Raw genomic sequence first — 60,080 nt, 5'->3', positions numbered from 1 at the left:
GATAACCCGTAAATTCGTAACAAATCACTGGCGTATTATAATAGTAATACAATATAATTTAATACATTTTACGAGTGTAACACAATATTCGAGTGTTATTATGCCGTCATTATAATAATTGTTGTTAATTGTAAATAATTATATATACAGAAACACGTCAATAGCGACGATGACTAATATTGTAATCGACCAATTCGTGTTTTACGGTCTCTAGTCGGTTTCTTGCAAGACGCTTCGGGTGTTTGTTATGGAGCAAAATGAAAGACATCCTCGACCTGTTGACAGATGACAGGATTGTTTACTATGGCTTAGTGGCCATTAGCTGTGTACTTCTGTTCAATTTGTTTGTATGGGGGTAAGTTGCAAATGAAGTTTGTACACAATATGCTAAGACTTAAAAAATCATTTCAATTGTACCAGCAATTTTTGTTCATTTGTTTACTTACCTGTATGGTATTCTTTATTTTATAAACTGGTTTACAATCAAAAGAAATCTAATTGGTAATTCTGTTATTTATTTGAAAACATTCTTTAATCTTACAATTTAATTATTTATGAATATAACAAGCTTATGTTCTTTAAATGACATTGTAATATAATAAACATTAAACATTATATAAAGATTAAATATTGCATCTGCTGTAAGCACCAAGTCTTATGAATGTACTTATTTACTGTCTCCTGACAGTCCAAAATAACATTTTTGTTACGTATTTTGAATAATCTGTTCTGTATGTAGGTACCTTATTTCAAAATTATTAAAACAATTAATTTTTTTCTTATCATTAAGCAATTTAAAATTTAAATAATTTTATTTAAGTCACATAATATTCTTCTTATTTTTTTTTTAATATAATTTTTTTGACTTACAAGTATTGAGTATTAAGTTTTTGTTTAATGTGAGGAAAAATAAAAAATAAACTTTATATTGAGGCCAAATAAAATTTTAGTTATCGAATGTTTACTAAGAATGTATATAAGAAATATCACATTTTTAATTTTATGGTACCTATGTTAATTATTAACGAAGGTTCAATTATCCTATATTTCAATATATTTTTAAGGTACCTACAAAAAATCTGGTGACTATTTAAAAAGTAAAAAAATCTTGACTATACATTTTGAATTTTGAGGGAATATGACCCCTCATCCTCTTCACTTAATTAATATCTATGTAAATTACAAGTATTAGTATGATTTAAAATGTCCTGTATTTAAAAAAATAAGTCTGGGATCCCTATTTTAACTTGAGTTTGATAATAGATCAATTCTCTTTAATATTAAAGCGAACAATACAAGATTAGTTCTGCAAAACACATATTTGCTATTTTCAGTATGGATTAGTTAAGAAAAAAAAATAGTGTGCTGATATAATTGTACATTTTATCATGTAGTTTAAATTGCGCCAATTAAGATTCATTCTCTTTTTATAAATGTACTTAAGAGTACATTGTAATAAGAATAGACAACAAATAGTGAAACTAAATGATGTTAAATGATGATCCTAGTTTTATTAAATATGGTATGCCTCAGGGTAGTGTTTTAGGCACCTTACTGTTCATACTATACTGATTTTTCTCAATTAAGAGAACATAGAGCTTATAATTTACCAGTAAAGTACACAAAAAAAACTTTTGGGCAATCTTTTGTAGATTATTTAGGTCCAACCTATTTCAACCCGAGTCTATAGGAAAAATGAAGTTTATAAGTGGCTACTCGCCGATTTGTCTACTACTTTAATATAATAGTCTGTATTTTAGTGATTTTATAGTTTTATTATTGTTTTTTTTTAAATTTCATTTTATTTTTAGTTCAAATATTATCTAGTGTTTAATTAATATAAATACATATTCTATTTTCCGGTTGAGATTTAGAACTCGACTTTAGTTTGTTCTTTGTCTATTTTTATATGTATTAATTTATGTTTACTTTTATTGTAATTTCATTCTTGATAATTTCAATTTCTTGTATTACTTTAGATTTTCGGTTTTTATTCATTATTTTTTATGGAGAGTTGCGTCTCATTAATTTTTAGGTAATAAGGTGTTTCTTGTAATTTACTAATTTACATTTTAAAATTTATATTATTAATTTGTCAACTCCCTACTCTGTCACAATTCTTGACTGAAAGAAGTTGATATATTTCTTTATATATTATATAAAGAAAAATTTAAATGAAATAAAATTAATTAATTAATTAAAGTGCTATAGAATGACAGTTTAAGTTAATAAAACACATTAATTACAAAATAGATGTATAGGTACCTATATATTTTATTTTATTTTAAAATAAAAGTGGGTATTAAATGCAAATTAGTATTATTAATTTTAAAGTTTATGTTAGAAACTTTTTAAAGAATTATAGACAAATTATGGACTAAATTTATTAAAAAAAGGAAAATTTTACCACACATAACACATTAAAATTTGGAAGTCAAACTCATTTTTATCACCATTAATGTAGATTGACTGGTATTTGTTTCGTATGTGACCTTCCGAACAAAAATTGAGTTTGTTATGTGACCTGCCTAAAAAGTTGTCTACTTGTATTGCTAGACATTTTTTTTTTAAATAAATTAAAAAATTTTTACTGTAAAATAATTTTATAACTGAATAATTTTGACATATTATTGCTGTAATAATAATAATAATTCATACATTTTTTCCCTACTAATTTTGACATTATTAAATGTAATCCTGTAATATTGTTTACTTACTTTATTACTAATTAATTAATAATAATAAAATAATATAATTTTGTGATTTTTAATTTGTCTAAAAATACTAAATGAATATCCAATACGGTAGGTCACGTGGTCCAGAAGGTCACATACTAAATGAATACCGATTCACAAATAATTACAAATTCATTACTTAACCAAATATTATTATAACATAGTTTTAAGTGGGCCTAGTGTGGTTCAATGATTAGCAATATAGACTATGTGTGCTATGATCAAGCATTGTTCAGCTCATTGGCTCCCAGATGGGTGACCACCCTAACTCAATTTTGGTAGCAAATCTATGCCTTACATAAAAACATGAATTCTAGATGTATGAACTGTACTCCCCCCCTCCCACATACTCAATGGCCTATGCTGTAGAAGGTAAAAAAAATAAAATGTAGGTTGTATTTAAATGATATACAACATGTATCTAAATGATGAACTTTGATTACATATTTATATAATATATTACATGAAACTAGTGATGAATTTGTACTAGTGTTTTTGATACTGCTCAACAACTAAATTAAACCCTCAAATTCTGACTACTTAGTTTAAGAATTAAGTATAAATGTTTTCTATTATAGCTAGTCAAACTACTTTAATAAATATAATGTATTGATTGTTAATATTAAAACAATAATATGATTTATAAAAACCATTTTATTTTTATTTTATCCAGATGTTTGAGTTTCATCATTATTATTATTGCGATCGGTTGTGGATATTACATGTTTGATTATGCCTTTAAGTAAGTTTAATTTATACTATCTATTTTACTAACAATACTTGAAACTATAACATTTAAAAACATATTTTTGGCACTCTCATACATTTTAGATTATTGCTTGTAATTGGATTTATTTTACAGGAACCAAAATTTAAATACCACCCCTGGATCAGAGAATATATTTGATAAGACTAAAATATTTAAGTGTAATAATTGCAAAAACTGTATTTCATGTGACATACATTTAAAATGTCTAAATCAAGAAACACCATGGAAAGGATTATTAATACCAGAACAAATTGATTCTTCAATAGATAAAGTAAAATTTATTTTATAGTAAATAATCTTAAATTAAATACTCTTTATTATTATTTTTAGTTATTATCAAAAATTATAAAGGTATATATAGAAAGTTGGTATAATAATATTTCAAACGATCCACATTTTATAAAAGAAATTAAGCAAGTTATACGATTTGCAACAAGTGCATTGCTTAAAAGATTATTACAAGTTAGTATAATAGTTACATATAATATTCATATTAAATCAGTTTTTAAATAAAGAGATATATTATCATTTTATTTTCATGAAAAAATTATTTACTTTTTATGTAATATTTCAGTTGAATTTAGAAGGTATTGTGCTGCATAAAGTAATTCCAATATGTTTATCTCATATAAGGCACTGCCAAAAAATGGAAAAGGGTGAAAAAATTGCATATCATTATGCCATCAGTAATCGTAAAGTTGAGATTATGTACCTTAAAAAAGTATCTTCAAGTTTACTGCCATTCATAATTCGACAAACTGATCTTCAGTGCGCGTATGAATATATTTTATTTAAATAATTCTGTTTCTGTATAAAATAACATAATTTACTGACTTAATTTGCTTTACAGGATATTTTATACTTTACTGCGAGAACTTCTTTCACTTTGGGTATTGTTGCCAATATCTGATGTAATATGTAACCCAACCAACATTGCTTTTACTTGGTCAAAATTATCCAAATCATCAATTATTTCAACAACTACGACATGTAAAGATGAACAAGTTGAATTTTTATCAAAGTTTATAGCTGAAAATCAAAATGATCCTGTACAACTTGAAATGCGTAGTATATTTAAAGATTCGACTATATTATCAGCATTTACAGTTTTTTTGAAACGAAAAGGTGCTGTACATTTGCTACAATTTTGTTTAGATGTTGATCAGTTTAACAAGCGCATGTTAAGACCTGAAATATCATCTCAAGAACTTGACATGCTCTATCGAGATGCTTGGGATATATTTTCTGTGTATTTTAGTTCTCATTCACCAGATTGTATAAGTTTTGATCCTGAGTTGGTAAGTCAGCTAAGAAAAGTTTTATCCAAGGATGTTATTAAACTCCAAAATTCAAAGCCACTGTATCAAGCTTACGAACAAACTTATTCTATCTTACAAAATAGTTACTGGATAGAGTTTCATAATTCTGATGAATATTTTTCTTGGATATGTGGACCACGCAATGTTCCAGAGACTGATTCATCACAAGAATCATTGTCAAATAATGAAAAAAAAAATCATGCTTCTAAGCTTAGTCGCAAATTAAATAGGCTTAAAGGAGCTATGAAGTCAAGTACAATATATGATGGTCAATTTGATTCTTTATCTTCTGAATGTGATCCAGAGTATGGAGAAGATCTATCTATTGATAATGAAATCATTAATAGTGAAAGAGATTTAAGCACATGGAAGGTAACTGATGTAACATCAGCTATGAAGTTAGAATCTGGATCCAACGGTGGTCAATCATTAGTATTTTTCATTACAGTAGAGACAATTAAAAATGATTCAATTAAACAATGGTGTGTAGAAAGAAGACTTGCTGACTTTTACACCTTAAAATCAAAACTCACTGAATTTCATGGAGTATTTGTGGATGCTCGATTACCTTCAAGAAGAATTTTATTACAAAAAACAGAAAATAATGACATATATTTGCAATTTCTCAATCAACTGTTACAGAAACCTGAGCTTAGGGGATCTGACTTATTGCATATGTTTTTAACCTCCATAGACAATTTTGAAGATTCAGAATCAGCCATTGGAAGATTGTTAAGGAAATCTATGCCAATGGCTTTAAGAAAAGAAAGGGGACAAAATTTAGAATCATTCATTTCTGTTTTTATGGCTTCGATTGAAACTAAATTAAAACAAAGGTATAAATACAATATAATTCTACTATTTAACAATTTGTTATTAATATTTAGTATTATATTATACAATTAGATACAAATGATACTAAATTAAAAATGTCATGATACCTCTGTTTTGAATTACAGGTATGAGTGGAAAGATTTAAGTGAACATCCTCCTGAAAGAAAATTTAAAATTGCTGAGAATCCGATTTTTGGTAATAACTTAAATATAATTAAAGATGAAACCCAATCAACATTAGAAGAAATATCAGATCAAATACAATTTCCCTGTACTCCAATTAACTGCATCATTTTTTTTGGAGTTTATGTGTACAATATGTCAAATGCTGTTGTCCGATTAATTTTGGCAGTACAATCAATATGTGGTAATATTATTGATTCTATTATACAGCGCTACATCAGTCTTCGTATTGTAAGATCAATAACACCTTCCAAAATTTCAACCTTAATCGAACTGTTAGAAAGTATGTAGAAGTTTCTCAATGCATAAACATTTGTAAATTGAATATTATTTTTATTCTTATAGATCTTCTATTTCCCGGTGATGATGCGCCAAAAAAGACTGATCATCAAATTTCAGTTGAACATTTAAAACTATTGAATAATTCAGTTTTTTTTCCACTGTATATGTGTTTGTTTCAATGTACACAAAATTCAGTGATGAATAAACAATTATTCTACAGGCTTTTAGATGTTTTACTAGCAGAAATGTTTCCAGAACTACGAACACAACTTAACGAACAATTATGATGATGAAACTTCATTGCTGTGATAATATTGAGTGATACATTCCTTAATGTCAAAATAAGGTATATTATTTATATGCTTTATAGTTGTTTAATAGTTTTAAAAGCCTAATTACTTGAATTCTCCATGCTTGTTTGACTAAATAATTGTTATTTTGATTTATTTATTAATTTATTTATAGAATATTTTTAAATTAAATTTGAAGGAAAAGTTTTATTATACTCATTAAAAATAGCTTACACAATTTGACAAGAAAATAGTTCTAATCTTCAAATAAGTATTATTATTCATTGAAAAACATGTATTTTTAAAATAATATTACCATTTATGCATAATATACCTGTATATTTGATGATGAAATTATCAATCATAATACATACATTCATCATTACTTTAAGTTATTTTTTAAATAAACCTTATAAGACATAAATAATGTACAAAATTAATTCAGCATTATATTTTTATTTCACTATTATAAGAATAACATTTTTAACTGATAAAAAATATGGTAGTTGGTAGGTTTAAATAAATTCACAGACTGTCGGTTTACCATCCTTATTTAGAAAATTAATTTGATCAATGTTGTCTAATATATATTATTATATCTATGCGTATACATAAATATTTAATTTTAGTCAGAGGAACTCAACCATTGCTATCGTTATGAATTAATATCAATAGTTTGTTTTTATTAACCATGTAGGTCCAATTATAATTAAATAATTATGTATATATGTATAGATTGTTGAAAATATATTATAAATATTGTAAGAATATATTAAAACTAATACCAACATTTTAGTTATAAATGCTAACATTAATTTTCCTGGTTAGTTCCAAAATAATATTTGTTAATACATTTAAGTGAATAACTGTTTTTTTTATGTTTTATCTTTTTTAATCTAATTATGAAATTTTTACTTATGTATTAGCCAGAAATTGTGTTTATTGAAACATTAATATTTCAAAAACCATCCATATAAATTAAAAAATATTTCGAAAACGTAAAAGTAATTTATTTAGGAAAAAATGTATAAGTAATATTGCTTAAATTACTTTTATTATACCTCCAAAAGTCATTAGTCATAAAACACAAAAATAGGTGCTTTCAAAAGCTATGTTTATAAAGAATTAAGAATGTAATAATGTTAATGATAATTCTTTATTTCATTAATTTTGGTATCTATAGTCTTAAAATAGGTTGAATATTAAAAAATTACCAAAGACATTTTCAGCAGTTAATTATTTTTAGATACAAATGTTCCTAAACTTAAAAGGACGTCATACCCGCATGTGCCGTCTCTGTCTTACTAGCAAATTTTACTCTTAGCTTTAATTTCGTAGTGAGTTAAGAGTATTTAAGATGTATAATTTTAAAATACTTTTAACTCGCTTCAAAATTTAAAAAATTAAAAAAGCTCATGAGGACTTCTGAATAATAATCTTACCCTTGAATTTTATAAGATTTCAATTCACTATAATTTTTAAACTAACGAAGCTTTATGTGATCTACTGAACGTACAATTTGTTATGTTAGTTAGACTGAGAAAACACATATGGGTATGATGTCCTCTTAAAAACATTTATTTAATTGTGGCTTTCAAAACATTATCCTCTGTTATACACTTATTAACTAATAAATAATAGAATTTATTACTAGAATACATTTTTTTGTTAGATTATGTCATAGATGTTATAGTTTTGTTTTCTACAGATAATAGATTTATTTTTAATAAAATAGTATTTTAAAATAAAATAAAAATAATCCTATTTATGATGTTATTATATAAAGCACGTAAATTATACCTCAATGTGCTTAAAGTGGTTGTATTGTTTAAGAATACTTATTATATAAGAAATATTTAAAATTGTTAATATATATTATAAAAGTATTGTTTTTTTCAATATTATTTGAATACTCATAAGTTTCTAATACAAAAACAAAATAAAACTTAGTTAGTTTTAGTACAGAGACACAAACTATTTAAAACAAATTAAATTATAGGTACCTTCATAAATAATTAGAATTTGAACAAAAACCGTAGAGGTAATAATAGTGGTTGTAACTTGTAGTATATTGTTATTTAAATTGTGTATTGCTTGGTAACTTTAAAAATCAGATTTCATTAAAAAAATATCTTTGCTAGTCGAAAGTTTCTTTTTTCAGTTTGTTCAATTAAAGTACTGTTTTCAAATTGCAACTAGTCGTCGCAGCTCGTCACTGCGGCCATTCACAGCTTAGAAATCATACGTTTAGTCAAATATTAGTCTTGAATAATTGTATTAAATACTATAAATTCATATTTATATGTATTACATACTCTAAGTTATAGAACAATTTTGACAAAATATATTAAAACACAATATTAACTTTAGAAAAAAAACTTAACCAATAAAACATAAATATGTATTAATATATTTTTTTACTGCTCACAATATTACTAAGATGTGTATTATAGAATAAAATATCTTTTTAAATAAGTATTTCTTACGTAAAATATAAACCATGATTTTGGACATATCTAAAATGTGAAAAATATAAATATATGTTTAAATATTCCATTAAATGACTCATAAAATAAATAACTTGTTTTATAAAATGTGAACAAAAGTTAAATATATTTGAAGCATTTAAAATGTATACAATATACATATTGTGAAGGTTTGCCCACCTAAACTTCTTCAAAGCCCACTAAACAGCATGGGTGACATGTTGAAAAGGAGTGGTTCTAGAGTATTATTTCTCCAGAAATATCAATAGTCCCATATCTCAAGTAACATCTATATTTTAATCTGAGAGCAGGCCATATTATTCGCCCCAAAAATTCAACTAATTAATGTCTACCTATGCTCAACAGTTGTTTTAAAATTTGTGATTAATCATCTTGCTATTAAAAAATGCTACGATGCATCTTAGTTGTTCTTGTGCACAGTCATAATTAATAACTAATAATTCAATTTTTATAATATTTTATAAGTAACCAAATAATTGATTTAATATTCTGCTGTATTCAGTTATTACATAATAAAGAATCCATCTGTATTTAATAAGGTAATATAAAATTGGTTAAAATTATGTTTACCTAGCATTAGCTATGCGCAAATTTAATGATATGTACACATTTATTTAGTTTATTTAAAACTATTATTTATACTTGTAATTATAAGAACCAAAAAGACACTAATATTTAAGGGTTTCTTATTTATTTATTTTGTTTGTCAAAAATAAATAGGCGTAAAATGCATAAATTTGTATCAAACATCCATTTCATAATATTTCATCATTTGGCATAAATTTATTTATTTTTGTTGTATCATTGATTTAATTTGATTTACCACTTAACTATATATATATATATATATATAGCATTATTATTTTAAATTAAAATAAAATTTGTCAATTTAATTTGGTTATTGGAGTCAGCAAATATGTCAATTATAGCTTGTGTTAATTATTTTTATTAAATACATAGTTGTGTATATTATATACGCACTTATCTTGCAATTCAAAATGATAATTTTTGAAAGTATTAATACCTTTACTAAATAAAATTGTTTATGTTTATGAAAACCTGATTCGTACACATTTTTTTTCAAAAACCTTACAATCTTCAAAAAAATGTATTACTTTAATTTTGATCATCTCTAAGATTTTAAGAATAAATTAATGTCTTCATTTATCTGTGTTGACTTAATCAGAATTTTTGTTGTCATAATTACAATTTTGGGGCCAGCAATACTTTGAATTATTTTTAGGTTTTTTGTTTTGTTAAATATATTTTAAGTATAAGAACCTTTTATCTTTGATCCAGTAACTATTAAAACCAAATATTTCGGCTCTGTAATGTGCAGTTTTAAGTGTATTTCTACTTTTTTTCTACTTAGAAAAGTAATTTTATAACCCAGTGGTTTCCAAGCTTTTATGCGGCGGCCTATTTGTACCTACTAAAGTTTTCTAAGTCTGCTCTCCCCAAGTCATATGACTAGAACAATTAAATAAAAATCAGACAAAATTTGCAATGGGTAATATGAAAAATATCTGTGTTTAATTTAAATTATACATAATTTATACATTCTTATTTACATAATTGTATCCATAGACACCATCATTGGGTTTTCAAATTTATTTTTGAACCATATAAAATTCTACTGCAGGACAACCCTGTAAAGACACCGCTGTGCAGACACCATGGTGCAAGCTTTGTGAAACACCGGTTTAGACATTTCCTTCTTTTTTAATGACAGTATCTCATAACTTTATGAAACTGTTAAGTTTCATACACCTAAAAGTTGAAACCAATGATATTTATTTTGCTGTACGATTTTATTAAAAGTATATCGTTATTAAAGACCCGAATTAATCTTATAACTACATGAATAAAAATCACTGAAATCTTTTTCATAATTGGATCATTGCTCAATGTGTAAACATGTCAAAAACTCAACAAAATCTATTTGTCATAACTCAACCAAGTGACCAAGCTTAAAAAATATGAATAAACCAAGAGTATTTTTAAAAAAATTTTCCGTTATCAGTCTTAACTTTGATAGGTATAATATGATATTTCATGATATTTAAATTATTTCACAGCTCATATTACGTACATTTAAATTTCCATATTACTGTGTAACTTTGAAAATAATAACTGACTTAACTGATTTAATATTTTGTTTTAGCACTTCCATCCATATAGTAAAAATAATTTTTCAAAAATTTCATATGATACTATAAATTCAAACATTCAAATGTTTCACTGCAGCAATAAGTAATTTAAATTAAAAATAGTACATAAATATATTTAAAAAAATATTTGATTCATTTAATTTATCTATCAACGATTAATAGGTTACAAAAAACTAATTGATAAAATATTGTTGTACGAGTTAGGTACTTACATGAATTTAAATAATTAGTTTTACTATGCATATAATAACTACCTAAATGTAATAACTTTCAGCTAATGTTTACTATGACATTTTAAAGGCCAGATCAAATTCGTGATAACATTTTTTTTAATATGCTATTATTTAGCCTGAAATGGTTTTAAATATTAATGCTTTTTTGTATCTATTTAATTAAAAAACAGCATTAATATTGTCTATGTACAATCATTACATTAAACAAAATTATTCAAGTAACTTAATTTTAGGTTTTAAATATTAAATAGAAAAAAAACAATTTTTTTATTTACCTAGAAATGATAAAAAAATCTTTGGATTTTTGTGTTTACTAAATTATTATGAACAAGATATCAAGATATATATATATATAGAAACAGTTTTATTCCGATGTTTTCATAATCATAAATCAAATGCGTGTAATTCAAATCTATGTTAAGGTCAATCTAACAAACCTTTCAAAATAATCATACAAGCTTTAATTTTTTAATTTATTTTCTTCATAAATGTTAAAACTATATTGCTGATGTATTATTTTTGTCTGTGGTCATTTAATGTTGTTAATCATACATTAAGGTATACTAATAGCAGAAATAAATTATAATATTATTATAATTAATACCTATATTGTATTTAAGTACCTACGTTTTAATATTTTTATTTAATTTCCGCATTAAGAAATATTATAATTAATTTTTGTATTATTATTTATTTATTTTTTAAAATGTTAATACTAATTATTAGGTATTTCTTATTATATATATGTAACACATGCTATCATATAATATGTTAATATTATGGAAACGACTATGATTAAGTATTATAATTTATAAGTTAAATAATATTATTATATTGTATATTTCGGGCTATTCGATAATAATACATACATACATATATATATGAATGTAAATCATGTACAACTCATAGTTACCATTTCGAAACAACATTTTTAATATATATATTTATATATATTAACTTCGTAGAATTAATGCCAAACAAACCCATTATAATAATATAGGCCCAAGTGATATAATATTCTATATTTATAATACCATATATATATTATGTAATAAACTGTAAGCAAATAAACTTAATATATATAAACATAAAATGAAGTGCTGTAATATTATGACGCATTAATTATACCTATTTCGATTTTCTTAATTTAATGTATAATATACTAAAAGAGTTCCAAAGTACTTGTGGTGTTTATACTTGAAATATAGTTTTTACCTTTATTTTTAAGTCTAAATATTCGTTCATTTTTAATAACTTTTTTTACAACTCAATCAATACAACTGTACAAGAAGGTAATAGGTAGCTTAAAAAATCGAAATTTTTATGTTGCAACAAGTAAATTACTTCAAATAGATACCTGTCAAAATGTAATTATGTTTATTTATGTTTCACTTGTTTGTGTGTTTAGAACGCTGTTACCTATACGCAGTTGTCGGTTGTTACGTTGATGTACAGACTTGGCAGGTTTTTAAAAGCTATCATAAGATATTTTTTGAATTTTCTATTAGAAAATCTGTACATTTTAAACTATAAACTATAATACGTATCTACCTACCAAATTATGAAATATTTATATCACAAAATATTACTCGCGTCATAAAAAATCGGCCTGCATCAACCAATATCTGATTACTGTAATGTAACATAAAATGTAGGTATATGCAAAAAACAAGTCTTGAAGTGAACGTAATCGCATATTATGAATCCTTTATAATATTCGATCGTTAGCGCTAATCATCGTCGTCGTCCTTTGCTCGATAATCGGTTTTGCCACCCGTCTTGGACAAGAGCTTGACGTGTTCGATGACCGTGTCTCGGCTGACAGCTTTGCACATGTCGTAAACCGTGAGTGCTGTCACTGAGCACGCCGTCAGGCACTCCATCTCGACACCCGTCCGGTCGGTGCTGACGGCCGTGGCCGTTATGTGGACGCGGCCACGGCGCTCGTCTAGCCGGGCGTCCACCGTCACGGAGTCCAGTCGGATCTGGTGGCACAGCGGTATGAGCTGCCACGTGACCTTAGCCGCACATATTCCCGCCAGCCTGGCCACGGACAGCACGTCACCCTTCTTGCACGCGTCCTCTGCAATTAGCCGGGTGGCCGTCGCGTCCAACCGGACCTGAGCCACCGCCGTGGCCGTCCGCCGAGTTTCACGTTTTCCCGAAACGTCCACCATGCGCGCGTCCCCCGACCGCCTGTCCACGTGCGTCAGGCGTGGCTCGTCGTCATTGCCGCCGTGGCTACCCGTACAAAAGTGTCTAGCTTGACGGCCACCGCTGGATGCTTTACAAACGTTTCTGGCAACAAAGCCGTCACTGGTGGCCGTACGAACGTTTCTGGCGAGTCGGCCGCTGTGGGAAGCCGTACAAACGTTATTGACGAGGCGGCCTCCGCGGATCACAGTGGACACCGATTTTGTCCGATCAGCGACTGTAACACGATCATAAAATAGAAAAAAATCTTTGATTGACATGTTTTTAATTTCCTATAGATACAGCGGTGCCATGTGAGTTCAGTTAAAAAAAAATTTTAATTTGACTCAATATTCTGATCATAAAACCTAAAAAAATCTGTGTATCGGTTTTTTTATTGTAAGTTTAGAGATGGGCAATTCCCCAGAACATAATGTGGCTGGGATTCCCGGAAGCGTGTGAGAATTCACTGGAATTATGCAAATTTTGCGGGAACGAATTATGGTTTACGCATCATAATGCCAAATAATAGTGTGTTTCGTTTTAATATTAAAGTCTTTTGCTAAATTTCAACTAAAAAAATATTTCAACTGTTAAAAATATGAAAACAAAAAATTAGGCTTCAATGACAGTACTGGTAAAATTATTTGGTATAGCCTATAAGGAAGGACGAGACTGATTTTTTAACATTCAATTATAAATTATAATCATTAAAAGCATAATTTAGGGCTATAATATGTCGATGTATTCATATGAAATATAGACCAAAAAATAGATAACAATTATTATACCTAAATTTGCTTATACATTTTTGTACTTAGTAATTATCAGTACATAACACTTGGTAGATATTGATATCTGTTGAACATCAGTTAATGCTACTACTAGGTGATGTTTCAGACTGAAATTTTCAGTAATTGTATACTAATTATTAATTAATATAGTAATATAATATAATATACTTACTATAAACAATCATAATTCATAGTCGTATTAGGAATTTTCCTCACAAGGACAACAAAAAACAACCCAATTATCCGAAAAAAATAGTTTATTAGCTATAAAAAATAATTTTTATAACAAAACTAACTTAGGTAAGTAACTTAAGGTTAAAAATTATATGTTTTAAAAAATTACGATTAAATACTCTTCCTGGATTGTGACTCAAAAATGTATTTGATTATCATAATTGATGGTGGTAGTGGTGTATTTTCTTTTTTTTCTGTGGGGGACTTGGGGAGGCAACATTTTTTTAATTCTAGCATTTTATGTGTATTAATTTTAGAAAATTGTTCGTTATACTTAACGTCTTTATAAAAACATCATCTACATTGTATTATATCATAATATCAAATTACAATTTCAATGTATTTAGTTATCCTTCTTTTTTGGGGGTTCTGTCTTCTGTACCAGTCTTGACAGTACTCCTGAACCCTCTCCCCCGCAAATATGCCACTGGACGGTGGTGGTTAGATCATTTTTGATATTAAACACGGCTATTTAATTTATGCTATTATGATAAGTTTTTTTAAAAATAAACGGTGGTAAGGAAAATAAATATAAAAACATACATAACATTAATTGTAGGTACATTATAGGAAATAAGCCAATGGAGTTATGAGGATTAAAACAAGGACAATCTAAAAAAAAAACTTAGTCAACCTCATAGGTATTGGATAAATATTTTTAACCAAACATGATTGTTTTTTTTTAATCTACTTTTGACCTACTTATCTAATATAAGGTACCATGGGCGTTCATTGGGGGGGGGGCACTTGCCCCCCTGGAAAAAAATATTATGAACTTGCAGCTTAATAAATATTACCTTATTACCGAAATTTTTTATTTTGACCCCCCCTAAAATGTTACCTATGGGCTATGGGCGCCCATGTAAGGTACCGATAAGGAACGATTTGATTTTACTTTTTATTATAAGGACAAAATGCTTACGAAAAATGTGACATTATATTATTATGTATGATTTCCGATATAGGAGTATATACCTACATAATACCAAATGACCTGTATGAAACCTTTTGAGACCAACTCGTTGCAATCGTTGTAGAACCAATAATCAATAATTGATTAACCAAATAAAAATCCGGATGTAGATATATTAACAGCTGTGAAGTATTTATTTTCGAACATAACAGTTTAATATGGTGCGTAGGTCTTATAAATTAAAGCGGTGGATAATATAGTAGGCAATAGGTAATTAATTAATAGTTATTGAGGACTAAATAAAACTATTATTTAAACACAAACATTTAAGTAAAATTATGTACTTAATAATCCTATATAATATCTCTCATCCTGTTTACAAGGAGATTTAGGACACTTCTGGTAAAAACACACCTCGGTAGTATGTGAGTTAAAGGTTTTAGACCTCAAATATTTGTCTTAGTAGGCAGGTAATATACATATGATGTGATGTATGCGTTGACGGATTACTCATCCGCCGATCAAAATCATTGGACGATTCGGCATACTAGCGAGATTTTTCATTCCTAAAACATCGTTATATTCAATCATTATATTGTTAGATATCATAATATTATACTTTATGTAATATATATTTTTTGCTAAGCAGCGAATCGATTTATTGTTCACGAATACCTAGGTATACCCCAATAATAAATAAGTTTTAATAAGAAACCACTGTTGGCGAACACCTAAGTCAAAATATTCCTAGAATCTAGATAAGTGGGTATTGGTTTTGCGAAAAAAAAAACATTTACTTATTTTCATTTTAATGTTAGGTAATATAAATTATAATATATATAGATATTTATACTCCATATTTACGACTTCAAATGTCTGCTTGATGGTTTAATATTGTCACTAAATAGGTACCTATCTAGAATAGTATATAATGGTAATACAATATTGTAACGACAAAAAAATATAAAAACTATTATTTTTTAACATTTTTACGTACCTACCTACCATTTATATAGACATATTAAAGGAAAATTACAAATATTTGTAAAGAAATAGCTGTAGGTACTGTACTATAGCTATAGAATTCTACACACGTGTCAGTCGACTCTACAAAAAAATGTTCCATAAAAACATTTTATAATATGATATTAAATAATAATATTCATTATTCATTGTACCTACTATACTATACTGATATCAGCGATAAAAAAAATTCGGAATTTATTAAAAGAAATGTATCATGAATACTAATTGATACGTATTGCATTTTTGAACAATTCTGTGTTATATTTTCAGTACCTATACACAATACACCTAGGTTACATCTAACCTATAACTACTATAACTATTTTGTTGTATCTAGTGATGTCAACTATTAAGTAGGTACATACACTTCTTAGACCACTATTAGTGGCATATCTTCTGAGTTTTTCGTTTTTGAACTTCTAGATTGCAACGGTTGCAAACATATTCGCATAATGTGTATACTGTTCATCAGTTAAAAGAATGCAATAGATAAAATGTGAATCGACAAGTAAAACTGAATTATGTGCTGAATCGGTAGTTTGCGAAATCGGGCAGATGTCAACATCAGCAGAAAATAATGACTACTGTTTGCTTAACATTATCTTCTTTAACATGCATGCGGCAGGGCGGCACCGATGAATTGTGGAGTCTGTGCAAAATTCTATAATGTTGTGGCTTACATTTTTTTTTTAGAATAGGTTTAATAATATGCTGAAAATCTCAATATAGTTGGGAAATAATAAAAAAGATAATTTCAAAATTAAAAATATATTTAATATTATAACAAAGAATTTATTGTCTATTATCCCTCTATGGTATAATGCAGAATGCAGATGTTACGAAATTAACGACTAAGACATTTCATTTTTTTTTTATTTCGATATATAAATAATAAATATACATTATTGTAAAATTCTATTCTGAATAATTTGAAAGACATCTTTTATAAGAATCCCTATGGATATCCAACATCGATTTATGTATAATTTATACTAATATATAAATTCATTTTTATGGAAGAGCACATAATTATAGCAACTAACAAATAGGTAGTTAAATGGGTGGGTAATTAATATTTTTAATAAGAGTACCTAGTATGGCAAACCTATAATAATTTAACTACCATTTTACTGTTTTTTTTCCCACAACCTATGCATTTTTCTATTTTTTTTTTTTTTTTTGTCAAAATAAGGTGGAGAGTATGTAGTTTTTAAGTATATTACTAACAAAAGCTTTATCAAATAAAAACACATTTAAAAAAAATATTATTTACAAATATTATCTTGTTTTAAATGTGAGAAACGAGAAAAAAATGTATAAGGATTTGGTCAAGATTTCAAGAATACCAAACTGACAAGTTGATGTGTATCTTGTGTATGGCTAATTCGCTGTGGAATCAATAAACTATATCGTTCGTCAAAGTACCTGCCTACTTCATCGATTACTATTTGATTGACTTTTGGACTTGGCGCAGATTACACCTTTTTTTTAGTTTGTTTTCGACACAAATTAAAAATTATTATTACCCATTATTTCAGTAAGTACGAAACTGATATGTATGCTAGTTGTATACAATTTAAGTCATACTGTGTACATATAGTATTTTAAAAAAATGATCGACTAAAAATAATTTGTCTCTACACAATTGAACGTGATTAATTATCATGCAGTTATGGATAATAATATAATATGGTTTACAATTCATCACCACTGAAAATTACAGAGTTGGTAAATTGCGTTCTCACAAAAAAAAACAATAAAACATATTCATGTAAGTACCTACCTACCACATTAATTGCGTTTCAGATATTTTCGAAGCGTATGTATAAATTGCGCCTCGGAACAATTTACAAAACATGCAAAGTGTTATGAGAATATTAGTTTGAGAAGTCAGGGAAAATGATGGGAGAAGAAGAATTACAGAATTGCAAACAAAAAAAATATTTTCTCAGACTTTGTGCGGAAATTATCATACAATTTTTTACCAGTTACTTAACTACAAATTTTCGATACCACACTTTTTAAGCATAAACGACATGCACAGCAAAATCCATATTTCGCACCATACCAATATTAATACAATTTTGTTGCTAGTCCTAAGTCTGAACAATGGAAAGGAAAATATTGATTTTGCAAATAATATAAATTATTCATATGAAGAATGAAAAATAAGATGCAATTTACAGTGACCCGAAAATTACTGATCTATTTTCTACCTAACTTCTGGTGTTAACATGTAGGTACTGCATAATATAAATATTTTAATGAGTGCGATAAATTGTATAGATGTAATTTGGATTTGAATATGTTGGTGTATGAAACTAAAATAAATATTGGTTATTGGTATCTACCTATTATGTATCGTTATTTGTAAGAATAGGTATCAATATTTATCGTTATCGATATGATGATATACCTATATCGTTAAAATTACCTACGCCTGTATACGATTGCCAATAAATATTATAATAATTTGTATTATTCCTACACAAATAGATATTATTTACTTGATAGCAATAGTTACCTTTTTACTTTTTTTATGTCACTCGTTTAATATCAGAATTTTTGTCATAGGCACTATCTTCTGGCCGCGGGCTTGTTCATTTGGCAAATCAATTATGTGATTATAATTACTCAATAAAAAGTAAAAAAGGCATGACCGATATTTAAAATGCATATTGTCATTCAATTTCACGAAATATCTTACCTAGGTAATTAATTATTTAATGCAAAACAAATTTTAAAAGTTTCAATAACTACAGAAGAAACCCAAAACATCATTATTTAAGTAATAAGACATATTTTAAGACACTATAAATATGTAGGCACTTAGGTCCCAAGTATTTTTTATGTTATTAACTAACATGTTTTTGTTAATATGTGATGGATACATTTTGATATATTAGAGAAAAAATAAATGGAATTAAATTTTTTTATTTTATGTTTAAGTATTTAGAACTTGAATAATACAAGTCGGTACGGAAGTGCCTACTTAAATAAGTAACGATGTTAACTTCTGCTTTGTTTATATCTATACAAAATTTCAAATAATTAGCGAAAGTATATTTGTGTTAGGTATAACTATGTATGCCAACTAACTCACAGGGAAGTATATATTATTTTAAGACTAACAAAAAAAACTCATAGGCAAGGACTCATTTAAAAATAGCTTATTATTTACTATTTCAATTAAAATCTTCAAAAGTTTGTTAATTTCAACTAATATCAATTAATTTTGATCAATTTTTTCCTAGTTATTTAAAGAACATTTACTTTCATTTTTTTTTTATCTATTTAGAATTTAAGTTACTTAAAGCAATATATATTGTCGGCCTTTGCTTGGAAAATTGTTTCCTGGATTCATTAATATATCAAATCTTTGAATTAGGTATATTAGTATGATATAAATAAACAGCAATGGTATAGGTACTACGGAAAACACAGGACAAATTAAAATCATTCTAATTCCAATTTTCTATACATCTACTTATGAATTATGAGTTAAGATTAGGGCATGTGACATAGAGTTATAATTATATAACTACATAAGTAGATAAACCTATATGTATGCTGTGTATCTGTACATATTTTTCAGATGCCTATAAATCAACGATAATTTCGTCAACCACTATATCACAATAAATTGTGTGCATAGATTAACACAGTGAACATAAGAATGTTCCAAAATTATTTAAATTTTAAATCAAAACATTTTCGACTGTACTATGATAAATTAATTAAATATTTACTAGGTATTTAGTGACAATTTCATTTCAATAATAATTTTATGCATGCATCATCAAATATGTTATAGATACTTATACTTTGGCCAAGTGCGATTAAATCAATTTTAAAATCGGCTCCCCGCTCGTTAACGAATCCGGAGATTCTCTTACTGCTCAAACTTCCTATCCATACTGTTAATTATTTAATTTAATTTAAAACTATAAAATTACCAGCATGTTTCCGCTTTTTGTCTTTGACTGCATTTGATATGATGTCCAATAGTTCTTCATCTGAAGCTCCTTCCCGAAGTGGATCCCTAGACCAATACAATATTCAAGTAATTCAAATAGTGTTATGTTTTCCTTATCAGAGTTGTAATAATATTTACCGTACATAAAATAAACATGTACAGTTTATTATGCACCAAAAGTCCAGTGTTACTATATTATATATTTCTGCGAAACTGTGACACATCAATATGTTTAAATGTAGATTTTTCGACGAGAATTTATGAGGATTTCAACCGAAGTCTTAACGGCACACATTATACATATTTTCTTATAAATTACTACAGTTGAAAAGCCCGCATTTAATTATATTGATCAGTTACGGAGATAGTCAGGATGACACGAAACGTTGAGAACATACAGTATTAGGTTTAGGTATACAGGTGAATTTTAAAGGTATTTTTAAGTAGGTAGGTAGTAGATTACATATATGCATTTATGCATAAATTATGATGGATTCGTTCATATGATTTTTGGAAATTTAAAAATATACGGATGTACTATAAATTAAAATACCTATAGATAAGAAGAATAATTTAAGAAATATTAATTTATTTTAACAAATAAGAGTACTATTTTCAAATAGGTTGGTACCTACTTCCATATTGTTGTGGTATTTAAACACTGTCGTGTAACGTACACACGTTTTTTATTTCCAAGTAAGAAACTTTTTTCCATTCATAAATAATTATTGTTTTACTGCAGATTGTTGATGTATTAAACACGAATTCCCAACGAGTATTTGCTGAATAGTGAGTTATTGTTATTCTATAATTTATCTGTACTGATTATGAACATAATTATAACATACCTACTATAATAGTATGTTGAGTGTTATATTATTATAAATATGTATGGATTTAAACTTTGAAATCTAGGTATGGTTGTATTGTTACTTAAGACATAAAATATAAATGTTAATCGCCAATATCTAAATAATATTTGAAAGTTAAAAGGCTAATTTAATTTTTTAAACATTTTATTATTACCCTACCCAATAAATAAATTCCAAACAATCTAAACCAAACATTTTTATGATATTATACTCAGATACTCAGATAATTACGATTCTTAGCAGTTAGTATAACAAAGTAAAATAATTTGAAACTTCTCATTCAAATTTAAAACATAAATATTAATAAAACAAAATAATTCATTTGCTTAACAATCGATGTGAAATAAATGATTCTCATTAAAAAAGTTTATATCTGCGCAATAGTGTCAATTTTTAAATTCCATTAGAAGTCTAATTTATTTGAAAATATGGTTAAGTATCTATCTATTTACTATTTCAGGTATAAAAGTATAGTTCAAAACATACAAATTGGGGAGTATAGTTACAATTAAAACCTTAATCTGAACTTTATACTTAGAAAAATAAAAATAGTTTTAACAGAATTAAGTGGAACACATTTGAATAAAAATATATTATAAATAAACAGTATAATCAAACTCGTTTTTAAAAACGATTTGTGTTCAAAAGTCACCTCAAACTGATTTCGTTGTTTTGAAACAAGCATGCCTTTAGATTTCCGTCAGCCATTAATCTGAGTCGGTTACAACTATCGCAATAATCATCGGTCATGGACGATATGAAACCAATGCTGCCTGCAAATCCTGGCACTCGATACATCTATGACACATAGCGTAATTATTTACAAAAAGTTATTTTATATAGGCTGTCTAAATTATGCATATGGCATATCACATAATACTATAATATTACAGTATAGGTACCTAATAGAATGTTTAAATCATGACGCCCCCACCCCCCATACTAATTTTTAAGGCATTTAATGTAGGCAATTTTAATGAAATATTGATAAAAACTAATATTTTAAATATTTTATACATTTAAATATTAATTCAAAGTAACTATTACATTTAGTCCCTTGTCACTATGTCAGTATCGTAGCTCCTAGTTAATTAGGTTAACGAGATTATATTATAAAATTAATTGATTTTTTAACGGTTTAGCACGAAAAAGGATCCATAAAGACTACACTCATTGCTATAAGACACCAAATACACTACTCAAACGAATTTAAATTAATAATAAAAATATGTGGGTAAGTACCTTCAGGTAACCCTTGTGATTTCCAGTCTAGTGGCCTCGTTATTGAGTAGGTCACTGTAACGAATGTGTTAAATTTAAATTCAAAGATAAATCATTGTGTACAAAAAACAATTCTGAGCCAGAGACTGTCTGTCAGCCTCATCATTAAGTATAATTCACTAAACATTTGTTTAAAATTTGCTAAAATACTATTATAGTATTTTATTTTACTATTATTAGTAATAACTAATAATAATAATTATAATTGTACATAATATGTATATTATATTACATTATTAAATTTATGGTAGATACGACGCGTAGGTACAGTAGAATGATGTGAATAAAAGTTCGGGGTTAAATCGATTAAAATCAATATAAATGTGTATTATAAAATATAATAATTTATACGTAACATTTTCAAGTTCGGAATAATTGTAGAAAGACAACAAAATAACTAAAATCGTTATTCTTTGTTTCAATATCCAGTTCGTCAAAATTAACTTTGTCTATGTCTTTAACTATGTCTATAAAAAAATGTGCTTATAAATTGATAAGATTTTTGAGATATTTCATAGCACCAGTAATTATATACTAGAACAAAAAAAAAAAATAAACAATTTTTAATACATTAATAGTTTAAATTTGGATGTAATTATTTATTTTATTGTAATTCAAAAATATACGTGAGATTGAAACTATAAATTATTATATTTTGTACTCACAATGACATTTTCAAATCCAATGACTTCGGAAAAAATTAATTCAATCTAATTTAATAATAGTAAAACGTTAATATTACTAATAGAAAAATGAATTATTTTACTATCAATATAAAATATACTTGGACAGTGGGTAATACTCGTAATATAGGCTGACAGACCATCTGATTGTCTTTGCTCAGAATCGTTTTTCATATGCAATTATTTATCATTAAAATCAAATTTAGCATACACATTATTAAGTGACTTCTCAATGACTACGTATATGGTACACGGTACAATGCCTGCTGGACAGCAAAGCAGTTCAATGGTGTCTATGTATAGGACTTAACTTGGGGGGAGGGGGGGGGCAGTTTACAAATTTCTAATCGCTATCAACAGTTAATAATAATAATTACATAATTTTATTTTCAGTAATGGGTAAATGAACCCCTAAATCCCCTAAAAACCTGGAGCTGTTACCTACTTCTTCCCTTTTATTTCCCCCAATTATTTTCCATATAACTGTGGATTTTCTAATTTTTACCCCCCAAAAATCAAATAGACGCTATTTACTATGTCAGGAACCATGCTCAATGTTGAATATGGAAGTACTTTTAAAGTTCGTTTCAAAGTCTTTGTTAAAAAAAAAATAACTAGGTATATATACAAATACACATCTATGTAAAACTTACATTATATTATGTTACTTACGCTTTACTCAATACTCAGAATTAAAAAGTTTTTTAAGATTAAGAAAAACATAAAAAATTACTACTTATAAAAAAATAATAACTATTTCCATACCAACTATGAAGTCAATAATTTAAGAAATGGTACTACTCATCAAAAAATACTGTTCCCTGTGTCGGTTGTTTCTTAACTATTTGACTGTGCTTGAGTCATTATTTTTCTCGTAGAACAGTTTTTGCGAACAATTTACGGGTGTGTGGCGGTCGGCGGACGATAAAATATATTAAGCACCTAACTACCCAATGTATTATTTATTAATGTATTACGTTCTTGGATTTGGTTTTATGTTTCTATTAATTATTTATACTAAATAAAAGTTTACTTTTGAAGTTGAATTCGGTTCGTTATCACACGGTTCAAAATTTGGATGTGACTTCATGATCTCTCGGATTGCTTCTTTATAAGGTACCATTCGGTTTTCTTCCCAATCATTCATCGAAAATGGCATGAATTCGATAAACCGATAATTGATTTTTCTGTCTCTGGTCATTTCAACAAAATCACCTAATTCGTCGAAATTTACTCCTTTCATCAATACACAGTTCACCTACAGCAAAAAAAAAATCAATCGTCGAAATTTATTAATAATTGATTGAAAATTGAATCCACTTAAGTTTTCTCATTAGAATTAAAAGAAATAGCTAAGCGTTAAGATACATACATTTTTTAATATCGTTTGAATGTTTAAGAAATTGGATACCTATTCTAATGAATACAAAATAATATCATTTAATAAAAGTTATTTATATTAAAAAATATAAATCTTAGAAACTTGTAACATTTCAACATTCCATTATTGCTTAAATTATAATTTAGCCATTTTCTATACACAATAACATTTTCAAAATATTTAGACTAATTTTAAGCTATTAATTGGCTTTTGAAATTTAGAACTGTTTAAATTTCTTTTAAATTGTTTATAATACAATGTAAAATGCTATTTCAAAAACCTTGAAAAATTAATATAAAATCTCCTATAAGTTTAACTTTTATCAATTTAAAAACGTACACATTTATGATATGCATCAGTTCTTTTTTATAAACGTATGCAATTCAAATTTAAATAAAATAAAACAATTTTAGTTTAAAATTCATTAATAACTGTTAGGTTTATTATGTTGTTCATATGTATGTAAAATTAAATAACTAATATTTCCTTTTATTAGGCCTATTACGCAAACGCACAAACGACCCTGAGGACAGGTTTCTCGTATTTAGAAATCAAAATTAAATCGTAAAAATATGAAATTGATATTTGAAATAGAAAACGATAACCAAAATTTAATTAAAAACCATAAAATTATAAAATCAATACATATATTATTTTTAATTTAAATCAGAAAAGATATCGACTATTAAAATTGAAATAAAAATAAACATTTCCTTTTTTAATTTTAAGCTTTAGATTATTCTTTCCCGTCCCCTCTTAAATATTATGTCTCCAATTAATATTATAAATTATATAGAAAAATAAAATAATATATGCCGTGGTTTTGGTTAAAATTAGTTCAACATACATCGTATTACTAATATAAAAATAAATGATAAAATATGTATTCTTAGTTAGAGAATTGACATCCTTTCTATTTCTAAAACGTCCTAGTATCTAAAATAAAAATTTAATAAAAAAATATTAATGTAAATATTAATCATTTACGATGCTTTATACATTTATCGTCTCTCATACATCTTCTTAACACCCTTGACATTATTACCGGAATAATTATAATAATCATTATTCATTCAATAATCATACAGTAAAACCAGTTCAGGTTAGGTTAGGTTACAATAGTTAGGTACACAATAGTTCAGTAACTACAGTAACACTGAAATCATATATATTAACAAATCTATAGTATTTTTTTTAACGAAACATTCCCTGAATGAAATGGAACCTGTTCTACATGGAAATTAAAATATTTTATTTAAGCATTATATTAATAATATAACTTGGACGAGTTTATAAAGTACCCGTATTAAAATACATCATTTCATACTACAAATTACAATACGTTTTGTCATCTTGGTGTCATATTGTTGGGCATGCTTTGTGTATGCAGCGTTAAATCTAATATAATTTACAATACATAATAATATGACGTCTAGAATAAAAAAAAATGCTTACGTTTAAATGAAAAAAAAGGAAAAATTAGTGGACGGTACCCAACACATTATGTTTATCTGGTCCTACGCAAGAAGAATATGGAAATTTTTAATTTTTTCAGAAGATAAAAGTATGAAATAAAACCGAAATCCGATAACGTCTATATGAAAAAACTGTATAATAAATTGAGATGTGAAAATATTGTAAATGCAAAGTCACGGATTTACCTACAAAATTATATAAAATAACTGAACAACTTAACTATTTAAAATGGAATTCAAGGCACTTGACGGCTGGCTAAAGACTTTTAAGACTCGGCACAATATTATTTGACATCAAATTAGCGGCGTATTGGACAGTGTGGTAGACGCTGTAGACGGCACGAGACATGAGCAAAATAAACATGGAATCAATAACTTATTGAAATTCGAAGGTCATGTACCTAAAATCTGTGTCGACGACCTCTGCAAATAACGGTTCAATTATTGTTTCACCAAGTTGAATGCGCTATTAGGCAAATGTAAAAATTTAAAGGCAGCGTAAAGGCGCATAGAGGCAGGGCTACAGTATATACCAGAGGGGCCCAGTTAATTGGGAAACCGGCCTAATAAGACGTTACATGTGAAATCAAATACGATTTTTTGGAAATTTATAAACGCACTTTATGAAATATTAACGTATGATCAACAAAGTAGTACTATTATGGAAAAAAATATTTTCATTAAATTAAGAATGCAAAAAAATATCGTATGATATTTAAAGAATGAACTGCAACATTTACGAAATAGCTGGCTTCAAATTATTTTTGAATCACAACAAATAGGAAAAAAAAATACAAATAACGCCAAGTTTTTCAGAATTTGTAAAATAAATAAAAAAAAAAGAAAAATATTTTGTGACGAAAACAAAGATACAGAAATTATTATGTCAAAATTAAATCGTTTTCAATTAAAGTAAAAAAAATTAAAAAATTGGCTTCAATACACACACACACACACACACACACACAAACATTCCCTTTTATCAGTACACAAGATTAGTAAATACTTATAAAATACACATTCAAAGTTATATTTTAAATATATAGTATGATACTATGATCTATGGACATATAGATTATATATTATAGTTCTCCGGTAAAAAGTAGTATAAAAAGCCATTATTTGATGTCGAGAGTCTGCATATATGGTCGAACCTCCTGAAGAATGGTTCAGTGTGAAAAGTGAATTAGAAAAACACATTTTTTGTGCATTTATTTTTGTCAGCAGTACGAAAATGAAAATGTTTAGGTAGTTTGAACTATTTGTATTAGGTATATATATTATAACCAGAAATGCATTCAAATTTTCTAAATTTATAACTAAGTGTTAAATATGATATTCGTATTGTCACCCCTCTAGTTTTCCCGAAGTGACGATGTGCAAAAAGAGTGCTGTGCGAATTTAGTTTTTGAAAAAATAGTATACTTACTGCCGAATTATAGTTTTAGTTGTATACATTATATAATAATAGGTACTTTTTGTATAATCTAGTTTAATACGAGCTAGAAAATCAGAACCACAATATCTTTATACTTAGGAACATTAAAACACAGTTTCTGTGTAGGTACCGATTTGGTGCGCCTCGGGTGATCAAAAAATATCAGGCCGTTAGGGGTTAAACAAGACTCAATTTTATGCATAATATACAATATAGCTTAGGTACCTTTACTGGACTGAATCCCAATTGCAATGCCAAATCGATGCCTGCCAAAACTCTTTTCAACAATCGACCGTCTCTTCTAGTGATGTTTCCATACGTATTTTGTTGCAAAGAATCTAAACTAACGTTTAGTGCGTTCAACCCAGCTCGTTGGAGGTCCACCAAATGTTTGGTTAGAGTCAAACCATTCGTGGTCATCGCAATCGTTTTGAGTTTTTTGATACTTCTGAGTGATTCTAATTGAGAATACCGATTTTAATTATCGCAGGTACGTTAAGTTTACAATGTCTGATAATAGAAGTTTTAAAAAATCCACGAAAAGTCATCACTTTAAAGTTTAGACAAAAACGGTGCCTACACATAGTTAGGTCTAAGGTTTGTTAATTGTGGCCAACCCAGAACCTGACATTTATGTTTATTTGAAAAGTTATATTTTCTAAACCATTAAGTTTATTAAGATATAGTAAAATGTCCTGTTTTTAACAGTAATCGTTTTTAAGTGCCAAGTGGTATATATTATGTTTTTTATATACGGAGTCTTAACAAAATAATAAAATACAGTTTTGATAAGTTTCAATTAACATTTTAAATAAATTTACCAGTGGCCTCATATATATTAGTTCAACTAATTAATCTTAGTTTTTAGAGTTGGAAAGAGAAATATTTTTATTTTCAAAACTTCTATTTAAAGAGCTCAAATATAAAATTGAGTTTTATCAACGTTATAAGCTTACCAACTATATGAATGATATCCTTTTTCACTGTAGGTTCTCCACCTGTAATTCGAATTTTATCAACCCCTTGGTTGGCAAATAATGATACTAAACGGACTATTTCGTCATTTGAAAGCAACTTCGACTGTTCTGACAGCTTTGCACCTTTAAGTGGCATACAATATTCACCTGGACACATTTTGTTTTAGTTGCATTGCAATTTAAAAGTTATACAACCATTTGAATAAAATTATTAAAAGTATTTATATTTTTGTACCTACTTGTCCTACATAATATTATTCATATTTATTTTTAGAATACAAAATTAATGGTTTGTACAGTAATCACGTATTTAATTACTAAATATATGGTTGTTTATGTTTACTTACATCTAAGATTACAACGTTCAGTCAGCGACACTCGAAGATAATTATGTTTTCTCCCAAATGTGTCCGTCAAAACTTCATTAACCAATGATTTCTAAAAAATATGTTATTCGTTTATTAGATTTTGAATAAATTAGTAATGTATTAAGTCTATTATAATTTAAACTGAAATCTATTCACACAAGGAACATTTATTTTGAGAAAAAACTGTATTGTCTAACCAGTCTCCATGTACAATCTACAATAATTGCTACACAAATTTCAATATTTTTACGTTTAATGTTGTTTAGAGAACAAATTAAACCTTTCTCGCCGAACAATTTTGACTTTTTATATAAACCATTAGTTTTGATTTATTTTTTACATTTTTTATTAGTTTTTTAATAATATATTTAAAATTAGGTACTTGCATTTTACTCAAATTTAAATAGTGTCAGATGACTCTGAGAAGTACCTTGTTCTAACTAAAAAATATAAAAAATATATTTATATTATATTAGTACATCGATTATTGGTCAATATTGTCCAATGAGTCTCCATAGTAAACATAATTTAAATCACATTTACAATATAATGAAATAAAATGTGTTTCTAATTATGCTAAAGCATTAACCAATCACCCAAGTTTAAAAACGAAGAGGTTTATTTCTACCATAGGCATAATACTTTTTATGATCTGGTAATAATATGTTTTTTGTCTTAAATTGTTTAACTTTTCATAAATTATAAATTATAATATAAGATACTGCATTACTGATTATATAATTTTTTAAATAAATGTGAAAAACCAGTCAGCCAAGTAGGTAGATAGGGACGGAAGGTATATATATAAAAAATAATAATAAATATGCAATAAAATGTTGTCGACCATTAAGATCGTATACGTTATATTATACTCTCTATTATTATTTATTACGCAACAGATAATTCATTATATACTTTAATCATCTAAACATAAAACAGTACATAATTATTGTGTTATGTATACATCTTTGATGTCGTCCTATTCTCCCAAAATAGAAATCTATTATGCTAATGCAATGATATCTATGTGAATAAGCTGTATACGCAGGCTGAGACAAAGCTGATAACAAACTCGGGACTCAAGTTTGTCTGAGTGTTTGAACTTAAAAGTCAATTTTTCATCAAGTAGTGTTTTTTTGTAACTGATAAGAAATACTCTTATCTAAAACTCTAAAAAATACGGATTATTCATGATCTTATGACAACACTTAGGGAAGTAGGAAGGTACCTATATGTTTTTGTCATACAAACATAGGTATTATCTATACAGAGTAAGTGTACGAGTACAATAATGCCACTTGCTAAAAACAGTTAGGTATGGTAGACTGCATATTACACGTACCAAATTATTTATCGCCTGCAGAAGCCACGTGTAGTACATAAAAAAACAGTTAGGCATTGGTTATTACTTATCACTATTGTTCGAAAAAAATTTTGCCGTTAAACATACACACGTTATATACCTATATTACTTAAAAGTTAAATTACTCCGATTTTTTTTTCTCTTATACTTACATAAATTACAATTTACAACACGCTGCCCTCTGGCTAAATATTTTAAACATTAAACCGATTTTAAGCATGATATTATATATTGTTGAATGTTGTATGCACGCCATACGTTTTTATGTAGGCACCGACCCAGTAATAACATTGTATGACTATAAAAAAATAACATAATATTAGGTACCTACCTACCAATCCGAATACTTACTTTTGTCGAAATCGATTTGACCGACCACTTGTTATTACAAATCCCACGCAGCATCATCGTGTAAAATGTACTGACAATATTTAGTAACTGTATAGCACACGTCTAGAGAGTTCAAAGTGCTGGGCAATACTGCACAACCGGTTACCATTAAGATATATTGAATTCTGGTAACTTGACATATGAACTTCGGTGCAGTGCTTATCGCACAAACAACTACTAATATGGTTTCTATTTACTTTAGGATCAGTTTGTTTTTAACTGTTTACTATACTTTATTCGAAACACACAGTCGTATAATTATTGTATTTACTTACTCTTATACACACAAGTATTTTATGTTATATGTCTAGTCGTCTGAGGACGACAGAGGATCAGAGTACCTCCACGTTACTGTAGTGTACTTACTTAATGATGTGTATATTTTTGAATAATTGGTTGAAAACTATAAGATATAATATCAATTACCTAGCGAATAGATTGATAAATAAGAACCCATCGAATTAATCATTTTAATGTTTGACGACGGAGTACAAATAAAGTCATTTTTAAATGCCGAATTATACTTATTCAAACGCTATTGGCAACATTGAAACTGCAGTTAGTAATTCGTTCAGTATATATATTTTAAAATTACATTGGTCGACGTACAATGCACTAAGTTATGTCAAATATACAAAGAAACAGATTTCGCATATGGCTTTTACCAACATTATCTATTAAATTAATTTTGTTCATAAATTATATATTTTTCTTCATAATATTATTCATTTAGAAATACCATTGTGCAATGATAAAGTTGCCTATGGGTAGACACCAACAGGCTACAATTCAGTAAATATACAAAATACACCTATTACTTTCTGGACTATACGTTTAGAATTTCCAACCTTCGACAAACTGTTGACCACCAGCATAAAGCACTCTGAAGAGCCAATGTGAAAATATTGGTTTTAAAAGATATCATAATAAGTAAACATAATATATTATTCATATGCTTAATCTGTTGGTGATATTATTTAATGTTTCAAAGGTTTGTTTCCATGGTTGGTTCACCACAATTGTAAAACGCAAATCGATGATGGAAGAACACTGTTCGGAAAAATTACACCTCAGCAAAAACAAATAAATAACATAGGTAAATAATATGTTGATAATAAGTAAATATATATTGGTAGGTGGTACTAACTACTAATGGTACCTATTTATATGCTACATTTACTTTCGTATACCAGTGAGACTAAGATTCAGTAAAATAATATAGTTTATATTAAAATTATATTATTGTTATAAATAGGTAAGTAATACAGTGAAACTTTCATTTTCTGTTTTACGAAATATTCTTGAGACCATAACCAAATTAGGACCAAAATGTACTCATTGAATTTGACGAATTTCTCTAGATAATATTTTTGTTGTTTATTGAGACTTTCAAGTTTCACTGTGTAATATGTAGTGGTACCCGTATGGTACCTTAGGTAAGGTACTGCACTGGGATGTTTAGATGTCAAGACAAGACTTTTAATATTATTGTTATTACGAAGTATTTTATAAACACGTATATCTGGTCCAAAGGCCCCCATATTACCAATCTGTTTTAATATTTGTACTGCATATAATATCGATGGTTAAAGGCTAACCTGTCATAAGTGACATAATCCGCAAAAACATAATTTTACAGAAGACACTTAAACATGATATTTATTATTTACTAACATAATCGTTTTTAATCTAATTGGTAGGTAATTTTTTGTTCTTTGAATCTGTGATAATTTTAGTATACTTAAATAATTGGGCTGTCGATTATTATTAACATCATGAAAATGATCTTTATTCACAACCTAGTGGAGGATTACACTAGTTGACCACATACTAATTAAAGAATTACGACAACATTTTTAATTATTGTGATATGTATGCCATTATTGGTCTCTGCGTTTATGATATCATACAATTATAACATTTTCAAACTATTTTGTTTACTATTTAATAGCGTTCGTCATCTGTTTAATTAATATGCACTCAGTATTATGTTCAACACGCAGACACGGACATCACATCAAACGGGCGTACCTAACAATAATGGTGTATCGTTTATGATAATGATATGAAGTGGAAAATGTTATCACTTATTAATACAACATTATTATTATTAGTGATACCGCATTAAGCCTCAACAATCCTTCATTGTTTTGCACTTTTGTGTATAGAACTTACGCGGCGTTATAATAATATGAAGTTTTCGTTATTTACAACTGCACAAGCGCCGACAGTAAAGTCGGATGAAAAACGCTATAAATAAAACTTTTTTTTTCGTAATGATCTTTTTATATTGAAACGTTTTAAATTGGGATATTAACAAAACGTTTAGGTTTGATGGAAATTAAATGAAAAATAATATTATTTCATCATAACATTTAAATGTGATTTGAGTATTTCGATGCTTCGTCAGGTTTATGATGCATGTTTTACTAAATTTCTCATCATTTTATTGCTGTCTTACGAAGTTCAAATTATGGAAAAATAGAATAATTATATGATAAAAATCGAATTGTGAGTTGCGACACTTGGTTTAAACACAAAAAGTATAATATGTAATTTTTACTACTTATATTATACATGTAAGCATAAGTATGTATACTGAACTAAGTCAGGTTACTACTTTTATACAAACCATACAAATTATACATATAGTTGTTACTAAATACCGAGTAATTTTAATACTGAATATATTTTAACAACAATGAATGTTTAAACATCTCCGTTTTAAAATGTACATGTAGGTGTTCCAAATCTTTGTTGATTTTATTTTATGTATTCCGTTTCAAACCGCGTGTACAATATCATATTCTGTGTAGTTCAAAAAAAAAAAATGTTCCACTTTACGATGGACTATCAATCGTTTATGTTATCCGCATTATCAAATCCAACTAAATTATAAGTATCTAAGCTCAAATTCTGAAGTCACAGAGCGTTATAAATTTAATACCAACTACCTACATATTAACTCAATTGTAATAGCTTATATCCATACGATAAAAAAATAAATATATTTATTGTCAAAATAACAAAATACTTGACTTTGCAAAAGTATTTATTTGTTTATTCAATATTTCAATTATTAATATTTACCTACTATAATTCTTATATATACATAGGTACCTACTATGTGTCCAGGTATATTAGTACAGAAGAATTAGGTAGGTATGTTCTTTAATGCGTATCGTTACGTGTGATAAATATACAACGAATTAGAAACATTAAATTTATTTTTGATTTCGATTAAATTATCCAGCGGCGTATAGTCACATAAACGTATCTGTGAGTCTAGCCGCCCAAACACAAGCAAGATCAGCTGGATTAGCCAAGGAGCTTAAGTTTTTCAATTCAAAATTAATTTTTTTCCCCTGTTTTAGTATTTAATATAACAAGGAATAACTGAGATTTATACACAAAACTAGTTTTCGCAAAGATCAATTTTGTTTTTCGGTGTAACTATAAGGAAAATTATTGTAGATACACGAGATTTTGAGTGTAACACTGGCATTTTCTACTTTCCTAGATACCAAAACATTTTCAAAATATTTTGATATCTTTTTAAAAATGTATCGTTGATAAAAAATGTTTACTTGGTCAAAAAAATTGAAAATGTAATATAAGGTTCCTCATGAGTGTTATTTTGGTAGAAATTAAAAACATTTCGAGCTTAAATCAACAATAATTTTAGCGAGCGTCTGACAAAAAACTCATCAAAATCACGAAAAATCGCAAGTTATTTTGATTTTGAAATTCAAGAATAATTGTTTATAATAAATTGATTTAATTTACACACACCGAATTATCTCCTAATGCGACGTTACACGGAGGTTAGATATAGGCACCGTGCATTGATAAATAGTATCTGGGTATCTATTGAAATAATTGCATTTCATAAACTTCATGAACCCAACTAAAGATAATAAATTAACTATTGTTTTTATACCTAATGAATTTATAAATATTACAATAATATGGATATTGATATATCTTGCAACGAAATGCACATTTCATCACGTATTTTCCGTCTGCAATTTTACACTAAAATACATCGACAATGTAGTAGATTATATGAGTGGTATACGAGTTACATTGGTCTCATATTTTTTTACCTCGGCACATGCATTAGGTGTATCGAACATGTCCACTCGAGACAAGCATCGCCGTTGAAGATTAAATTTCCCGTTGTTTGTATTTACAAAATGATAGAATTATTTAAATACTTAAATATTTTATCTTAGCGCCCGATCATTGTGGTTTACTGTAACTTGCATTTATGCGTAAACGTAGTTATGTTGAATGTCAGCAATTTGCCAATTTACATAGATAATTTTCATGCAAAAATATTATATACATATTTTTCAGATATTTATTAAAACTCTTAAGTCATCAAGCTATTAATTGCAATGATAAGCAATAACATAAAAGTAGGCATTTTAAGTTTTATCAGATTTATGGTAGGTATTTCGATTTTTTCACAAAAGTACATTCTTATATTAAACAGTCATGACCGATAAGTGATATTAAGTAATAAAGCAAAATATAAAGATATATGCAAAAGGTGTGTTCTTATATAATACATTTCTACTGTATCTGTTTTATCCTTTGATAGGTACTTATAGTACCTATTCTTCCGTGTTTGATATATTTTCTTTAATGAATACCCCTTGTTCAGTCAATATACCTACCTATTTACTTAATATTAACAAAAACAGATTTAATTTTTACTTAGAATTACTCAGTTAGATGTTTCAATTATAAGGTAAAAATATATAAACGAGTTTAACGATGATCACAATATACCCATTGCTCGTGAATCGTTATGATTAGCATAATCAGAGGCCGTTTTTAATATTTATCAATACGATCCTTAGAAAAAAATAGATGGATAGGTATGTTACAAAAAAAACTACCATCTGAACAAACTTCTTTTAAAAGACCCTTTCTGACACATAATTATAAATAAACACGTTCTTGGAAGGAGCGTGCGTCGAAAAGATAAATAACTTTAAAAACATTTTATCAATACATGTCTGAATAATAGCAGAATCGTGTTTGTTTAATTATATATACATTTTCAAAATAGGTATTTATCGGATTTCGTCTCATATTCACATGCATTATAATGCCTACTATTATCAGACTTACGAGTACAATACAAATTAGAAGGATAATAATATATACAGGTATAACATACAATACCTGCATCGAGAATTTTATGTTTTAGAGCTTAGGCTTTGAGTGGTACGAGGAAAATATTATCGATACAAGAATAACCTGGTTTTAAACACATTTCAACAACAATACATTATTTGTAGATGTATTACATCCTTTATATAGTAGGTAACAATATTTTCGATTTATGATGTTAAAAATGCGTTGATTTCGAAATATTTTATTCAAAATAAAAAGTTTAAAAGTAATTAAACCAAAAAAGCGCAGTCGAATCCAGGATTAAACCCGGGGTAATCGCCGGGCTGTTGGGGGTTGCATATGCTGTATAATAGATCTCGAATGTGTACTTCGTCAATCGTCATTATAACATATTGTGCGTAGGTCGTTGTAGTCTACAACAATGTTAAATTTGAATTCGATGATAAATCATTGCAAACAAAAAACGATTCTATACGGACACTGTGGGCAGCCTCTATTTCTAAGGACGACATATTTTTATGGTTAATTTATATTGCTATAAATTAATGATTTATTTTTCTGTTAGTTACTACGGGGGTTCAACTAATTTTTGCCAAAAACATCTCATATGATGTATTATTAATTATTACAATATTAAAATATTATACCATATATTATTGGTACTAAATTATTAACCATAAACCGACGCACGAAGAAAGCTTAAAAATTTAATTTTTTTTTCACATTCATAAACACAAAACTGTATTTATTTCATTATAAATTGAAATACATAATTCAATTATTATCATTGATTTTATTAAGTTTGTATAACCACTGGTACTTATTGGAATACGGAATATATAAATTAATATATTTCTTTAATTTAATTTGAAAAAGGGTTAATTTTCTAAATATTAGGTGCATGACTTGTATCAATTCTATTAATCTGCGCATAAACATTAGAGAATAATACTTTATATTTTCGTAAAACATGATGATAAAAACACTTGATAATAATCTATGTTATCTATAAATTAAATTATAAGTAGTTATTTTAGTGGTTTTTTTAAAATATTAGTTAATAAAAATATATCAGTTACATAAAAATGTAATAAAAAGAAGGTAAAATGCTTTTATTACAACGAGCTGTTAAAAATAGTACTAAACTCCTATTGGGTTGTCCCAAAAATAATGTTCTCAAGAAATCGCATAAAAAGTGTCCATAGTCTGAAATCCCTTTTAAATATCTTTTTGTTAATATGTTTACGTCGTTAGATTTAATTTTTCGTGTGAGCTGATTCAACAAGATTATAAAAAAATATATAAAACCCAATGGTTGTAATTGTGACAGATAATATTATCATGATGGTATTATCATAACTATATGAACATTATAGTCAGCAATGGGGCAATACAATATAGTATGTCGTTTGCTAATATTTTTTCGACTAGGAAAAAATCAACTTGATTTATCAAGTGAAAAAAAAACTTAAAAAGTAGAAAATGCATTTCAAATGTCTATATAAATAACATAAAAAGAGCCAAAATAATTTGAAAATTATATCAAAAATGCTATAATAATTATTTGGTGATAATGTCAACATCGATTCTCCACGGTTGTATATTTTTTAATTGCGAGTTCCGACAAAATCGATTTTGTCACAATCTGGTTTGTCGTAGTTAAATTACCATATTAGTTTTACATGTATTTTTTTTCATTTTTTTTTTTTTTTTTGTCAGATACAATCCTCAAAATTAAAGTTTAAAGAATTTTTACTTCTACTCAAGGTAAAGTCCGAGTATCAGACACACACACAGACGCCATTGTAGAACCAACACATTCATCACTTCAATTCGAATTCAAAATTAAATTCACAGGTTTGTTGTTTATATATTACTTATAAGAAATAGTATTTTTCCTAGTAGGTAGTACCTATATATACATTTAAATTTTAGTATCACAAATCCCTTAATCACTATAAAACAAGCCTACTAACAGGTGTAGTAAAATACTAAACACTTACGACTTTTAGTTGCATTGAATTAAACATAAAATCTAAATTTCTCTTATCTATTAGATGTGTGTATTTAAAAAATTATTATTCAATATTTATTTCAGTCAATACATTACAACGAACAATTCGATAAAAGTATTTTATACGATAAAGTTAATAATTGTGATCTGGACTATTTAAATGTATATAGTTTAATACCAAAATATGTAGATAAACATACTCGTAGAATATTGATGTGTACCCATGTACATTGTACATAATATACATTACCTATGGGTATAGGTTTGAACAAACATTAATGTAATTTTTTTTAAATTGTAGACAATATTAAAATTGATTACTCATTTTATTTTTACCAGAAAGACTCATCAATAATTATTATGAATAAATAAATCATTTAAGTTCAACAAGTGCGCGAATAATCATAATTTAGGTACCCCTTCCTCATATTTAAAAAAATGCATGACACACAATTGCAATTTACAATAATTAATTCTTTAATGTTAATATTATCTTTATTGATATGTTTATTGTAATCATGCATAAAAACCGCTAAACAGTAACCTGTTATTAATTCTTGAGAATAATATAAATTTACTAACTAATACATAACAATAATGTGAGTATACATACTGCAGCACTCTTGTGTGATTTATAGAAGTACCTATTTGTTTTAATAAAATTCGGTAGGTATGCTTTGTGTAAAGATGAATTAATCCACCCTTGTAATATGATAAATAATTTAACACAGTTTATTTATAAAAAAAAATTCATATTATTATTGTTATACTTGCAATATAATAAAATCAATACTTTTTCAAAATGTAAATCTAATAATAATATAGTAATAGGTATGGAAAAAAATTAAGTAAATAGTTGTATTAACTTATATAATTAATAATGATAATGAAAAAAAAAATGTCCAATGCATATAAACTTAAATAATAATACCAATATAATTAAAAACGTAATACTTAATACAATTTATATTATGCAGTGGAAGTAGTCAATACATTATGAATGTATGTATTAAAGTTAGTAAGCACTTGGATAGGTCTACGTCCGTTCTTCAAGTGTTACGTTGATTCCGTTCATTGCGTTCAATACGATTTCTCCAACAAGCCCTAACTTGTCTTCTGGGTCTATTGACTTAACTCTGTACGATTTTATCACTGTGGCGACCACTATTTTCAGCACATTCATTGCGAATTTTTGTCCTAAAACAAGTCATTGAAATACGATATAGATACATGTTAGATTATTAATTATTTTGTTTCGTGTAATCGGATGTATTTGGTTGGACTGTGTCGACTTGTATGCTTAGGAAAAATATTTTTTTATACTATTTAAATACTTGACGAAAAAACTAGAATCTACTCAGGATATAAAAATTAATTTGAATATTTTTGGCATACCAAAAGAAAACATCAAATTGATACCATACAAATTAGTTGTATTATTGTTTTTATTCAGATTGTTATTAAGTGTTATAAATATTTTATCGATTATGAAATAATTAAAAATAGGTAAATATATTAAATCAAAAAAAAAAACAAGTGTATTTATTCAAAGGAATCAATATTTAAAAAAAAAAAGTATGGCAACAACTAATTTGTACTTCGGTATGTGGAACATAGTCACAGGTAATAAAAAATAAAATAAAGCAAATTGAATACCTACACATTTATGAATGAATGTCATAGATTTCAGTGCAGAGATGTAACTACTAGGTAACTTATATAATATAGTAGTAGTAGTCTGATTTTTTAAAACGACCAATCGATTAAATTCTAATATTGTTAGTCCTAACAAGTAAACAAACGGTTTTGTAAATGATAACATAAAATAGTGATACTAGTTTTCGGTATAACATTATTAAAAAAAGATTATAATTGTCTATAATATGTGAATAACGAACGACAACTTTTTCAAATTTACGATAGGTTAAAATGTTTGAATCGTATTGTGTCATATTATCAATTTTCATGAGTGGCAGTATCTTGCGATTAACTAAAACAATGCACGTAGTCAGCAAATCTTATTTCTGTGCATTTAATAAAAAAAAAATCTTTTTACAACTCATACAATGATCAGCACATAAAAAAAAATATAATATACAGACCCAGTGGCCTACCTATTTTTTCAGCAATGACTGGATACGTATACACATATGACACATATTATAATTTATTTTTTTTACGATCACAGCGATGACATTATATTGTATTTTATATCTATACTTATATGTCTAATGAATAATGATATATCGCTGTATAAAATGTTTATTTTATCATTGGCAAGTAAATCTTTTTTACTTGATTCGATTTACTTCAAATCGTTTATCATCATGTAATTTTGATTTGTTTTTGTTCATTATAAGAATATATATTATACTACTTAGTAAAAAAAAATAACTCAAAGAACAAAAATGTAAAAGTGAATTAGCGAATTAAAAGTACATAAATGGGACTGCTTATAATTACAGTGGTCGCCGCTTATTGGACTCACTTTTTGACTTCATTTGAGTCCATTAACCGCATGAGTTAGTAAGGCGAATGACCGAAAAACATTTTTTAAAAATCTTTAAATTTAAAAACCTATTTAATTAAAAAATATTTATTGAGATTCGAGGTATGTATGTACAAAAAAAAAATCCAGCTATACGCAATTAAAAATAAAATAATATGTAATATAATAATGTATGTAAAATCTTATTAATTTTTCGATAAAAACCCATCTAGGGTTGATTGGATTTTCCCTTCTTCGACCAACTTCATAATCATATTTTCGTAGGATTTATGTTGCTCGAATACGTCAAAGTCGCCTATTTGCTGAATCCCTCTACGTACAAAATACCGATACCGACTTATTTCACATTTATAACACGTTTGTTCAGTGCATGTACATGTTTTATTTATTTATCTAATTTTCGAATGACCCTATTAACCGGCGTGTGAGTCGAATAGACGAATTTTTTGGTGTGTGTTTGTATATGTGCAAATCGGGACCAGCCGTTTTGAGTATAATAGGCGAATGAGTCAATAACCGCGAGTCCAATAAGCGTCGACCACTGTATTTTAAAAGTTCTGAATTTCTTGAAATGAAAAATATGTTTTGAAAAATTATACATATAATACGTATACGTCAGATTACATTGATCGTTGGGTTATTATAATAACAAATACAACTATTAATAATATAAGTATAACAATTTGAACACTAATAATAATATTTTTTTCAGGGTTTACAACACATTGATATTAAAAATAATATAGTAAGTACTTTAAAAATGTGCTCTATACGTAAATTGTAGAATGATTTCTACAAGAATTGTGTCTGATTAAATCACAAAAAAATAAACACGAACAAGAGTACTAATATTTTTTTTTTTTATTTTATACTAGATTTTATACTGGATTTCTAGACGAATTTATTAAAGCCCTGTGTTTGTTTGATTTGTATCATAAAAATAAAAATATATAGCTAAGGTTTTAATGTATCACTACTTACCAATGCAGTTCCTTGGTCCTGCACTAAATGGTATGAAGGCATAAGGATGAAGATCGCTTTTAAAGTCCTTTAAAAACCTATCGGGATCAAACGTTTCCGGATTCTCAAAATGTTTTTCATTTCTATGTAAAGCAAACACATTTATGAAAATTGACGTCCCCGGCAAAATAGTGAGATCACCTGCGAACATATTTTATTTACAATGAAAATATTAATATCATGTAAACAGCTAAATATTTATAAGGAAAAAATGGGCTTTCTACGCAGTCCAGACATGACACTGACACACTGTTTTTGAATGGCGATTGTCTGTAGCTAGTTTGTACAATATGTATAATAATATTCAACTCATGATAACAATTACAATCGCTTTTAAAAATCAAGTTTGAAAGGAATTATTTTTTTTTGTTAATAAATAAATGGACTGACTGGTGACTTGACTAAAACCATGTCAACACATATTTTGTTCATTAGAAAATTATTTCAGTTATTATATTTTAAAATGTAGTTGTGAAAGTGTAGTACCAGACGGTACATACGATATTAATGAATATATCAATAAATATTTTATATCGACTACCTATATTTAATGAAGGGCCCAAGAATATTTTTTTACTCATTTTGAAAAATTATAAGTACATTGGTATATTATATGACAACTAATTTCGAAGTTGGAAACGATTTTTTGATTATAAATAAATAAATACTGATTTTCTAAGTATTAGTGTAACTAAATACAATTTGAACATTTAAAGTACAAACATGATTATATGTATATATTATTTTATTACCGATTTTGAGTGGTTCGTAAATTTGTCTACCAATAAATGGGACGGATGGGTAAAGTCGTAAAACTTCTTTGATTGTTCTTTCCAAATAGTCAAGACCGCTTAAGGTTTGTACTGTTAACTTTTGATTGCCGAAATTTGGAATTTTTTCGTTTAATTCCTCCACTATTCTATCTTGTACATGTGGATGTTTACCCAAGACATACATAATCCAACAAAAAGTAACAGAACTTGTATCAGTTCCCTGGTAAAAAAACAACACACTTTATATTATTAAAAATAAATGTATTTCTACATATTAGATTTTACTCCATACAGTTTAATATCATTAAAACAATAATAGGCCATAATCAAAGTTCAGTTTTTTTCATTTTTGCATATTTTCGTTTAAAATGCTATGCTTACCGCAAACATGAAAGTGTCGACTTCCTCTTGAATATCATCATCACTTAACACTTTCCCATCTTCGGATACTTCTAGCAATAAATCCAATAATGCTCTGTTAGGTTTTTTGCCTACGGATGAAATACAATTATTACAACACTATCAACACGTATCACAATGGAATTTTTACCATGGTGTATTTCATTTTTATTTGCATCTGACATCTGATTGTTGAATAGTTTAATAGTTTCTTTCCTCTCTTTTATAACCTGTAAAAAATTTACAATATCTAATGTTATATAATACAAAAACTTACCTAGTTTTTAAATACTAATTTATAATTATAATTTTGAGGATAGAAATTAATTTCAATTTTATTACCTTTCTTGTAAATGTATGTATAACGTCTATGCATGCCTTTTGTCTTTTACTAAGAGATGTTAAGTTGAATAGTAAATTTGGTTTCAACCACGGTGTTATAAACCGTTTCTGCATGATTGCAGTAAGCCTGAAATTAAAAATTGAAACTTTGATTTTACATCTGTAAATGGTTCTTTTGATGATAACTCGTTATTAGTATCTTTTATAGTTTTGATAAATTATAGATAAAATTTATAAATATTTAATACGTAAATGCAGTTTTAAGGTTGGAAACTTACAGTTGCTGTTTAAATTATTTTATTGTTTTATTTCTTGAGCTTATCACAGCTCAATGCTCAGATAGTTTTATATAATTATATAGTTTTAAGTCCAATACATTTTATATTAATCTTGGTAAGTACTTAAAATTGTACTCACTCATCCAATGCTTTAACATAGTCCAGTTGCGAATTCTCCTGTGAGTTGATCTCACAGCCCATGGCTGTGTTACCAATGATATCTAGAGCAGCCAATTTTGCGTAGGGCTTAATATCGAATCCAGTATCATTATTTATCTCTTTTCTTAACATCTTTACTAATGTTTTACCCTGTTTTTCTATCAACGGTAAGAATTCCTCGAGAATATTAAAATGAAATGTTGGTGTCAATAACTTCCTTCTTGTATGCCATTTCGATCCTAAGTTTAACAATATACAATGATTATATTATTATTATTATTTTACAAAACAGCATATTTAACATATTTGATGCACACGAATAAATAAAATAAGTAGAATAAAATAAATAAAATAAATATACATGGTGTCTGGCTTATTTATAAAAACAGAAATATTAAATTTTTTATTTTTATTTTTTTATTGTTCGTTCCTATGTAGGCAATTAAGTTGAATATTATCAACAGGTAAACTGTTTTCTTGTAAGTATTCAATATTTCCACATTATGTACGTTAAAATGTGAAATATCATCTTAAATCTTCTATTTTTCTCATTGTTTAATGTGGGTAATAATAATATTCTACAAGCACTTTTTTCCTCACTCGTAGTTTATACACAGCATGCAAGTATATGAATGTGTCGATTTTGTATTAGTGAAATCGCGTGGTTCCCAAGAGATAAAACCATTTTTGAATACTTGACAAAAATTATAACGTTGATATAATATTTTTTATTTTTTATGAATTAGCGATTTAAATTAATTGTTTGCATTTTATAACATGTTAACACACACATTTTGGGCAATATAATTAATATATAAAACAATAAAATTATGATATTTTTTATTGGTTTTTAACTTGGTCCTAAAAACGTGCCCTATATCCATAGTTTCCATATTTTTTAAGCATCTTATTTCAACTTTAGAATAATAAATCGGCTACTACCAAGACTTGTTATCTCGAATTTCAAGGGAGATAAAAATGAATTTAAGTTATATGAAATTGAGTTGTACAGCACTAAGGTGCAGGGAGACATTATTTTTTTAAGTGACAAGAAAAAGATTCGGGTTCTGAGAGTCTAGTTACTAAAATTTCTTACATTTCAAAAATATAAAAATAAATAAAATATTTTTATAAAATCCATAGGTACTGATAGTAGAAAGATCATATTATCTCAAAACTATAAACTCTTGGAAGTGTTGATAAATTTCAGAGTAATATTTTTAAACAACTTTTAATGTAAATAGACATAAATAATTCATTTATAGCTTTCATTTTGTTTTATCATTACTCTTAATTAGCGCTACTAACTGGCGTGTACTAGTTCTTAATGGATACCACTTGACATTTTGAACTATAAGTCCGCGATGTGCTCATCTTGGTCAAAAAAGTCTATATTCTGAGACATGGAAGCTCGGTATACTTTGTATTACAATACTGTTGTGTACGTTTATTGTTGTGTTAGTGTTTGACCTTGATTAGCAAACTGCAGACACCGCTAACCTGTGTCAACGGAGCCATATACTTGCTATGGGTCAAGGACACGTTACATGCACTTTACGTCTTCTGTTGTACTCGGTTCTTTTATTGCTGTATGAGGATATTAGCGCTTCAGTTATTGATATAACCATCATTTTAAGAATATTTAAAAAAATCTAATCATTTATTAAAGCACGGCCAAGTAATCCGACATTGACCGTAGATAAGTTAAAATAACGCCATGCAATAGTTTTTAGTTTTATTTTTCCAGTAAGTTTATGAAAAATATCTTACTTATAAACTTTATTTTCAAGATAACTAATGAGTGATGAGATTGTGCATATAATATGCTATACTAGTTAATTATTAATCTTGCATAATATAAATAAACAAATATTATGACCCACGAACTTTTATTATTATTATCTAATTTACATAATTAGGCCTTGCCCGCTTATAACTTAAATAAATGAATAAAAACTATCTTTGCTTTAAAAGTTCTTAATCGGGACATGATAAACATAAGTACCTACATTATTTTCTAAGGTGTTAAAGATATAAGTCGTACTTACGAGAAATTGTACATTTGTTAATTTGTCATGACTTATGACTTATTAGTTATTAGGTTTTAGCGATTTGCTCTTCACCAAACAGCCCAAAAATCTAATTTTGCGATACTAATGACTAATTGAAAACCACTGGTAAGTGAGGTTATTAAACTGTTCATTATTTAATTAAAAAATACTATACAGAAACAAGAGAATCATTGTAAGCCCGTATCATTTTAATTTAAAAGTAAATTTCTTGAAAAAGTATATCGTATAAAAATTTAAGCAGTTGAAATAGACCTCGTATCCTAAGTACCCTGACATAATGATATTTTTAAATTCAAACAAATGAAACCATTTTTGCATTAAAGGTACTAGTATCTTACATAATAAAGCATACGTTATAATAATTATATTGTATATTATGTAAGTATATTGCATTATTGCTATTTATACGTATTTGATACGTTTATATAGTAGTAGTACTCTCTTAGGGAGAACGATAGTACGGTGTTGTAATTATTATTGATATAAAATTTAATCTCGTTATATTGTATAAATAAAAAAGGCCAATATGGGCTATAGGTCATGGATGGATAGTTTTACGAAAAATATAAACAAAGATAAATTTAACAACACTAATGAACATTTTAATTATTATTTATGATACTAATATCCATTATAAATTGTCATCGTGGTTCGTGGTTTAGGTCATGGTAACAAGGTTTGATATGTGTATCATATGAGCTATAAAACTACGTATTTTATTTGAATGTTAATTAATTTGTGTGTATTTTATATGAAATGAAATTTATGCTTCTTAATATTATTAATAATTGTATACAATATATGAACAAATTATATAAGGTTATTAGATTATTATTATTTTTTCAAAATATGTTTTATATTGACAACAATTATTGTAAGTGTATATAAAAATTGAAATACTAAATTTATGGTTAATTTTTTTTACAGATTTTTCTATCCTTTATGAATAATCAACCATATTACAACTACTTTTTGAGTGTATATTAATTTTTTTTAAAACAATTTACCTGAACTGGTCACCAATCCTGTACCGATAAACGGAAGTAGTAAATTATATTCAAGATTTTTGTCGATGTGAATAGGTGAGTTCAAAATTTGCTGAAATAAAAGTTTAAAATTAAAACTTGACACACATTATTTATTATAAACATAAACTAATGTAAAAAAATACTTTTAACTCTATGTTATATATTTTTGCAAGAATAATATACACTTAAATGTACATCATTCGTAACTAGTGTGACACATTCAAAAAGGTTTGATTGAAAATTACAATGTTTAAAACTTAAAGTCAATATTGTGTGTTAATTTACCCAAGTATAGGCCTAGTGCCTATTTTTTGACACATTTTCTTTTTACAATAATATACGTACAAGGACTTATTGTTATTAGTTTATTACATAGTAGGTAACCAGTAATCTACAATCAGTGAGCGACTAAATTGTTTGTTCCTATTAATTTACACAAGATAATATACATAAAAGATGCACTGAATAATTTATTAATTTATTATACATTTGTACTAATTATTAAAAAGTAAAAACAAATTAAATTGACTAGTACTGAATGTAATATCTAACTTGCACAATTCTACTCGGTACCTACAGATAGTTAAAATTAAATTATATTTTAAATAGATACCGATAATTAAATGAAAATATATACTTGTATATATTATTATACCTAACCACCAAAAATAAAATTTCTTATTTGTTAACGACATTTTCGTGATATTTATAAGTTATACATACCTATAATATTTAAAAACTGATAAAAAGAGATGTGTATATTATACACACCAATAAGGCAAAACATAATATTTTCTTATTTTAATACTGGAAAACCGAGTATAGTAGGTACATACATTCTTCTAAATATTTTAAAGTCTTATTTTATCTTAATAATTGATTAATACTTTGGGTGTACTACATTACTACCAATAGAATATTGTCGAATTCATACGAAGAAGTACTTGTGAAATTTATGAATTTAAATAATCATTGGTAAACATAAATACAACATTTTTTTTATACATAACTTATACTAGAAGATTATAGTATTTTCGCGCCACATGTCGAGTAAATATAATATACATATATAAAGTAGTGCCATAAACACAAAAGTAAAACCTATTGATAAGCTCAATTAATATAAAACAAGGAAGGTCGTTGACGAAATTTTACCATAAGCTATATTCACAGCAATTACTATAAGTATGTAGTTTTTTTCCGGTAGACACGTGCAATCGCACATGACCTAAAAACAGTGAAACGTTAGGTAGGTACCAAATATGTTGACAACAGATACCTGTAAATACTATAACGATACAACTAGTTGTTGGTATAGTATTTAAACACGAAAATGAAATGATTAAATAATGTTTAATAGATGTTATTATTACTGTAAGAGAGAACTGTGCATAAATATATAGGGGGTGAGTGATGACTGTAGTGATTGCGACTACTCTGAAGCAAAAAATAAATTATATCTGTAAATAAAGATGGTATCAGGTTAATATGAGCTATATAGTTCTATTGAAAAACGAAGAATTTATATTATGCGTGTGACTGAATGTCATGTTTGAAAGAATAATATATGTTATTTTTCAAATGAAATTGACCGGTACCGTCGCATAATTTTGATTGGGATTACACTTCTCGTAAATATGTTTAAAAAAATGTCTATAATTTTAATTACATGATATATAATATGTAATTTAAATTTAAAAAAAAGGTTTAGTGTATTTTGGATTGTAATACACATAAACAAGTACAAATACTGTACACATGTTTATCTTATAATGATTTTGAAATTTAATATTTTTCTTGTAGAAAAATGTGATAAAAAATTATAATGCATTATTGCTGCTAAAAATTATTTTATGATAATCATGAAACGTCGTATACTATACTACAATATCGTTATCTTGTAAAACCATATGTTAGTAGAAATACCTCAAACTATAAATTTTTTTTAGAAACATCACTCATCAGTAGGTAGGTACCAGTATTATCCACTGACAGGTTTTCTTCCATTCAAACCTAAATAACAATATTATGTTTGGCACCCATTATACCTATACGCAAATCAATATTCAATTAAAATACTCAACTCACACCTTTTAATACTCATATGATTATAATTATAATTTATATAATTACTATAAATAGAATTAGAATAAGCAAATATAATTTAATAATTATATTTGCTATATGTATACAATGTTGTGTAGCTATTAATGTTAAGTTTTTTCATTCTCTTCATTAACTGCTAGAATTTAGAGTGGGCATTGGATGGCGGGGCTATTCTACTTTTTTTAGATATTTTAAACACCCCCTAACAAATACTGAAATAAGTGATACGTTATTATTACAAAATATTGTATAATATACCTAAAATTGTATATTACCTAATCAATTTTATTTCGGAAAATCGTAATGAATATTCAAATGAAATATTCAATTGAAATTTGATGAATTAATCAATTCATTGTTACTTTGATTTTGTAAAGCAACTATTATGTGATAAAGTTTAGTTGTAACACAAAAATATGAATTATTAATTATTATACATTTAATTAATTTAAATTGTTATGAATATGACTATTGTTCAAAAATATTTATTTTAATCACTCATAATAGTAGTAATTAATTAAATAACTAATAATAACTTAAATATTGTAATTATTTGTTTGAGAATTAATGATTAGGCAGAGTATGTATGGAGTTTTGCTAATAAAAAGTTAGGCTGAGTTCAATAAATTTAAAGAAGACTGATTTTCTAATTTTCCAAGAGTCCTCCTTTTATTTTTCCAAATCGATCACTGATGTGCAGACAATGTCAATTATATTTGAATTTTTAAGCAATGTCAGCTCATTAAATATGCAAAAAATGTGTTCTGTAATACAATTTTAATAAATAATATATATTCATTCGATTTCCTGACAACAGTATTCAGTATCATAATCAACACAAAAGATAAAACTATATTATGGAACTGATGTACGAAAAACGATTTTGTTTTTTTTCTTACCTTTTGTCGTAGTTTATTAATTGAAATTATGATTTAAAAAATTAAAATAAATAACAGAGTTACATAGTTTGGTATAATTAAATATAGGTAGAAATACCACGATTCACGTTATTTTTATAACATTATTAAAGTGATAAATATTATTCTATAAACATGATGAATGACTAATAATTATAGTATTGATTTCAAAGATTTCTATCAATTAATTTAATACAAAATGTTCAAATTAAAATTATTTATTACCTGAATATGATCAGCATCAGCCATTGCTATGAATGGTCGTAGACCAATCCATAGTTGATACGTATCTCCAAATTTCGAATGCCATTCGAGTAAAAGTCTAAAGAAATCTATAAAAAAATATAATACAATTTATTAGAAATGTATTTACATAGTAATTAAGTAAACCATTGACTAGAAAACTGAGCGTTTTGTAACAGTGCATTAATTATTGTTAAAGCTTTTAAGACAAATATACATATGTTTTTGCAATTGTTGGAGTATATTATTGGCATAAGTACAGGGGCGTGCAAGATAGAAAGGTACTAAAAAAAATGTATGTTAAAAAAAAGAAAATACATTTTCGTAATGATTTCAAGTTTTAATTAATGTTATCTATTCTAAGTTATTTCAAATCATATTGGTCTAAATTGTTTTACGTCGTAACTGAAACATCAAATAATAGTCCTCCTATTCCCAAACTTGTTTCGTGGCCACCACTAATATATAAGAGGTAGATTACGATGGTGGTAAAAAGAGTGCAGTTCGGCTAAATTAATTTGTTGAATATATACCTACGTCAAAGGTATCTCTATTTCTATATATTAACATCTATATACACTGGAGTATATTGTACATTTGTACAAGCACTCTGATCTATGTTATACTGTTATATTATCAATATTATTATTGTTGAATTGTGTAAAATATGTACAATTCATTGCGCAATGTCTTGTTTACGTAATTCGCGAGCACAACCACCGAGCAAGAGCACAGCGATACAAGTTTCGTCGAAAAAAAAAACAGTAAGACACCGGTGCAGAAATCACGGTCGTCGCGCTCCACATCGTTTATTTCTTCCGCCGAAGTAGTGTGAGGACGGACTTCCGGTCATCAAGTGTTCGTGATAACTTGCTACAGGAGATCATCTGCGAATATTAATATTTTATTGGCAGTAGGTACATATCGTTTTTCGACTGATAATAAATCGTAGGGTGAGAACGACGATCGCGATGATGGCAAGCGCTGTCCACGTGACTCGTCCGGTTCTCGGCGGCGACCCTGATCGGCGGCGCTGTTAATGGCCGACTCGAGGAAAACACCACTTCCGGACTCGGACCAGCGGGTTAACCCCCTCACAGGGGTTCCAAACAGCCGGAACAACGCGATCAAAGGTGCGCTCTGCCGTCGTTCGTCGGTGGAGGCACGAGCAGCGGTGAAACAGCAGACACCGTGGTGAAGTCGACCCGGACCGTCGATCGGTACCTATAGTTGGCTTGCTACGAAAACCCGGTGACGTATCGAAAGAATTCGGTGGCGGTGAACGCGTGCTGATGCGCTGGCGGAGACCCGTCCCCGTCCAGATGATAGGGCTGTTGCCGCATTACGTTCAACGACACGGACTTTGCAGACCGCGGACGCAGGCCACCCGACGACGAGGCTGCAGTGTCAATGTCGGCCGACGACGTTTGCCGATGGCTCCAACGCGTGTACTCGGGAGGTGTAATCACGGGTGTCGATGGTGCTGCAGCGAGACCGAACTCCGATTCAAAGGTAGTATCTACCCACATTTTATAATATTATAGCTCGTCACTGCTGACTTATAATAATTAAATTATAATTCATATCACTATCGATACTCGGTAATTATATCAAACAAGAAATACTAAAAAAAATCACTTTTTTAGCTCTCCAATGTGCACTTAAAACGCCAAAATATGCTCTATGTGGCTATACATATCTAGCACTAATAATTAGGAATGTACTTGAATAAAATGTTAAAAACATTTAAATGCTTACTCATTTTTATTTTCGAGATATTTTTGAACTTTTATGTTTGTTATTCATTTTACAATTTGCTTATATTTCCCAGTAGAAAATATTATATTAATTATTTTTCAGGTTGAAAAAACGATAGAGAGTTATACTAACGCACTGTCCTGGAAGACAAATACCCTCGATACTTTCTACAAAAGAACCTATATCTGATGAATTATGAATATATCATGGTAATATGAGTATCACTATAGCTACAGGAATTATTTAATATTTTCATAATCATTATTTTGATTTATTTATTTTATTATTAGTTACCTAAATTTCAAAATATAAAAAAGATTATATCAAAGATAGTAAATTATTTTTAAATTGTATAAAATGCTTAACGATAAAAAAAATCTGTCGATTAAACAACTCTTTGTTTATTAAATTGAAAATATTATTTTTATGATATTATAAGCATTATAAACATATTTTTGTGAATGCTGAACTCATAAATTTACCGTTCCCAATAAAATATACAACCCATTTCTTTTTCCATCTTATTGTGTATTTATGAAAGGCATGCATAAACACAACCATAACATTGGCAATGTGTGCAAAATGCAGTCCCATATTACTGTTTATTTCACTTTCTAAGTGCAACAATATTCAGCACAAAATTTGACCTATTAAAAAAAAGTACAATACAAATAAATATTACCGTATTTACCATATTTCTTTTTTTTTAACGTGTTCATAAGGCCACCGAGTCAGACGGTCTAGACACATATGTTTATTATATTTCAATTATAATTTGCAAGAATAAATTAACAAATACGATTTATTTAAAGTAAATTATAATAGCCTTAAAGGTAGGTACACCTGAAAAAATCAACAGATACCTATCTACTTTCACCGTCTACATTTTTCCGATAATCATCTTCCGTGTTTATTAAAATATGTTTTATTCATACGAAGACGAAATGATGACGTTTGTAGACTAAAATAAACAAATACATTTGTAATCAACATATTGATTTCATATTCTCAAACGTCACTATAATACACGTATAATACAGGTGTATATTATATTTATGAATTATTATTTATTATAGGTACCTATTATATTTTCAACTGTTTACTGAGTGACGTATATTTGAATTTTTATGTTTAAAATTTAGTATTGTGTCTTAAAATAAAATGTATGATTTTTTACAGCTATACCCAGTATCGTATTGCAAATTTAGTCCATTGAGTTAACATTTTATAATCTATAATGTGTAGTATTTTTTCTTTTATGAAACATTAGATATCGATATTGAAGGATATAATTAATTTAGAACATACCAATATGGCAATATACCATTAAGTATTTGGGTATTCTTTGATGATATTAATTTTTAAATAACTTACTTTGTTAATTATTTTAACAATCATAATTTACAAGTTATCAACATATTTTCTTAAAAGGCACACCTATTTTGTATAGTTCTGCGTAGTTTTGAGTCCTAACGTGCACTTGAACTATGTATGGAATTTTAATGACCATTAAACAATTTTAATAAAATCTATACCCTGCAGGAAGAACATCGGGAATGTCATTAGCTAAATGTTACTTAAGGTGTAAAGCATCTTATAAATGTTTTCTTAGTTATTCCTGACAAAAAAATTCTCAATATATTAATAATAGTACATTATTATTTTATGGCGTTAATAGTTGACGCTCATTTTTTTTTTTTTACTTAAGCAACTCATGTTTCATTGCATTATCAAATTTAACTAAGACAACAGTAAAAAAAAAATAGGTAAATATTTAATTTTTAAATAGTGAAAATTTAATTTAAATCGTTAAAAAGAACAAAACAATGTGCAGTTATTCCGAGATACATTTGAGTTGTTAAGTGCCTACATACGAGAAGGTTAAAGATGATATAATTGGTATCTGCCAAGACGGAATTAGTAATGTTGCTCTTTTTTAAGTTCCGATGTTAAAATGTAAAAAATAACCAAAGATAAAAATATATTCAAGGGCGATCACAAGAAAACAGTTTTAGGGGGACTAAAGTTCGTTGATCTATAGACATAATCATTATTAAACAGACTCTAATTCCCATGAAAATATTTACATAATAAAATTGCTTTTTAAATTTTGAATTCAAATATTCATTGTACATATACACCACGTTACGATATTATTATAAATTCATGGGGAGGATGGATCCTTGCCACCTGTCCCCTATCTCTGCCAACAGTCGACCTTGGAACACTTATAAGAAGAAACCGATCTGTAGGTATGTATTATGTTTAAGTGGTTTATACTGGTAATTTAATATGATGCTTTATGAAGATACCCTTTTATTTTCTCTCAATGAATAATCAAAATATTCTACTCAAAGTATTCCATATTGCCATCTCAATTTTTACTAGGTATTTTAAATTTGCTGATATAAAACGAAGAAATGAACTGCACTAACGAATTTCGATACTGTGGTAGTTTTAATTACTAAATTATCAATTAAATTTTGTTAAACATTAAACAAAAATATATTTTCTTTTATGATTACCTATATAACAGTTGAAAAACTATATTATATTATAAATACATATTACATTATGAGGAATAACTATATAAAAATTCAGAAAAATTTGTTTGGTAGTTTTCCGGTTAAGTGGCGACAAACTAAAAATCACTTACTACATTATATAACACTAATATACGTAGTATAATATATGTAATATTGTAATTTCTAAATATGTTTTTTACTTTACTGTATAATACTTATCTATGGTTTCAATTTTTTTTTATTGACAAAAAGAAAATCGATTTAATTACATTAGTTATAGGTACTGTTCGTAAACTTATCACCTTAAGCAAAAAATAAATTCCACTGTCATTCAAATGATAAGAGTATCTTATGAAGTGATAGAAAAAGGCAAGTAAATTTGCATTGTTTTTAAATAACGAGCAATTATATTTAAATTAATATCATGAATAAAATAATGTAATTTTGATTATTTATTTATTTCATAAAAATACTTTTAAATAAAGTATAGTATATGTACTAGTATAGTGTATGGATAGTCAACATTGAAATACAAAAAATATCTATAACTTTCAATAATAAACAAAATATATGAATCAACATACAAATTTTCAGCGATCTAAATTTATTGGACGAAACTACGAAAGAATTAAATAAGGAATTTAAAAAGTATGTTATCTAAAAAGATATTTTTTAAAATGACATAAGTACCTACATTGTACATTATAGTACCTATTATAAATTATAATGTTATATGCATCAAAACCTTATCTTGATATTATTTTTCTTTTACGCATACTATCAATATAGACTACTGTCTACGTAGGTATACGTTTCCTTAAATTAAAAGTGCATTGCATACTCGGGTCATGGATATAAATCAATAAATAAGTTATAGTTTCAAAAGTATCAAAACGGAATGCAACTTTGACAGCAAACAATTATTATCACATTAACTAATATCATATAATATTATAGTTATTTTTCGTGAAATAATAGAATCCTTGTAATATTTGAATTTTGTATCAACTAAAATATATGAATTGCTTATATTTGTAGGAACACAATATTATATTACAACTAAAATAATGCTTCCGTCAAACATAAAATGTTTTCGTTTTTCGATTTTTTAAACAATTTTACACTTTAAAGAAAATTGTTTATGATTTACATTACGAACCTAACCACTTCAGTAAGATATTAATTAATAGATGTAGAGTGGGTAGTGTGTATACGACAGTTAAATTATATTAAAGTTGAGTAAATTCTATAATTTTCAATTACAGGCAACTTAAAATATATGTAAATGTAGGAACTAACACTAGATAGATAATCTTATATAGCTAAGACAAATTAATAAATATATTTTATATACAGGTACCTAAGTCAAATACAAATAACGAAATATTTTAACAAAAGTAACAACCTAATTAGTAATTATACCTAACATAGATCTTTGGTCTAGCATATTAATATATTATATAAGTATACTTTATAAAATCAATTTAAATTAGCCTAGTATACTTAAAACATCGTAATATTTCCTTTATATTACTTATAAGTAGGACAAGTAGGTAACTGGTAGAAGTTCGCTTTAATCTTTAGTTAATTTTAAGTTTGAAACAGAGTTATTATTAAACCGAAGTATTTATTTAAAATAGTTTAATCTCATTAAGTATTTAGTCTATACCTACGTACGTCGTTAATCTATAACAGACATCTCGACTGTATTACTTGTCAGCTATCAATAACTGACTTAATCAGTTGAACTACATAGGTAATACATCTAACCGATTCTCGTTTACCAAATACTCTTTTGTTTTTTCTATCTGTTCAGATAATTGAAACTTGCACTTAAATACCGACCCACTAATTAAAACTTAGTACTTATCTGAACGATTAGAACATACACATTACACTATGTAGGTAGTAAAATATATTATTTTCAATAATTTCTCTTATGATACAAAACGTTAAAAAAATGCATTAGATTTTATATTATTTTACATTATTTTTAATTAGTGTAATTTATTGCTGATTATTATCTTAATTATTATCTTATGATAGTTAATATTTTTAATAAAATACTTAATATTTTTTTATATATATGAGGAATTATAGTTGTTATAAATATGAGTGATTTTATATCATAATTATTACTATGACTACTTAATAAATTGGAAATTAAACAGGCATATAAAAAACACAAACACATCATATGCATATAATGTTTTCTACAACTTTAACATAAATCTTGTAAAACTGTTAAAAATTGATTCAAGGAATTAAAATTACATACAATTTGTTATTTACACTGGGTACTATAAGTAGTAGGTAACTAAAGTTTATTATTGAAAAATGTCCTAAATAATTAAATTGAACACGTAACATAATTAAATTATGAACAAAATAGATGGCTATGACTTAGGGCGCTTAGGTTAAAACCACGGTAGATAATAATCAGATTTTTATTTTTGTTGAATATTTATTACTCTCGGCTGTTGGTACAAATTTAATTCTAATTTTTCTCATAATTATCAACGATTCTTGTCTTATCAGTATTTTGTTAACGGTTTACATACAAATTACATATAATCTCCAAGTTTATAATTATCTCTTGGAAATTGTAAACTTTTTGGGGGAATCAAGAATTTCAAAGGTGAAAATCTAAATAAAGGAGTAAATGATACTAAGGTATATTTTCAAAATACCGTATATTTTTTTTTCCTTTTGAAACAGGTAAAAGTAAGAACTTACTGTACACATTAATAAGAACATTTTATTAGGTCTGTCAATCGCGCTGTGTACTTATTACTTAGGTATATCTTTTATCTATACCCTGTACCTATATATAATTGGACGATATTCGGCGGAGTAGTCGAGTGTCTCGAGTTAATAATACCTACTGATGTTTATCTGTTCTTAATGTTCGTAAAAACCTTCGTTTGAGCAGCTATTATTACTAAAACGACTGCAGTACCATAAAGGTATGTATAAATAAGAAATAATATCAGTCCATTATAAACCGCCGCATGCACCTTTACGCGCACAGTGGTTCCTGAAAAATGACTTGGTTTTTCGACGAGTGGAAAAGCGATTTAATTATATTATATTTCAATGTAATAGTTGCAGAGTATAGGCGCACGCAAATAATACTTTAATTTACCTATAATGAAAACTGCATTAAGACTGAATAAAGCGCCCACATGTTTTATAAACTATCGTTGTAAAGTGTAAACATTGTCGAAAATACAATAAAGTACCTATCTATAATATGTCGGGTTGATTACAGTGGTGAGCCGTGGGTCCCTTAAACATGATTTAGAGGCGCCCATGATTCGTGAACCAATTAAATTAACACATTTTGCATGCAGCTCGGCAAAGATGCATCGATATACGCGTGGTGTTCGGTACCGGTTTCGAAAAATGAAAACAAAACGGATCGCCGATGCGGTATTACATAACTTTGTATTATAATGTAATTAAGCTTATAATATATAGGTGTGCGGAAACCAACTTACCGGAAGGGGAGCCGTTTAGCTGAAGTGCGTTGCCGAAGATCGGCAGAGACGGCGGTCCGGCGATAGAGCGGAACGAGGCGACGAACACGCGTCTGCGGATCAATGGGCCGATGAGCGCGACGGCGATGAGCGCAACGGCTATGCATATCAGAATCAACGTGCTGCTGTCCATCGTCATCGGTGTGTACAATATTAAGGTGTGCACTTGCGTTGGTTACCTCAACAATTACCGTGTTGTTCGCGGACGGCGAGATCTTTTCCCGGCTGCGGACCGCGTGTCAGGTTCACCTGGTATGCGGTATTAAGGGCTAAGGCGCAGTATTCTGGTGCTGCGGGAGGCAGGAGCCGCCAATGGCGCGGTGGATCTGCGCCGGGTGCGGGGGAAACGCGGTTGCGGTATACGCGTCTACGGGACGGAAACTGTTTCGAAAAACAGACGAAACGTGAAAAAAAAAAATGTTAAAATCTTCGAAACGGCCTGGAAACGCGTGCGGAGTCGCGTCGGACGGGTATACCACGGTATATAACGTCAACGGAATATGGTCGCTGGCAACGCGGTTCGATACGACATCGTGTTGAAATAATTTTAAAATGTTATTTCTCGGATAAACGGCGGACTTAACGACGGCAGTTGATTTGGTGGCAGTGCGTACGGAAATTTTAACGCGGTCGTACCTACTCAACACGGCCGGTATGACAAATTGCCGCCGATCTAGTGCGCACACGCTTTGCACGGCGCGCTCTTATATGCCGGCCCGGGCCATCCCCATTATTACATACGCACATACACGCGGCGGTCGGCGGACGGCGTCCCGACCAACAACAACCCCTACTACACAACCGGACTTGGGCGCTTAACGCACGCGCTGCCGCCCCGGCCCCGTCCTCATTGTCGTATATACATATATTGTACACGCGTACACGCACACGCACAGACACACAGACACACAGACACACACACACACACACTGAATAATATAATATAATATAAGATATATGTGTGTGTGTGTGTGTGTGTGTGTGCGTGTGTGTACGCGGTACAATATTATATATATATATATATATATATATTATATATCTTAGATACGCGTTTGTCCGACAGCACACACTGCAGCGGAGCACACTCATCGCAGGTGGCCCGATGGGCACATGTATGTATATATATATAGTAACAATTTTTTTCCCAACGCGCACATACCAGATCACACTATTATCATCACATACCTACCTACCTCCCGTATCACAATATATATTATATTAAATCTGCAAGAGGTATAATACGTATAACGTATTGTATACACATAAAATGTTGTGTTGTGCGCAGCGCACGTGTAGGCATATACGAGTACGACAATCCCATTGTACATTATTGTATTATTATTATTATTATTATTGGTAGCCTACCAATGGTGGGTATAGATAGGTACGCGATAAATTTGCACGTGTGCACGTCGATATACGCACATATCATGCTATTTAAACGTTTGGTGCAATCCACCTATATAGGGCTCTCACTTGGTCAGAATATGCCCAAAACAAGCTTAAATATGACTTATTTCTCTGTACACCTACTTACTTTATTGTAATACTTATATTATTATAAAGTCAATAATAAACTTCGAGAGGTTTTACATAGATACTCGTATATATTTTTTAGGTATTACGTGTAGGTAACTGAGGTAGGTGCTCGTTCGCAGTACTATATTATGCACGTAACAAGCGCGATCACATCATGTAGGCTGTGGCCGCTGTCACAAAATAGTTTTACTAATTAATTGTATAAAATCACCCTCTATCATCCCCCCCCCCCTAAAATGAAAAACGCTAAACAAAAAAAAACTGACAAAAATAAATTAATAATAAATAATTTTTAAAATTCTTCATGAGATATCAAGTCAATGCCTGTGAAAATATCTAAAAATGTATACTCCGTATATATGACGTATGTCGATACTCTTATGCTTCGATCCCTTCCCTTAATAAATACCTATATACAAATATATTCAATACTAAAATAAACAAATATATATGTGTGTTTAAATTATTATTATTCAAAGGTTATTCCTAAAAGGAGCTCAATTCAAATCAACCGTTGAAAGTTGTTACTACTATACTCCTCAGCCCCCTCACACCCTCAAACTACGTCTAGGTATACCTACTCAGAAAAATGTAATTCGTCTCCAAATTTTACAGCTGCTTGTCAGCCAACTATATCAGCCAAGGACTGTTTAAATTATAATAATATTATGATTTATGAACTACAGATACAACAATATTTATTATAATAAATAATAATAATATCGTATATCCGCCAAGTATACGGCTGCGTAGCACCTAACTACATAGCGGCCTAATACATAGAATAATATTACAATATTACTATGTAGTCCGAATTTGTATGCATTTATGCATCAACAAACCTTGAAATATGCAACCTAATATGCTCATAAAATGTTTAAGAAATATGCAAAAACATGCTACTATCCACAAAATGATATAAATACTGTTGTTTTGATAAATATCTAAAAATTGAACATTCATTTATTTTTGGCTAACATTTTAAGGGATAAATTTAATTGTTTGCTCATAATTCATAAACATG

General features: G+C 27.7%; 3 protein-coding genes and 1 long non-coding RNA gene across 6 annotated transcripts; 2 read left to right on the top strand and 2 right to left on the bottom strand.

The window, feature by feature from the left end:
• The first annotated feature begins 257 nt into the window (after nucleotides 1-257).
• LOC111036346 (sorting nexin-14-like) lies at nucleotides 258-8,946 on the top strand. Of its 2 annotated transcripts, XR_002604759.1 has the most exons (9): nucleotides 258-355; nucleotides 3,409-3,477; nucleotides 3,598-3,775; nucleotides 3,835-3,966; nucleotides 4,079-4,278; nucleotides 4,355-5,659; nucleotides 5,783-6,123; nucleotides 6,186-6,468; nucleotides 8,574-8,946. XR_002604759.1 is itself a non-coding variant. In XM_022318344.1 (8 exons), the coding sequence occupies exons 1-8, from the start codon at nucleotides 258-260 to the stop codon at nucleotides 6,407-6,409; spliced, it is 2,547 nt and encodes an 848-aa protein (XP_022174036.1). In that variant the 3' UTR covers nucleotides 6,410-6,770. The 2 variants fall into 2 exon arrangements, 1 of the variants encoding a protein (XP_022174036.1); XM_022318344.1 differs by lacking the exon at nucleotides 8,574-8,946 and having other exon boundaries at nucleotides 6,186-6,770.
• A 3,169-nt stretch (nucleotides 8,947-12,115) lies between these two features.
• Nucleotides 12,116-30,817, bottom strand: LOC111036361 (GTP 3',8-cyclase, mitochondrial). Of its 2 annotated transcripts, XM_022318368.1 has the most exons (9): nucleotides 30,649-30,815; nucleotides 30,450-30,595; nucleotides 28,914-29,004; nucleotides 28,546-28,713; nucleotides 27,815-28,047; nucleotides 24,329-24,553; nucleotides 21,984-22,129; nucleotides 20,440-20,525; nucleotides 12,116-13,754 (listed from the first exon to the last, which is right to left on the bottom strand). In XM_022318368.1, the coding sequence occupies exons 4-9, from the start codon at nucleotides 28,700-28,702 to the stop codon at nucleotides 13,054-13,056; spliced, it is 1,548 nt and encodes a 515-aa protein (XP_022174060.1). In that variant the 5' UTR covers nucleotides 28,703-28,713; nucleotides 28,914-29,004; nucleotides 30,450-30,595; nucleotides 30,649-30,815; the 3' UTR covers nucleotides 12,116-13,053. The 2 variants fall into 2 exon arrangements, with proteins under 2 accessions (XP_022174060.1, XP_022174059.1); XM_022318367.1 differs by lacking the exon at nucleotides 30,450-30,595 and having other exon boundaries at nucleotides 30,649-30,817.
• Nucleotides 30,818-31,303: 486 nt separating this feature from the next.
• LOC111036387 lies at nucleotides 31,304-37,814 on the top strand. The gene is made up of 3 exons (XR_002604761.1): nucleotides 31,304-31,617; nucleotides 31,679-31,783; nucleotides 37,555-37,814. It is a non-coding gene; the product is annotated as an uncharacterized LOC111036387 (long non-coding RNA).
• Nucleotides 37,815-38,825: 1,011 nt separating this feature from the next.
• Nucleotides 38,826-58,210, bottom strand: LOC111036345 (cytochrome P450 4C1-like). The gene is made up of 10 exons (XM_022318343.1): nucleotides 57,479-58,210; nucleotides 49,678-49,784; nucleotides 46,409-46,499; nucleotides 43,310-43,568; nucleotides 42,893-43,019; nucleotides 42,702-42,780; nucleotides 42,533-42,642; nucleotides 42,131-42,371; nucleotides 41,340-41,519; nucleotides 38,826-39,046 (listed from the first exon to the last, which is right to left on the bottom strand). The coding sequence occupies exons 1-10, from the start codon at nucleotides 57,654-57,656 to the stop codon at nucleotides 38,886-38,888; spliced, it is 1,533 nt and encodes a 510-aa protein (XP_022174035.1). The 5' UTR covers nucleotides 57,657-58,210; the 3' UTR covers nucleotides 38,826-38,885.
• Nucleotides 58,211-60,080: the final 1,870 nt, after the last annotated feature.

The sequence above is a fragment of the Myzus persicae genome, unplaced genomic scaffold, assembly GCF_001856785.1.
Source record: "Myzus persicae strain clone G006 unplaced genomic scaffold, MPER_G0061.0, whole genome shotgun sequence".
NCBI lineage: Eukaryota > Metazoa > Arthropoda > Insecta > Hemiptera > Aphididae > Myzus > Myzus persicae.
This window is presented reverse-complemented; position numbering and strand designations above follow the sequence as displayed.

Coding starts and splice junctions, on each gene's coding strand:
- LOC111036346 (XM_022318344.1), top strand. CDS start 258: ATGAAAGACATCCTCGACCTGTTGACAGATGACAGGATTGTTTACTAT. Junction 3,478..3,597: donor ATGTTTGATTATGCCTTTAA/GTAAGTTTAATT, acceptor TTTATTTTACAG/GAACCAAAATTTAAATACCA. Junction 6,124..6,185: donor CTTAATCGAACTGTTAGAAA/GTATGTAGAAGT, acceptor TTATTCTTATAG/ATCTTCTATTTCCCGGTGAT.
- LOC111036361 (XM_022318367.1), bottom strand. CDS start 30,705: ATGATGCTGCGTGGGATTTGTAATAACAAGTGGTCGGTCAAATCGATT. Junction 29,005..30,648: donor TCAAATCGATTTCGACAAAA/GTAAGTATTCGG, acceptor CATATTTTTTAG/AAATCATTGGTTAATGAAGT. Junction 22,130..24,328: donor AACCGAATTCAACTTCAAAA/GTAAACTTTTAT, acceptor TATGTGTCATAG/ATGTATCGAGTGCCAGGATT.
- LOC111036345 (XM_022318343.1), bottom strand. CDS start 57,656: ATGACGATGGACAGCAGCACGTTGATTCTGATATGCATAGCCGTTGCG. Junction 49,785..57,478: donor GCTAAACGGCTCCCCTTCCG/GTAAGTTGGTTT, acceptor ATTTTTTTATAG/ATTTCTTTAGACTTTTACTC. Junction 43,020..43,309: donor TATGTTAAAGCATTGGATGA/GTGAGTACAATT, acceptor TTTTAATTTCAG/GCTTACTGCAATCATGCAGA.